Source organism: Glandiceps talaboti, chromosome 23, assembly GCF_964340395.1.
Source record: "Glandiceps talaboti chromosome 23, keGlaTala1.1, whole genome shotgun sequence".
In the NCBI taxonomy this organism is placed as follows: domain Eukaryota; kingdom Metazoa; phylum Hemichordata; class Enteropneusta; family Spengelidae; genus Glandiceps; species Glandiceps talaboti.
The window spans coordinates 9,586,440-9,653,939 of record NC_135571.1 but is presented as its reverse complement, the minus strand read 5'-3'; the positions used below and the strand labels follow the sequence as shown (position 1 = coordinate 9,653,939).

Sequence of the window (67,500 nt, the reverse complement as noted above, 5' to 3'; positions counted from 1 at the left end):
GAACGGTGAACATTCATTACTAATGAATGAAATGCAACATATGATAGCATTCTTTGTTAAATTAATGTGCAGTTATGTGTCTTTCTTTAGAATATTTATACCTGTCCTACTTACAAACAATCACATAATTATATTATAATACATTTGAGAGCTTATAGATTTGACAAAACCTATACTTTTGTAGATTACTGTATCCTGGAGAGGTCATTTTTACAATGCCTTCTATCGAGATGATAATCTATTAAATGGAATAGATGAAATGGACCCACCACTTGGACAGTATGATGAAATATCAGGTCAACCACCATCATCTCGTTCCAGGGAACCTATACCAAACGCCGATGGTGTTATCAAATTTGAAATTGACTTTGCTGAGTCTAGCTCCGGTAGGACTATGGCAGAGAATTGGGTAGAAGTTGAAGGTGTTGAGGTATGACATCATGTATCTATTTATTTATCTATCTATCTATCTGTCTGTCTGTCTGTCTGTCTGTCTGTCTGTCTGTCTGTCTGTCTGTCTGTCTGTCTGTCTGTCTGTCTGTCTGTCTATCTATCTATCTATCTATCTATCTATCTATCCATCTACATGTCTATCTTTCTGTCCATCTATCTATCTATCTATCTATCTATCTATCTATCTATCTATCTATCTATCTATCTATCTATCTATCTATCTATCTATCTATCTATCTATCTATCTATCTATCTATCTTTCTTTCTTTCTTTCTTTCTTTCTTGTCTCTGACTAGCCATGGCATGGCAGCCTTACGATTAGGCAGACAACAAATAATCACTTTTGTCATTGAACTGACAGGTGGATGTTTTTCGTTGGGGGAGAGGCATTTCGAAAAAAAAACACTTGAAGTATGGGGTCACTTTGGAGAACACCACTTGAAGTGGGGGGGGGGGTCACTTTGGAGAACAACAAAGTGTATGTCATTTTGGTTGAATGAAATAACTCCTCCACAACCATGTAATTTGAGGGATACCCCTCCCGTACCCCCCCCCCCTCCATATTTCCACATATGTGCTCCATGTGCACTATTTCTAAAATAAGAATGTCAACCATTTAGTATTTGGTATACAGTATTCAAGGATGGCTGCATGGTTGTGTTTCAGATTAGGGTTAGGCTAGGTAAACCCATGTTCAACTCCAACACACCAACACTTTCAGTTAGTTATATATAAGCATATGGTAATATTCTGGTTTACTTTGCCTTGTACATCTTCTTGATTGTCATATTTAATTTTATCTCACTGTAGACTAATCATGTGATATCAATAACTGGCAGCAACAATGACTACATCACAGTGTGGCTGAAAGCATATGATGTCATTGGAAACACTAAGGAAGATGAGATGTCATTCTACATAGATAGAACACCACCAGCTCTAACAGACATGAAAATTGTTAGTGTTAATAAAAACAACACAGTCGAAAGAGGAGTAGCTGCAGGCTCTGGGTAAAGCGACTCTTTACATCCCTATTAAACTTGGCCTCTTTATAGTGCTGAACTTTGACCTCTGTAGCACCAAGTACTTTTTCAACCCTTGTATGTACACAGTTGTTTCGTTTCGTTTCGTTTCGTTTCGTGTCGTTTCGTTTTGTTTCGTTTCCTTGAATATCATAAGCCATAATTTATGAACATTCCAGTTAACGACACTCGGGTGGACAGTGAAATAATGTAATACTAGTATCATTGAGACAAAGTTAACACTGGATACATAATTTTCGATTCGATGTACATGCAATGAGTTAAAACGTTTTCAAAATAATGATTGCTAAAAATACAGCTTATAATTCTCAACAGCAAAAGTCTTTTGAAAATTTAGAAAGTTGGTCCATGTTTAATGTTGGGCGTATTTTTCTAAAATCATGGGAGAACAAATCCTTGATGTTTATCTTGCTGTTTGTTAAGCTGACTGGTTGTCATTTTTATATTGATAATTTAATAATTTCTTACTTGTTTTGGTCTTTCCTTCCTTTCCGGTCAATGTCCTGATGAATGACAGGATACTAGTGAAAGCACACGATGATGAAAGTGGTATTCTTGAAATTAGATGGGAGTTATATGACAAAAAAGACACAAAAGTGAAGTATGGGGAAGGAAAAATGGATGAAACATCACCAAATGTAAGATAGTTTTACATATTATTAATGTAATATCAAAACTAGGCAAAGCCCATAGGTTCACGCAGGGTAGATTCAATTCTGACCAGCTGCCTCACGATGATATTGTAGATTAAGCGCCCTCTGTGTGGAGAATGTGCATAGTATGTAAAACGTGCATGTGTAGCCATTGTGCCACAATGCATCCTTGGGTAAAACCACAAAAAAATTTTGGTTAGTATATAGGACACGCAATGAAAGTAATGAAAAGTAGCTTAATGCTACAACTACCATGACTGTACATAATCATAGCCCTCATTCTTTTTCTGTTTCTAATTACCAGATCGACCCAAAAATTCAGTCCCGACATCAAAATAAAACAAATATATTTTTATTTACACCTGTCCTTAACAATTCTCTCTGGTAAGAATAAGCAAGTGTCTAGACTGTCGATGTCATCTACAGTCATGGTGGCGATGACAACACTTGTTCACGAACAGAGCATTTTATTTATGACGGAAGTTATTCAAGGGGGGGGGGGGGTTGAAAACATGACAATTAGGCAGAGAAGCTGGGAAAAGGCTTGTTACCAGGAATTCAATAAAAAGATGTAGATTAGGAACAGAAGAGGCAGAGGAACATGAAGATGATTTTTCCCTTTTTTTCTTTCTTTTTTTAAATAGTCGACCGACCAACTGACCCATAGTTGCAATGAAAAAGCACTGAGAAACATAAAAAAATAAGGTCACCCTAAGGCTAATAAACTCTTTCCAATATTCTTTTTCAGAGACAGTCTAGAAGACAATGTACAGGTTCGACGTGTACCTGTTTAACATATGCCAAAATCTGTTTCTACCTTGATTTTGTGGTACCCATTGACACGACTAACCTGAAGAATTTTCCCAAAGGCAAAGTACAATGTATAGCACGTGTTACAGTTGTGAACAATGCTATGTTGACGACAATGGACACTATTGAGGTAATCAGTATATATACAGCTCGTTTCAAGTTACCGTTCAGTGATAAAATATATGACAAACTGCACATGCTACACGTTATGATAGCAAGATTAAATTACTACAGTTTCTTGCAGCATTTTGTTTAAATGTGCCACCATGCAGGCAACAATTATTTAATACTGATGTCAAAACATTGGCATCCACGTGTATGCGACTTGCTACCTTAAGCTTCCTTAGTTGTTTCTGCATGGTTACAGACCCAATGAATGGTAACTTCAAATGGGCTGTAATTACTGTGGTGTATCAAGTGTAGTCCACACGAAATGTTCTCTTTTTTATGAATTTGTGACATTTGTCTAGAGAAAACATAGACAATAGAGCTCTCTATTGTCTATGGAGAAAACAATATGAAGTGTACCTTGGAAAGGATTGACTACCAAATAATGACACTGGATTATCTTTTTGCAGATGTCACTAACTGCCCCTAGTTATGGTGCACCAAGTAAGGGAAATAGTGGTGTTGCAGCTGGGGTGTCCGTTGTTGTTATTCTGTTGATAGTACTGGGAGTTCTTGGTCTACTGTTTTACCTCTCAAGGAAAGGAAAGTTGCCTCATGTAAGAATGTTAAAACTTCCCTCGTCCTCTTTTATCTCTACTAGTGTTCTCCCCACTATAGAGAAAGCACGGTGCAAACACCATCCTTGCCATCTAGGCCGCCATATTTGGCTGCTTTCTAACATGCTTCAAAAGTGTTCTACCATCCTTGAGCTTTAGTAATCTTTGAATGACAAAATCATAAAAATACTTTCATATGGAGATAAATGGCTGATACCCAATGTACATGTGTGTATGTGTTAAACTAAACATGGCAGACTTTGTTCCAGTGTTGAAGATATGTATAATTCATATGCGGATCACTATGCAAAACAATATGCAAATTACCATGTTATTTATATGCAAAACAATATGCAAATTAACCACCATCCTTGCAATATATCCTGGGGAGAACACTACTCTACCATTGTACCCTTTAACTCCATTCTCTTTATGTCTGTCCTTGTTCTCTATAATCTGTTTCTATCTCTGTCCTAGTTTGTTCTAACTCGATCTGTCCTCTCTACATCATAGTTCTAACTCCGTCCTCTCTATATCCTAGTTCTAACTCTGCCCTCTCTATATACTAGTTCTAACTCTGATCTCTATATACTAGGTCTAACTCTGTCCTGTCTATACTCTAGTTATAACCCTTTTCTCTCTCTATATCCTAGCTCAATTTTCTTTCTCTATATCGTAATTCTTACTCTTTCCTTTCTATCTCACTATCATTGACCTTGTTCTCGCTAACTCTTCTTTTTATCACTGACCCTCTTCTAACTTGTTCTCGCTATCTGAGACCACTAAGAATTTTAGTGGCCCAAGTCTCCATGTCTGTCCTCAACACATCTATAACTCTGTGTATCTGCCTGTTTCTCTCAAACCCACCTGTAGTTATCTCGTCCGACCCTCCCCACCCCTTCTGTCTCTCAATCCCTTATCCCAGTCACTATATGTCTGTCTGGATGTCTAGTCTGAATGTCCATGTTATATGAAATATGGAAAAAAATTATAACCCTTTTTCAGATGAGCTTAATAAGCTTATATATTCAAATTTAACTTTTAATATTCAGACAAAAATAATACACTAAGTTTATCATCATGTGTTGGATAATATCGGTTTTTAAATTGCTGTGTTCTATTTCATTCCTTGTCATGACTTATTGATTGACTAATATTTATTGTTATTTATAGCTGCAGTGCCGAGGAAAAACTGGAACGTCATCACAAGCCAGGACAAAGGTAGATATGTCATATTCTGGTGAAATGTCTATCTTTATATCGTATGTATGTATGTATGTATGTATGTATGTATGTATGTATGTATGTATGTATGTATGCGCATGTGTACCTGTGTGCGTGTGTGTGTGCATGCGCCGGTACGTACATGTATGTAGAAAAAAATGCATATGGAACAAGTATTACAGTCCAAATAAATAAATACAACCCGACGTTTCGAATCAAAATTCTTTATCAAGGATATCAAGGCACGACATATATCAGGTAACCACCCGACTTATATATCTAAATGTTATGGAAGAGAACGACTACCTCGCGAGAATTTATCAACGGTTAAAAAGCTCAAAAAGATTTTTAAAATCACACACACCAAAAAGAACCCTACAGAACAAGCCTGAAAGATAGAATAAGCGTTATAATTAGATATTAGGGAATGATCTATTATAAGTCCATGGGGTTCCTGCGTTCCGAGACGGAAAATGATTTCCTCCTCCTTCAACCTCAATCGATCCTCATCGCCAGAAACCTTACAAATTCCTGAAATAGACATATCTGATACACTATGATAGTTATGATTCTTTTGTCTGGTAAGACGGAGATGTTACACGAAACGATCACCAAGACGACGTACAGTCGAATCTGTATACAAAAAAAAACATTTTTCTGGCATGTAATGCAACACACTACGTTAGTACTGATACATATGTATGTATGTATGTATGTATGTATGCATGCATGCATGTATGTATGTATGTATGTATGCATGCATGCGCGCGTGCGTGTATGACATGTTGTTAACATTGGAGAAACTGAAATAATATATAAAGACTATTTATTTATATTTTGTAACTATAGGGTAATGAAAATGTATTTGCAATGAGAGAAAATAATGCTGAGATGGGAAGAAATGACAACTTCAATTACAACAAACCACCTCCACAGCCACCAAAAGTATTGAATACAAGTATCTGTTCCGAAGCAACACAAGATGGTACAGCACGTGCAGAAATGGAATTTTCTTCACAGAAGTTGGTACTGAAAGAACTTGTAAAACCAGGAATCAACAAAGCGAAAGCAACAAATATAGCTGGTAAAGTTGGAAACTCTCTTGTTGTGGTCAAAGCACTGAAAGGTATGTTACATTAGTTTTAAACTTAGGCCTTACCTGTCCACACATAGTTTTTCACTGCTGACCCTAAACCTTTTTTTCTTTTTACATATTTGAGAGAAAAAAAATAAAATCGTGAAAATTCTCGAAAAAGTCTCGAGAGAAATAGTGAATGTGGAATTAACTGACATCAACAGACAATATAAAACTCTTCTTCCAATCTGTAATGGCTGTACATCTGATTGGAAAAATCTGATAACACAGAGACCATATGGAAAAGAACATAAAACACTACCTGAACTAGACATGCCCACATGAAAAAATTTTCTTAAAAAAGTCTACCTACCCACCATATTCTAAAACTGAGCGTGATCGAAACCACACAATTTTTTCGTACTCCCATTGAATGTAAAAAAATTGATTCTAGGTATAAAGTAATGTTATTATCTTCATTTGGTCACTTACTAACTTACACACAACTTAGTCTAGTAACTATACGTGTGGTCATTTGCATTGATCTCTCTCCACGTATAGTCAAATGAACATAATCTACTGAAAATCTAGTTAAATCTCCTGCTGGGGAAAGGGTGAATAGCACATGTCAGTAGCCATCCATCACACACTGACAGGCAGTTGTGATTGGTTACTTCCTTCAGGTTACTACACACTCAACTTCCATTTGAAAGTAAGTCATGTAAGAATGTGATAACCTCATGACCTTTACATTATATAAACTCTCCAATACAATCTACTGCTGTTGTTGTTGGTGGTGGTGGTGGTGGTGGTGGTGGTGGTGGTAAGATTGGAATGTTGTGCTAAAGAAAGCCATTTGACTATACGATGGGGAGAGAGACAGATCTTAGAAAGTGACCACCCACACATCTAGTTACAAGACTAACACACCACCAACTCTGCATTTTTTCATGTTCTCGTCTACTTTTTCTATTTCACTTCTAGGTATTCATATTTAAAATTTGATATTATTCATCATTTTATTTTATAGATTACACAAACAAGACCCAACGTGATCATCTTTTGAATGAATTAGAGATAATGTTGAAAATCAGTCCACATGAGAATGTTATCAGACTATTGGGATGTATTACACAAAGTGGATCCCGTATGTATACTTATATCTACACACACACACACACACACACACACACACACACACACACACACACACACATACATACATACACACACATACATACACACACACATACATACATACATACATACATACATACATACATACATACACACACACATACACACACACACATACATACATATACATATACATACATACATACATACATACATACATACATACATACATAGACACATACACACACATATACACACATACATACATACATACATACATACATACATACATACACACACACACACATACATACATACATACATACATACATACATACATACATACATACATACACACATACACACACATATACACACATACATACATACATATACATACATACATACACACACACATACACACATACATACATACATACATACATACATACATACATACATACATACATACATGCATACATACATACATACATACATACATACATACATACATACATGTACATACAGCCAGCCAGCCAGCCATACATACATACATACATACATACATACATACATACATACATACATACATACATGCATACATACATACATACATACATACATACATACATACATACATACATACATAACTATTAGATTTTGACTATATTGATTTAATTTTATTCATTAAATTTCATTTTTCAAAAGCTAAACCTAGCATCATTATGGAGTTTGCAACATACGGTAACCTTAGTGACGTGTTACGTAAGAGTCATCGTACTGACAAGCAGACAGAGGAAGATGACATTTACAGTTATGATGATATGTTTGACTCTAAGAACACTGTCTCCTCTGATCAGCTGATGCAGTTTGCAATACAAATTGCCTATGGACTGGAACACCTATCCGATCTTAAGGTAACTGTTCTGCTTAAAAAATCTAGTCTGCTGTCTATCAGTCAATAAAGTTGGTAATGCCAGTTTATAATGTCCCCGTTACCATGGAACTGACTTATGAGTTTGCTTAAGAAAATCCAGATGTGCAACATCGGTTTTCTGATAGCCTAGCTGTTACTCTAACCAAATATGATGGCAACAAATTATTATGCCTCGATTGTATATATAGTAACTCTTACATTGAGCCATGTTTTGTACTTTGGCTCCCAGACTTCTACAGTGAGTGGGAGCAATGGTGAAGTCAGGACCTTTCCATTTTATGAAAATTCGACTCCACCCCCACAACCATTCCCCCACCCCCAACCCTCAATGAAAATCACCATGACTTATGACTAAATCAATTCATTTATTTCCAATTACATAATTTAATGTGTATATACTCACTTGCTCGAATATTCATACTTTTTAATACCTAATCTAGTGCTTTATATGTAAAACATTTGCATCATATTTCTTACCCATGAAATTTTAATCTATATTCTTCAGAGAGTTCTTATATATAGAATAACTCATTGGACTTTGCTTTACTTGGCGTATAAAAGATTTTATTTTGAAATCTCTGTGAAATGTAACAGATCATACATCGCAAACTTGGAGCTAGAAATATCTTTGTTGGTGATGGAAAGGTGTGCAAGATAGCGTCATTTTCTCATGCTATAACTACCACTGGACAAACTGTGAAGGACAAACCTTCGGTAAGAAAAAGTAGTGTTCGATATTTTATTCATTCAGTTATCCATTCATTCATTCATTCATTCATTCATTCATTCATTCATTGACATCGCCAAGGACAACCCTACAGTGAGAACATAATTTGCATATACTGCTATTTTCATTTTCTCGTCAACATATTGATGGTAACAACTATGCAAATTGCTTTTGTCATGGGAAGATATAATGAAGTCTATACTATTGAACCATTGTAGTTCAAAAACCATAAGCCCCCCCCCCCCCCCCCCCCCCCAAAAAAAAAAAAAAAATTGTTTCTGGTCAGCACGCGCATCACTTATAAAATACTCTCGCGTCGGTCTTCTTTTTGTGTTTGTCCAGCCCATGCAGTTTGCAGATCCATTGACAAACATACAAATAACCCTCCCTACTTAAGTGAAGACAACTCCAGAGCTAGAGCCAACTGCAGAGCAACAAGCAAATGGCATCTGTCCCACATACACACTTGCTGTAAAGTACTAAATAAAAAGAACAGTAACTGCCATAAATATAGTAGATTGAGTGACAGGTTTATTGAGAATAAAAAAATTGTGTTATCACACCATTTTAGATATACTGTCCTGACCAGAAACAATTTTTTTTTGTGGCCTAACAGGAGACTTTGAAAGAATTGAGAATATGCATTTAAAGCAAATACTTTAAAACAGAAGGTGTTCGCCGGAAGACTATGACATATAACATATATTTACTTTTTAATTTTACAAAATTGGTCAGTTTGCAAGCATGATTGTTATTGAGGGAAGTTTCAAAAGATGACTGATGAAAATGCTCTTTAGTCAAATTCCTGCAATAAAATTGTGCCTGTCTAGTGAGTAAAATCACATTTTATAAATATATCTTGTGTGTCTTGTGTTTAAATTAGCTGTTTGACATATGTTTTTGGAAATGTCATTCTGTTATTAGGGACGTCTTCCAATTCGTTGGATGGCACCAGAATCATTGGCAGAAAGTGAATTTTCGTTCCAATCTGATATATGGACGTACGGCATCGTCTTATGGGAGATCGTAACGCTGGGTAAGAAAATAAGAACTTATGATGTAATACTTTTTACATAGATGGTCCTGAGAAACTCCTCAAGAATGATTCCCTTAAGGAGAATTTAGGCAAAGCTGATTTATCTTTGCAATTCTTTATGCCTAGTGGAGCCAGACTCAGAATGTTTACAAACCTGAATTGTGCGACCTCTTTAGACTACATGTAGAGATATAACTCATGGCAAATATGGCCGAGTAGAACGGTGAGGCTTCTGTGAACCGTGGGCGAGGCATTTTGGCAAATGATCAACGTTTGATCAACTGCCAATGGGCAGCAGCGTGTGGTTTTGTCAAGATACAATCTGATTAAAATCTGATGTTGGGAAAGTGGCTAGATGTCTTTATTTACCCCATCTGACCCAGTTTAATAGACAATCCTGTTTGAATCTTCAGGATCTTGCGACTGGCTTCTAGAACCAATCAGCATGCTTATTTCAAAATCATTCAGAGAGTCTCCATACATGCCGACCTGCACGTGTTGTGTAAGGCTAGTTTGATTGCTTGTTTTTTTTCATTTTCTCCAGTGTACGCAGCGGCTAGCGTTACACTCATCCTGATTGGCTCACATTCTCGCAAGCGCAAGATCCTTGAGATTCAAGCAGGATTGTCTAATACACAGGGTCAGATGTGGGATGGTGGCAATCACTCGGAACAAAGCAAACGACACAAAATGGGGGAATAGTGGTGAAAAGGACATCTAGCTGCTTTCACAACATCATATTTTAATCAGATTGATCAAGATGAAAATAATTCCTAACATTGTATATTTCTAGTAATAATGCCTCTATCAAATGAATGTACACACATCTCTTCTCAGCCAGATTATGACATGTACATGTTACACCTGTAGGCAGTGTTCGTGAACAACTTGGGTAAAGATGTGCCAATCTCATTGAAACGTTGCTGAAAACATCTCTCTTGGGATTGAGAGTAAGGCCAAGTTGGAACATTTTAACCCGTTTATCAAGTTAATAATATCTGTCTATGTATTTCAGGAGCAACGCCTTATCCTGGAATGTCAAACAAAGAAGTGTCTGGTCAAATTAAAAGTGGAGAACGTATGGAGAAACCACCTCATTGCACTGATGAACTGTGAGTGAATGTCAACAGATAATCAATTCTGTCTTCTACACTATCACCCCAATCATAAAGTTCTTGAATATTTACTACCAATTAAAATCAACATCAATTATACCATTCAGGGGCCAGGTTCAACAAAAAATATGGAAATATACTCTAGTCATTCTACATCACAACAACGCACGTCATCACGACAATGCATGTCTATACGTCACTGCTGTGTTCAAAATAATGGGTCAAAATGTTTAAAATTGCCGTTTAATACTTTCCCTGAGTTTTCTTTTGATATTACTGGTGCTGGTATAATTATGTTATTCTCGGGAATATAATTGTGACCTAAGGGTTGTCACTATGAGTGGTGAAAAAGGCCCCTCTATGTCACTCGTATTTTCCTTGGCTGAACAATGAAAAATATTGGGGAATAGCATGTAATTAAATTTGGTTTTGAAAGGATAACCATCCTCTACTATTTGTGTTTGTAAAAAGTAGACACTGAATAAATTCAGGTACGGATGGAAAATCTGAAATTAATTGACAGTGTGTATGTATACTTATCTATTAGTATTACTGACATTCCACTTCCTCAAATGCAATGAAAAACTTTGTCTGTGTGTCTGTGCATGTGTGTTTGTACACATGCGCACATGTATATATATATATATGTGTGTGTGTGTGTGTGTGTGTGTGTGTGTGTGTGTGTGTGTGTGTGTGTGTGTAGTTATGCTAAACATAATGTGTATAGGCATTACTTATTCAGATTAATAGTAAAATTTTAAAATAAAGACTATCTCTCGAATATAGAGCTTGTACAAAACGTTATTTCACTATCAGTCGACAGAGATACTCTTAGTAATTTAACATTTTTCAATTCATTTTAGGTATACACTGATGTTGGGTTGTTGGAATATGCAGCCAGACTATCGGCCAACCTCCAGTGATATAGTTGTTGAAATGAGAAGGATTACAACTGGTGAGGAGGTATGTAAGCTGGGAAGTATAGCGATAGAGAACTGTCTGGGTAACCCTATTTATTTTTATGTTTCTCAATACTTGTTCATAGCAACTTTGGGTTGGTCAAAAAAGGTAAAAAATCTTCATGTTTCTCTACCTCTCCTTGTCCTCCTCTCTGTCTTCTTTTTATTGGATTCCTGGTCACAAGCCCTTTCCCAGCTTCTCTACACATTCCAATTATCATATGTTATGAGGCCCCCTACTTGAATAATGTCGAATTCCGTCATGAAAGAAATTCTGTGTTTGTGAACAAGTGTCACTGCCACCACCATGACTGTAGATGATATCGACAGTCCAGACACTTGCTTATTCATACCAGGGATGGAGCTGTTCAACAAAATATTAAGTGCGGGCAAAAGTATTTTTTTTTTACTCTGATGTTGGGACTGACAATTTGGTCGGTCAGGTAATGAGATACAGGAAAGAAAATAGGGTTACCCTAGCAAAGTCGATTTATATTTGTAATATAACGGAAATTCTGTTCTAGTTTATCACATCCCAACCTTCTGTGTCACGTTCATACAAAGTTACAGTTTTACATACAAGAATTTTACTCTGGACATAACATCATAAAACCAGTGAATTTCTCTGCTTGTCGTCGTATTTGTAAAGTCATAGCACTGGCCCTTAGCTAGGAGATTGGTATTTTCAGGCGGGATGATGAAAGGAAAAATAGGAAAAATAATGTTTCATAAATGTTGGCGAATATGGTAGATATTTTGTTCTGTTTCTGAACAAGTTGTTTGTAGGTGATGATACTGGCTACTTTAAGCTGATGAAGTACATTGTATATGTAGATACTTTTGTAACCAACAGTTTTAGTAGAATGAGATATTCTTTTGTGTTTTATATAGGTAATGGACCTCAGTCAGTATGACAGTGATCTCTATGGTGATATCAATGACCTGTAGATGATACATTCAGAAGAACAGCAGTAAGCCAGTAACCCATTTCCTAAAATACAATTTTACACAGAGAGACAGGCAGGCAGGCAGGCAGGCAGGCAAGCAGGCAAGCAAGCATGACAGGCTGGCAGACAGACAGACAAGCTGGCAGGCAGGCAGACAGACAGACAGTCAGTCAGTCAGGCAGGCAATCAAGCAGGCAGACAGACAGACAGACAGACCAGCAAGCAGACAGACAGACAGGCAGACAGACAGACAGACAGACAGACAGTCAGGGAGGCAGGCAGACAGGCAGACAGACAAACAGACATCGTCAATCCATAACCACCTATTATAACTAGAGATAAAAAGACATTCACTTCATTCTATTGCATGCTACACACAATATACAAGTGTTTATAGATATGTACTAGCTGGTATTCTTTATGTCAATATCTTGATAAATAACAGATTAACTCATAGGGTATCGATCAGGCTCAATTATTATGACCTATATACAACAATAATCTGGTGCAGATAGTCTAGTTACAGTTGTCTTGATTCGAACTTAGTCTGCTGGTTAAAGGCCAAGTTTCAATAATTCCAAATTTTCGCTTTGCTGCCATATTTCAGTGGAGCCTTAAAGATAACATGGATTATTTTTTTGTATTTTAGAGTCCTGCCATCAGACAAACCCATTATCCTAATCTGAACTAAGCCTTTAAAGAACCTTTGTGATAATTAAATTACATTAATATGATTGACAGATGAACAAACTGTGTAGTGTATCATCAAGTAGAGTATTATGATCATGACTGGTTTGCAATATGGTCAGATATAAACAAAATAATAATAATCATGAATCATAAATTGTATTCTAGTTTATAGCCTGGAAACCTCTTACAAGTATATTATTATTTTTACATACTTGTTTTCACAGATATTGCACATTCAAATATCCAAAATTGTTTCCACCAAGAATATACAATTCTCTGTTACAGTAAAGCTTATGGATGTTTCTTTCCCTTCACAGTTAATATTAATTCCCACAAATTGTAGTTTCTGTTTGATTCAAACTAGCTCTGGTGGTTACCAGAATTAATCTTTATATATCACCAGCTTTTGTTTGTATAGTTAACAAAATAGTTAATAAACTATTCAAATAAGTTAGCTTGAAATATATTGTAAGTAAGTAATAGAGTAAAGTGATACTTTATTTACTTATTCATTTCCTATTTGTCATAGAATTTTGTTGGAATGAAGAGTTTCACAGTTACGTTTTTTTAGTTGCAGTCACAAGTACTAGCTCTCAGCTCACTGATGTGAAATCATTCCTAAAGTTAACAACATTTATATTTGTAGTTACCCTCTAATTCCTCTACCTGAAGTTCAAAATTGTCAAATATATGTAAGGCCTAAAATAAATTGTTTGGTTCCAGTTACCCCCGACCCCCACCTAGTTTTTCACACCGACCCTAAACTTGTTTTTATGTACTAAAGAAAAAGAATATTACAATCACAAAAATTGAGAAGTCTCACAAGATAGAGTGGATGGGGAAACTGACATCAATTTAAAAAGACAATATAAAACTGTTCTTCCAATATGTAATGGCTGTACATCTGATGAGAAGAAACCAATAACAATACCACAGAGACTATTTGGAAACAATGGAAAACATAATTACCTGAACTAATAGACACTCACACATGAAAAAAATAAAATTAACCTACCCCACCTATTCTAAACTTGAGCATAATCGGAACCACACAATTTTATTGTTAGACCTAATTAAAGTAGACACACCATATCATTGATATGTAATTGAATTCAAATGATACTTTATTAGTAAATAAACAATGTCTCAATCCATTAATGAAAATCTACCTAGTCTTAGTCATTTATATTCTGCTTCCTTCTTTGCTTGCAGTTTTGTTTTTACATCATTATCACTCAGTCTGCTATATTCCACAACAGAATAGGTCTTTCCAAAATTTGCCATGGTGGCGCTCTACTTCCTGTCTGTGTATACCTTGGGTATACACAGTATTGGATACTTGGTTAATCATAGAGCACTGCTTTCCTCAATGTCTGAACAACACTAAATACATCCCTGATTTACACTTCTACAGAATACCAAGGGACAAAACTGTTTAAGAAACAGTACTATGAGGTGATGATACCCCCAATTTGAGCGAGGGCGCTGTATTTTCAATTTCCTGTTTGCAGTCTGGAATGGCCTATAGTTTCATAGCCAGATAATATATACACTACCTACGTTGTAAATTTGCTTTATTTCAGGTATTGAAGACATTATCAAGTATTCTAGCGCTTTAAATGACATGTATGGTTTGATATGTTATACTTTTAAATGACCTCCTACATGGTCTTATTTTCAAAAACAATTTCACCTCATTCGAGCTCGCAGTGTCTTAAATTCTCCCAACCAGTAGCCACCATGGTGACAGTGTCTGTCCCCCAAATCAAGATTGAAGGGAGGAGATCTGATGGCTAAGTATAGATATGACACACTAACATCCAGGTCGTAGTGTGAAATGTGGTGCAAGTGATATTGCGCCAAAACAGCAAACAACATGGGATCGACGTCAGACAAGTCACTATCCACATTATTGTAAACAAATTGACCACTAGATGTTCGGGGGGGGGGGTTATATTCCTCTACAGAAATACGGTGACAAGGAATTTACCTTTGGAAAGTGAAAAAATCGTGTGTCAGCATCGATTCAGTGTCACTGTCAGTTATGTACATTACATATCTAGGTGTACCCTTTCATGGTTCGCGAACTTACTAAAACATCTAAAACCTGTTGCAAGTTCTAGTGGAAACCCAGGAACGGGAAAGGGTGACATTTTTCTATGAAAACAATTTTATGAGGGGAGATCTCCCCTAACACATCCATGATACTTACTAACGGCCCTGTACTAACTAATTATACTGGTACTACTAATGCAACCACTGGCCGACTTTCATGACCCCTGTGTGACCCTGGAAATGTACATCCGGGTATTCGCTGTGTCGTACACACATGGCAGATTGTTGACAAATATGCAGACGTCGTCCTCCGGGTTCTAAGTTAACCGTGTCGGATCCTGCACAAGCTACAGTGAACTAATTAAAACAGTGGTTACAGTGTAGACGGGGCACGTCAATATTGGTGCAAAAAAAATCAGAGTTAACGCGTTGGTTAAGAGGTAAGTATCATTTATTTGATTTCCAAGCCGTCATCCGTAGCAGACGACATCCGCAACTTCTGGCCGGGCTGAGCTGTTGTTTACAAGTGTCGTTCCCGCACACTGTCCTGCACAGTTGCAGTGCAGTTATGTCTTTCGTGCCAGCTATTTTTAGGAGAATTTGCTGTGTTCGAAACATAAATGTAATTCCGTAGATTTAATTAACGAATCCAGTTCAACGGAAGCCCCCCCCCCCCCCCACCTTTCTACTATTTTTAGGACAACTGGCCTGAGGTTCAGTTAGCTCTGGAAATATACAAGGCAAATTCACATATACAACCCTCACCTAATTTCATTGACTGACAGAATTATCAGTTAGGTGCATTCTAAACCACCAGGGTACTACGGGTGTTAATTTATGCTGTTGTTGGTTGTTATGGGTAACATGGCATGGTATACACAGGTGTCAAATTTCATCATAATTAAACAAACTATACTTTAATGTTTTTAATGTTACAATGAATATTAAAGGGACAAACTCTGAAAATTTGGAGTCAATATCTTTATCTTTAACAAAGTTACAACAATATTTCTACAATAAAGAATTGGATGAAAAATAACCTATACAACAACCTTAAAGCAAATATAGCAAAATATGAGAAATTCAGCTTAGCTAATACTTGATTTTGGGGTAAATATTCTTTGAGTCAATACCTCCTTAAAAGGCAAATTTAAATGTAAGAGTTGGATCACACATTTGTATCCTTCAGGAATTATTAAAGGTACGTTTTGAATACTACCTTTCCGCAACAGTTACTGAATGGACTAATGGCTATGAGGATCTCGGCCACAAGATCCCAGGTTTGAATCCTGGCCGAGGCAGAACGACAAGGTGAGTAATTTGATATACAGAAACAACACTGTATGGTAATTAGGGTAAGGCCTAGAAAAAATAATTGTTTGATTCCGGTTACCCAACCCCACCTAGCTTTTCACTGCAAACCCTCAACTTGTTTTTATGTATTCGAGAGAGAAAAATAATAAAATCGCAAAAATTGTGAAGTCTCATGAGAAATAGTGGATGTGGAAACTGACATCAACTTATAAAGACAAAATAAAACTGTTCTTCCAATCTGTAATGGCTACATATATCTGATAGGAAGAAATAAACAACACAAAGACCATTTGGAAAACAATGGAAAACCTGCACTAGACACTCACACAGATAAATATACAATAAAATTAGATAAGAAATCTACCTGCCCCACCTATTCTAAAATTGAGCGTAAACGGAACCATAGTTTTTTTTATTAGGCCTAAGATATGGTAATATTCAAAGGAAGGTAGCAAGTGGAAGTTGGGAAGTCATGGTGATGTTCTAAATGCTCCTATCACCTTTTATTCATTTGACCCAAAAGTTTCTATGCCTCCTTCAAAACTCTTATGCCCCCCCCCCCCCTGACAATTTCGATTTCTCCCCTTTTAGATCGTAATGTATGCTGTGATTAAATTTGCATATGATTGGTCATTTCAAGAACAGAGCAAAATTGACTGAGCATCTCATGAATTGAGCAGTTTCACAATGGGGTTTAACACACACACACGCACACACACACACACACACACACAGACAGACACACACAATTGTGTACATAATATTATCAAAGTCACGAATTAAAATTCGTCAGTATCCAACAAGAAACACAAATAATGTATTTTTGTAATATACCAAGAAGGTTTATTAATTTTATAATGGTACCTACAGAAAATACATAATTGATAATTGTTGATTAATAAAACAAAGCTAAATAAGTATAATTTTAACAAGAGTTTGAACTTTGAGCTAGACAAAAGTGACAAGTGTTTTAAATTACTTTTGATACTATAGTAACCTTTCATGTGATTATAATATAAAGTTGAATAAAACGAAATCAAGAACTAATGCAACAACAGAATAAGTACGAAAATACAACATTTTAAATTTGTAAGTTTAACAACAATCTACACTTTATACCAATAACACTTACTTTAGACATTACTGTAATGTTCAAGTGCCTGTGTCCAATATTAATACAGTCCATTTCAAACAGATGCAAGGATAAATATGATATATATATGTCCATTGAATCGTTCTAACAGAGATTTCAACACACATAAAGACAATAGTAAATTGTGCTCAGGGCAAAGTACACGTCACATAAAGTGACAAACTGTGTTTGCCGTCGTGTCTACCTAATCCATGAATATCTTGGAATCGAATACTATACAGTCGTATGTCGTACGTTACAGAAGTTCAAGTCAAAATTTGGCATGTCTTCTTTGTCATAATATTTATTTCTTATAGAGCGCATTACATTAAAACAATCTCAATGCGCTGAACAAAAGTATAAAAGTAATTTAAAATGTACATATACACAAGTATAAACATAATATGAAACAGGATAAAAATACAATGACACGGAATGACATTTAAAAAACTGAAATGTAAAAAAGTTAAAAGTTAATAATGAGATCTAAAAAGAGACTTCTGTGTTATATCACATACATCCAACGTCTATGGTCATATCCACATTACATCCTGCTTTACTATTTGTGGTGACTCACAGGACTCACATTTTGACTCATAACAACAAAATTTGGCTATCAGTAGAGGGCACACTGACTGAGACTGTAGTGTGGTGATGATGTTATAACAACCTTATTGTGTAAATGTCTACATGTCGGTGACCGTTTGTATGACGTGTCACTAGTAATAATATCTGGTTTCAATCAGTTGTGTTCCTGGTTTTCCAAGTATATCAAGAAAGACAATCATTTGTAAAGTACATCCATGATGGCAGGGCATTTTGAAAGTAGTATTAACACCATTGTAAAACTTTCAAGCACACAAAGTACAGGAAGATAAGTTACTGTAGCAAAAACACATGTTTTACTCAAACAAGAACTCATTATAGTAAGAGCTAGGGGAACACCACATATTCGTTGGTTGCTATAGGTAACGCGATAGTGTTAATAGGGTCATAGCAAAGTACACTACCAGTAAAACACTGTACATCCATTTACTACATTTCATTGTGCTCATGTCTTATTGTGTTAAAATACACTTGGTGCTTCTGGTAAAACTAAAAGGTTGTAAAATTAATTTAGAGAAAACAATCAAGTCATTAATTGTATTATTGATAATTGAAAGAATATCGATAATATTCCTCAACCTCCCCATTTCTTTTGTTTTGGGTGTTTTCATTTTTGAATACATCAAAAGTTAAGAATACATGATCAGATTAGACATTTTGTCATAACATATCATTACAGTGCATTTTATGTTATATGTATAATGAACCACCTATGTTACTATGCAATTACAACTGCAGACATCAGACTGTGGACAAACGGAACCTATTACAAACAGAGAAAGTAAACAAATGAATTGGATTAATAACACTCGGCTCATCATGTTGCAACACTATTACACTGTGACACCATGGTTTGATAAGAAAAGTTTTATGGCCTCTTTATGGCATATGTGTACATGAAATGCCAGGGAAACTGGGAATTTGTTTGTGAGCTATATTAAACTGTTCTTATCAAATGATGCAATGTAATACAAGTCTCTGTGCTTACAACATGCTGTGCCAAGTGTTACATCAATTCATTTATTTACATTCCCTGTTTGTAACAGGTTCCGTTCGTCCACAGTCTGATGTCTGTGGTTGTAATTTGAGTAGACAGTAAATATGAACGTTTATCTATTTATCAAACTCAAGTACTACATTTCAACAAATGAAAAACAACTTTCCTCAGTTCTTTGTCAGTGAAACCATAAATGACAGGGTTGATTATGCTATTTAAATAATATGAAATAAAAATAATGCGATTCAAGGTGACCATTTCCATGTAGGGATCGATTAGGTATATCATAATTGTGGGCAGGAATTGTAACAAGTAAATGGTTGTAGAAAGGAGAAGGATTTTTGCCAATTTAATCTCTTTTTTGGGTAGTAATGGTTTTGAAGTAGCAGTTAAACGTGTTACACGATGCTGAGTTGAGACATCAATGAAAGCATTGATTTTCATCCTTTGCTTCCTAACATATAGAAACAGTTTTAGGTAACATATAAATATTACGATAAATGCTAGTAACACAACTAAGATAGCGATTATGAACACGACTATTGATAAATCACTAGAACTAGATTCAATATCACAAATATCTAACTTATAATTGTATGTGATATTTTGAGGAAAACTTGGCACAAGGATGGATAAAATCCAAATTGTTACTATTTGAAAGTGTAATTTCCTGCCACCGTACACTGTATGATAACAAGTCACTGACTTAGTTATGTGAATGTAACGGTTAATTGCTATGCAAAGGAGTGAGAGAACAGTACAGAATGCCAAACTGAGTACAATTAGATTAAGAGCATAACAAAGCTGTAGGTTAAAGAATGGATGTCCAGTTGCAATACAGATGGCATATATTGGCAAAAAAAATGAACACTGAATAAAGTCTGTCAGAGCTAAATTGAAAACTATAATTCTCACTTTCACTCTCATCTGCCGAGAAAGTATAAATCCTAAGATAACAAGACCATTTCCAATGATGCCAATCACACAACATATAGCAACGATTGCTGCTTCCACTAATCTTTGTTCGATGGAAATTATAGGTTGGTGCATGGATAATTCAAACGGGCTTGGACTACGAGGATTTGTTGTATATGAAACAACTCCATTGCCAGTTGTATATTTCGACATACTTTCAGCTGACATATTTTCCATTGTTTCAATTGCAGAATGATGTATCTAAAAGTCAAGCAAAGTGGCAGACTTTAGGTGTCAAGGCTTGAAATTAACTTTTTTTCTTTTGTAGTCCTAGTGGCCTATTTCAGAAATTGGTAGCCCAAGGATTGTGACCTGTAGTCCTATATTCTTGAACAGAAAACAGAGTTCCTCTTTTGGAAATATATGTGTTATTAAAATACTTTCATGTCTGTAAATCTTCCATCCTTTAAATCATCACATAATCAGTGGTAGCCTGAGTGTGCTACCAGCTACAAATTATGGTAGTCTGTGGATACAGTACTACTGTTAATTTTGAACCCTGGGTAAAAAAGAAAACTGCATCACAATATAGGATTTGGAATCCCCAGTGTATTATAAAATATTGATGCATGACTGGTTATTGAAATTATGCGACATCTATGGAATATTTGTGCGATTTTCTTTTTGAAATAACCACACATCTAACTTGCAACTCTTGGAAAGATGTCGTCCACTAGTATAGATATGGATAACATTGAGTTGTGATGATTTTCATTTGTTTGCTTGTGTGTATAAAGAGAAAAATCAGACTTTAGATTTAATCTTTTCGATATTTAGCAGTTGACTAAAGGATTGTATTGTATTCACCTTACTGTTATTTTCGTATGCTTTACCATGCTTGCTATGGCATGTTATGCAATTAAGATTGATTGATTAAAATTGTATGTGTAGGCTGAAAAGACATTAAGACAAATATTGTACAGGGTATGGTCTACAGAAATTAAATCACAAATAAAAAAAGTATTATATATGCCAAAAAGAAGTAATAAAGTAACAATTAAATGCCTACCTATTTCTTCAAAATGTGCTCAAGATATTTTGGTTACGTTGGAAACCAGCTCCCTGCTGATAATTCACCAGAAGTTGCTGATGTAGAGCGGTCAACTGTTATTGACCAACTGAACACTGATAAACACAATGGACATGGATATCCTCAATTCTTTCAAACACAGAGTTCTCGAGAATTTCTCACTTGAGATGTTAAACCTGGAATTGTGTTAGAACTTCAAGCCTGGGAAGTTGTCTAAAATGATTTGAGGAATCTCTGCATGTCGCTTTTGTAGTAAGTTGCGATATATAATCAATTTCTCATTCAGGGCCATTTTCGTGTCATGTCTCAGAAAGCAATTGAGAGAAAACTTACAAAATACCCAAAGTCTGAAAACACCTTAGGTGTATAGTATTCATTTTATAGATGGGAAAGAGGAACCGCAATTTCACATGAGTAGGTAGAGGAAGGTAGGTAAGTAGGTAGATAAATAGATGGATGGATAGATGGATGGATGGATGCATGGACAGATGGATGGATGGGTTTCTTTTTTTATTTACTATTGAAGGGGATAGTGCCAAAATAGCCTAATTACGAAAATGTCACTGAAAAAAAGGCCACAAATGCATTTTCGGCTGATTTAGCTTTCTGCATTTTGTACGTAACATCATTCATGGCCTTGTACTTCAAATTACCAAAATGACTTTAAAATACTTCAGTTTGGTGCCACGGTAGCTATTGACTGACTGAATGATAAACTCGTGCTCTTTGTGTGCAGTTGACAACAAACTCCATTTATGTCTCATGTACTCCTTCAGGGCAACAAGGAAAATATGTTTCAACCTTTGATGTTTTTGAAAAACAAAATAATCTAAGATTCGGCATCTCTTGTATAGCTAGAAGCTCATTTCCATATCAATGTATCCAAGACATATACTCAGACAATTTCATTTCCTCTATTCAGTCTTTATTCGTTTTAGGCCTCGCCTAGGGATAAAATCCATCATAAACATTAATGCAAGGCTATACCTCAGAGATGAATCGACCCCGCTATGTTATGCTTTGTACACCATTTAGAATACTAGTTTGCAGAGCTTGCCTGCATGATGGTTATTAGTCTAGTTCCTATACAGTATCGTTACGATTTATAGTCCTTCACTCACAATCTAGTCAAAGTCATTGCTCTAGAAGTCCTAAGATGTAATTTAAAATTCATCCACAGCCACCCACAAAGTCATTAACATCATGTCTCTGTTAATCAATCACAAAATTCTAACCAATAACACAGTCCCTCATAAAGTTGGTATTTATTGAGGCAGTTAATGTTATGTACAAATATAGTATATTTGTCAGCTCAGTATGCTACTTATACACTGTTTATGTCACTATAACAGTTGGGGGTTCACTGATTGGATGAACAACTTTTTGCGCAGATTGAGGGACTTCGACCAGACGTGGTTAGAACCATAGTTGGCATCCAGACTAGATGGATATATAATTATGTAAACAGAATATTCAAATTCCAACATGCAAAAAATGACCATGCAAACAAACGTACACATGCATGCACTCATACACATGCAGATAACATACATACATACATACATACATACATGTACATTGCATATACATATATACACACAACATACACACACACACACATTGACCAGTTTTTACACTATACACAATATCAGATTTGACAAATTTACATAAAAACAGACAAGATTGATTGTTAATCTATTTATTTGCCATCTGAGTAAATATACAACTTCTGTCATTTCAAGAGTATATCAATATTATTAATTGAATACATGTATACTTTGATAATGAGGAGTGTTTGAACAATTGGACTAGGTTTGTATGACTGTGGTTCTGTTGGATGTTGGAATATATATGTATGTATGTATGTATGTATGTATGTATGTATGTATGTATGTATGTATGTAAGTATGTACGTACGTCAGTACGTATGTACGTACGTACGTACGTACGTACGTACGTACATGTGTGTGTGTGTGTGTGTGCTGTCTGTCTGTCTGTACGGTATGTGTGTATGTATGTGTGTATGTATGTATGTATGTATGTATGTATGTATGTATGTATGTCACATGCGTAATGTTTGTATTGTATTGTATGTATGTGTATGCATTGTATGTGTACGTACGTATGTACGTACGTATGTGTATGTGTGTGTGTGTGTTTTAAGTATCACAAACCAAACAAATTATTCTGAAACTATTATCAAACTAACACAATATTATTATATGACTTGGACTTCGACATGAGACATTGCCATGTTGTATATAACTTTCTGCAGTTTGATAGAAATTGTGAATTGAGAAAATGTAATGTTCAATTGATGGTCAAAATATGTAATACCGTACAATCTTAATAATTCTTGCAGGTTGTGAACTTGCTGCATGTATCGGTCTGTAGTGTTATATCTATGATATGTTTGTCCATTCTCTAGTACAAGGTATACAATTTCAATAAGTTTCATACATTGGTCCAGTCAGTATACTGTAACTTGATATCAAAGAAAGGAATAATATTAATAAACAAATAACACATGTGGTGCAAAGACCAACTTGAATATTTTTAGGATTAGTGTACATCTCATTGTGTATATATAAACTGTGTTAATAAAAATTCACTGTGAATTCTATTTGTCACAAATACAGAAAGAATGATGAATAATATTGTAAAATATACTTAAATCTGGTTACATATTGGGTCATTACAATGACCGAACATCGCTATCGAGGATGGAACATCCAAGTGTTCAGGCAAGCTGTATCGAAAGAAAGCCTGAACGTCTAGCAGCAAGACTATGTTATGTATATTGTATACGAATATCAAGAAATGATGGTGGATCTTGATGCAAATAACAGCAGTATTAAACTTGAATTTACACTTATGAATATATGTAATGCAAAAGTAAATTTGGTGAAACATGGGTATTGCAAACTGTTGAAAACAGATGTTTTCTTGATTGTACTAAGCACTAAGATGTAGACATATCAAATCTTAATGATTCTCAGTTACAGGTCACCTACTGCAACAATATTTGTTGAATTTTCATATTTGTCTGAATACAATCAATCAATCAATCAATCTTTATTGCATAAAAACATGCCATAGCAAGCATGGCAAATACAAATGACAGTGAAGAGTCCATCTTTGCAGTTTCCATACACCTTGATACCTAAGCCTACATGTAGTCTTGAAGGACTTCAGCTATCCTAACTTAGATTTTGATTTTGAATTTTTGCTGGTCAACAGTTTTAAGATCAGTAGTAATTCCATGGCATCCATTCACAGAACCTGATTGGTCAAAATACAATTAGACATATTTAAATCTTAATTACATGATGAATCCAATAGGTGTCATTAAGAAAGATTTTATGGGAAACAGATTTTATAATAGGGAAATAGGGAACTTGCAAACCTGCCATGTTGATTGTTGCATCATGGGAAATGTGATAATAAATACTAGTACTAATCAAAAACAATGTTATTAAATTGTTTATAACCACGAATGATCAATTCATATTTAGCTTGACCAGTGTAGGAGGTTTATTTCATTGGTAGCTTCAGATAAGATATTACGATAACTACAGATAATCTCATAGTCCTTTGCATCTGAGCATGCTCAGTTTGGGTTGCAAGTTCCCTAGTCTAATCATAATTTTTGCAAGTTACATTTGGTGGGGCATGACATGAAAACTGCCGGATCTAAAGATTGTTTGATTTATAAAATATCAGTCATGGTAACTGAAACAGCCAGCATTTAGTCCTTCAAGACTACAGGTAGGCTACCTTGACATCACCTACGTATGTATATAGAACATTGTAAATATAAAAAGGTTAATATTTCTCCTATTGGAGAAAAATTCTGTCTGTTTAGAGCTGCCAAATTAGTTAAACAGAAAACTATAATACCATGTGTCAGATATGTCCAGCATATACTGACGTAAGGCAAATATTATATTCCTTGGTTATGTACATTCCTTTCTTATACATTTCCTTGGATATGATAATATATTACTTGGTTATATACATTTCTTGGTTATATACATTTCTTGGTTATATACATTTCTTGGTTATATTTAATACCTATATTTTGCAGATTATACGTTTTTAGACTGTAAGATATGTCGTGACATTCTTCACTTACTGGCCTCCTCTCGGGGAGGGCTTGGCCGATGTGTGAGCGTGTCCCGACACTGCGTATCTTACAGACTAATATATTTTGTGTTAGTGAAAAAAATGAATACTTATTAGATAAGATATTTTTATGTTACCTCCTATAAAAAACACTGCAAACTTGCAATTTATCTTGTTCACATTGTTTGTATTAATTATACCGGTATGTAAACTTATGAAATATCATACAATACGTGATATCAGCAATATCATATCAGACATATATAGTATCCATTGGTGATAGTGTATAATTGCGACAATTTAAAAGAGAGAAAAGTGAATATTTCAAGAAAAAGTCACCATATCTTTCCAGTGAGTTTCATGTCCTATTGAAACATCATGCCATCTACTTCGTTTGTGTACTTTATTGCGTACATTATACAGTTCTAAAGTAATGCAGTCAATTCAAATTCCCGAGAAATCTTGACAATTTCCCTAAGTGTTTCAAAAAGAAGAAAAACTAAATTTAAACGCCTGAATTTTATGTCAAACATTTAAAGGTGTGTTCCTTTGGAGTTCTACCTCATTTTGTCGCATTCTTGTGTATGTTGATTTTATATTTGAAAATATGACTACATGATATCATTGAAAAGAAGAATGACATTCTCTTGAAAAATGAAATAATCAATAGATCTAAAAAATAATACAACATTTTTAATGTCTTAAGTATAGGTAATACAATTTTAATGCTTGAATTAAGTGTATGCTTTTAAAAAATCAGTTTTAATGGTGTAGTAAAAGTTGGAAAAATAGTTGTCCTAGATTTAACTATTTATCAAAAATGGATGATAAGGTTAGACAGTGATAGAGCCAAATTAACTATATAATTAACTATTACTACTTTGTTTTAGCACCAAACACTTATTGCAGAAAATCCAATGAAAAGATGTAATTTTCTTACGTTAACGCAGTAAAGATTCTATTCTATTCTATATAGGAAGGTGATACACTGCGTAAGAGAATGTATACCGCAATTACCCACTTTTATCAGTTTTTAGTGGCATGAAGTCATCAGTAACTACACTGATACATCCCTGCCACCCTTTTGGGGCTAGAAAATGTACCCCAGAGGGCAGCACATATACGTATACTCAAGTAAGGGGAGTAGCACCCCCCCCCCCCCCAGTAGATGTTTTCATGAAATGTGTGACAACAGGTGGTTATAAATTGATACATCAAAGTAAAAAGCTGATAGATGGAAGCTTTCAAGCTTTTACATCTCATTCAGGTCACCATACAGTTCACTGTCATACTTGCTCAGGTTCACCACCTGAAATGAATTAGAAATTTATTATAACAACTTGAAGTTGAAGTTCTTATATAAATATCCATGACCATGTAATGCATGCGTATCTCCTGTCCACCTCTCTCTCTCTCTCTCTCTCTCTCTCTCTCTCTCTCTCTCTCTCTCTCTCTCTCTCTCTCTCTCTCTCTCTCTCTCTCTCTCTCTCTCTCTCTCTCTCTCTCTCTCTCTCTCTCTCTCTCTCTCTCTCTCTCTCTCTCTCTCTCTCTCTCTCTCTCTCTCTCTCTCTCTCTCTCTCTCTCTCTCTGTTTATCGTGTCCATTTGTGAAAGAGATATTTTCTGTTACATTATCACTGTCTTTATAAAATTTCTTAAGAGCAGAACAGTATGGAAACTGACCAAAAATGTTCATCAGCCTGGTAGATCAAATGATTAAAAGAGGTTATAACACACAAGCATTTCAAAGTTTTTAGCATTGAGTTTTCAATCTGTTTTAGTTGCTAATCCTCATCAGAATGACAATTTCCATAGCAAATTTGCAAATCTGTGAGGGATAGAACTGTAGTATCGGCTTTAGTTGAACACTCCTATAGCTATAATCATAACATCAACTGAGACCTCTGTTTCCATTATTGATACATCCTGCCCACATGATTTCCTGAGGAAGATCAGGGAGACTATAAACATCAGATGCTACAATCCTAGGATCAACATAAACGAGGGCATCAAACTACCTATCATCTGCAATAGGCTGATCATACTGCCACCTAGTGGTCAGCTGCATAACTGGAATTTGTCATTCTAATGAGAATCGTTGACTAAAACAGATCAAAAGCTCAATGCTTGAAAACTTTGAACTACTTGTGTGTTATAACCTTGAACAGTAAAGAAACTGTTCACAATAAATGGATTATATCATATGGGTAATGTCCTTACCTCTTCATTTTTGTTGATATTTCTTACTTCATTCACAAGCTCACTAAAACTTGGACGTTCATGAGCAGTGCCGTTCCAGCATCTCAACATGATTGTGTATCTGAAATTTGCAATGTGATAACACAATCTTTCCATCAATAAAAAGAGTTTATAATGTCCCATAGATCGAATGATTCAATTATCTGTAACACCTTTCCATTCTCTCCAACTTAACTTGCTAATAAGGCAAACTAAATGAAAAATGTTTGTTTCCAATAACATGTCTTCTATTCAGAAATGTGTACCGTAGGTAGGTCGGAGTTTATTTTCATTTTATTTCTAAATTTTTAAAAATTACTTCAACCCCAACATAAGATACTCATCTTCACAATGATACTTTTAACGGGGTGAAAAAGAGTTTAAATGAAGATAATTATAAGTTAAGTATATGAACATGTTATGCAGATTGTATATTTCTCTATGAAATACGATTTTTAAAACAAGTGACTGCAGATGAGGCAAAAGCATGAAGGTGTACACAGTAAAAGCCATTTTACTTTTTTGCATGCACAAAATGTTTAGGATTGAGGACTTAAACTAGTGTCGGCTGGGCAATTGGAAACACACATTTTTTTAAATATTTTGCCTAACAGAAACTCGTTAAGGTTGAGTTAAAGTGATAAAAAGGAACCTACATTTCTTGAGTACAGTGTGGTGGTTTCTCCATTCTGTATCCTTTCTTCACACGTTCTATTATTTCCTTGTTCTTCATGGTTGTATAAGGCAAAGCACCTAGTTGTAGAGAATAAAAAGTATTAATATTGCTGTTAGAATAGATTTGTGGATTTGGAGTTACTATAACTTTCATTCTTGCAAATCTGTTTCCATGGTAAGGATGGATTGCCACCAAAATCTATGATAAAAATTGTTTGTTTTACTTTCAAAGAATGCTTACTATTATAAATCAATGTATGATACATTAAACATGTTACACTCTGGTGCATTGGTTGGGTTTATACACATATACATTTACTGTAACTATTTTGGTATATAATAATAAGTTGTCAGCAATCATTTCTGATAAATAAAATTGTTGTTACATGGGTTGTCGGTGGCTGAGTGGTTAAACCGCTGGCCCTTTTACCACTGCAGTCAGGGTTCAAACCCATTCAGGGTTTGATTAAATATACCACATTGTAAGTAAGAGGAATGTCGTTCAGTTTGACTCTACCAAACATTATACAGGTTTTCCCCAAGTACTCCGGTTTCCTCCTGCATTAACACTCAGTGTACCCATGAGGCATGGCCCTTGATCACTGGACTTCTTTGGGGCAAGTGTTTGTATACAATAAGAATAACACACACATACACATATACACATGTGCTTGCATGAACGTGCACACCCACACACATACACACAAACATGTGCATATACAAATGTAGTTCTCTGTCTAAGCATCACTATAACATACCAAGAGTGACGATTTCCCACACTACAACTCCATAGGCCCACACGTCAGACATCTTGGAAAATATACCATACTTTAGGGACTCTGTAGCCATCCATCGGATTGGTAAACGTGTCTGAATTAAAAAACACAACAGATAAAATAAGCCTACATTTGTACGTACAAACTGAAACACCATGTTGTGGTATCATCAAAAAGAATCTAATATTACTGTTGAGTATAATTATCAAAGTGGGGAAATTCAAATGACATACTATTTTCAAGCATCTAGAATCACATTATTCTGCTTATTGGCAATCATAGTGTTGGTCCAAGGTTGTATATTTAATCCCCAGAATGTTACCCACTGTGCATCTGATTGTAATAATAATAATAAGTATGTGAATCTTGCACTACAATTTTCTGTATGACAGAGTGACTTCTCATAGGATATTTCTAACCTACCGGTACAGGCATAATGTAAGGGGCCTCATTATTTCCAATTGTCATTTCAACGATGAAATAGTGCTAGTATAACCCTGACTGCCTGTTACTCTGTCCATCCTTCCATTTGTTTGTTTGTTTGTTTGTTTGTTCATCCATTCCTCCATCCATTCATTCATCCATCCACACATTCGTTCATTTGTTCATTCATCCATGCATTCAATTGTTTGTTCATTGATTCATTTATCTATTCATTCATTCATTCATTCACTCACTCATTCATTCATCCATTCATTATTTTTTCATTCATCCATCCATTTGTTTGATCATTTATTCATTCATTCATTTATTCAGTCAGTCAGTCATATATATGATACTATGTATATTTCATTCACTTCCCAAAACACCAGCCTTATCTTTCACCTCTCATCAAACACTCTTGCCCTATCGCCAGCCTTATATCATACACCTCATCACACTTGCATCCCCAATCACAAGTCTTGTGTCATACCTCCCGATTGTCCTGAATTTCAGCTTCATCCGTTTGAATAGCCATTGCAAATGAGCCTATCTTGCATTGGTTGTTTTCACCAACGAATATATTCCTAGCTGCTAATTTACGATGGATAATATTCAAATCAGCCAGATGTTCCATTCCACTTGCAATCTCCTCGGCATATCGCATCATCTGTATGGATGTCAATGAGTCACTTCCTTTGAATAGATTACCATATATGGAGTTGTCCACTACCGTTTGATGACTTCCATCGCCCGTGGTTAGCTGATGGCTTCGTCTTAAAACACCAGACAGGTTTTCATAGCAGGCATATTCCATTATGATACTTGGTTTCGCTATTAAAAAAAATCATAGTAAAAATACCTTTTACAGAAGTACACATGACATAGCTTTATATTACCATCAACAACTTGGAAAATAAGTTACAATATAAATTATTATCATCTCATTTTATTGTTCAATATTTTGTCATTTTTATGGATTTGAGAATGCTTTGAGTATGATTTTTTTTTGAAGAATAATTTATTTAAAGTTGTGGTAAGAAATGTACTGAACTTATAGAACTGACAAAAAGTGAGATTTGACCTGCAGTGAGCATGTAAATATTACCCACAAAGTAATACCAGCTTTGAGCTGAATGCCATGTGTTATGTACCATTCTAAAGAGCGCCACCATCGATGAGCATGTGGAAATAAGAGCCAATGCCATGTGTTATGTACCATGATACCATTTTATCATATCTATCACTACATCGTGATATCTATCATTATTATATGGAGTCATGATTGGCGAATGGTTAGAGTGACCGGCTTGGAATCTGCAGGTTGCAGGTTCGAGCCTCATCAATGCCGTTTGTTTATGAGTGGCTAAAGTCCTTATGGGCAAGATTTGAACAACGACCGTGCCTCAGTCGACTGTATAATTGGGGACCTGGTAGGATAGAGGTTGCAGTGTGAATGCTTTAATCCTATGCGCTTATAAAGGCTGCAATGCTCCCCAGCGAGTTGAGGAAGTATAAGGGCTGTTGTACCACTATAGATCTGTGCCAGGGGTAATAATTGTAAAGTGCTTTGAGCACGGAGTGGGAAAGTGCTATATAAAATCCAACATTATTATCATTATTATTATCAACAGATCAAACATTGATTCTCTCAATTGTGCCAATAATCTTAGGCTTCAATGCACACCTCTATCAAAATCTGATATGTTTTAAGCATTTCACGGAAAAATGCATGCAAGAATTTCATTTGAATTGAGCCAGGCTTGAGAGAAAATGATGACGTGTATGTCAGACAAGCAAACCGATGACAATATGAACACTATACCCCTTCTCATGGGAGGTAAAAATGGACAGAAGGTTGCAATCACTTGAAAGATGCAATTTGTAAATTAAATTTATATAAGTTTAGTTAGCCATGTGAAGGATCATATAGTAATATCATTAATGTATCTGTAGTACATGAAAACGTTACTGTTCACAATAAAATACTAAGGCCTAATTAAAAAAATTGAGTGGTTATGGTTACGCTCAATTTCAGAATAGGTGAGATAGGTAGATTTTTTATTTTATATTGTTTTATTTTAGTCTTTTTTTCATGTGTGTGTCTAGTTCAGGTTTTCCATTGTTTTCCAAATGGTCTCTGCATTGTTTATTTCATCCTAACAGATATACAGCCATTACAGATTGAAAAAACAGTTTTAGAGTGTGTCTTTTTAAGTTGATGGCAGTTTCTGCATCCACTATTTCTTGTGAGACTTCACAGTTTTTGTGATTTTATTATTATTTTTCTCGAATACATAAAAAAAAAAGTTTAGTGAAAAGCTAGGTGGGGTCGGATAACCGGAACCAAACAATTATTTTTTTTAGGCCTAACAAACAGCATTGTATTAATATAAGATATTTTTATACTCACGTGATCCACATTCAACCATGCAGCCAAGCAGTCTTATAACGTTATCATGAGGCATTATTTGTAGCATGACATCCAACTCATGTAGCAAGGATTCTCGTTGGGATTTGCTGTGTTTGTCTACCATCATAAACATATAAAATAAACAACATGTAAATTGTGTCACAGTTTGGGAAACTATATACAGTTACTCCATTGATAAGGAGTTCAGATGCATGTATGTTTGTAGGTAGGTAGGTAGGTAAGCTTAGGTAAATGTAGTCTGGATGCCAACGTGGTCTCTAACTAAACCACGTCTGGTCAAAGTCCCTCAATCAGCACAAAAAGTTGTTCATCCAATCAGTGAACCCCAACTGATATATCCCATATTTGGACATTACATAACTGCCCAATGAACACTAACTTTATGAGGGACTGTGTTATTGGTTAGAATTCTGTGATTGATTAACAAAACATGATGTTAATGACTGTGGGTGGCTGTGGATGAATTTTTAATTGCATCTCATGCAGCTCAGGACTTGTAGAGTAATGACTTTGACTAGACTGTGAGTGGAGGTGTAAATGGTAACAATACTGTATAGGAACTAGACTATGTGAGTGGAGGTGTAAATGCGGTAATGATACCATATAGGAACTAGACTATGTGAGTGGAGGTATAAATGGAAACATTACTGTATAGGAACTAGACTAATATAAATGCAGAGATAAATGTACCGTTAGAATTCAAGTTCTGTCAACAGAGATAATTAAGGTATAGTACCACTTAATAATTACCTTTCAACGTCTTGACTACAACAATACTGAGACCATGAATCCCACCAATATTAGTAGCATTGGCTTTGTAGATTCCTGATTTGAGCAGTTCTACTAACTCCAGCTGAGATGAAGGAAACTCCATTTCATCTCTCGTCAGACCAGAATCCATCAGCACCTTTCCGTTGTTTTGGACGACTTTGTGATAGTTGTTTGTCTTTGGGGGACGTGGTGGAGGGTAGGCCAGGTTGTTAGATTTTGTTGGAATTACTTCATCAACGGCAGTGCTGTACTCGTAACCCTTATTGGGATACCCCACTTTATCATCATTCTACACAATGCAAAAGGAAAGTTATTACAATTATGTAGTATGGCTTTATTTTATAAACTAACATTACAATGATAAACTTGTCCATTGACTCACACAATCACTTAACTTTTATTGAAATAACTTTTACTGCCAGAAATTATACGCTTACAAAATACTCTAAACTTATCTACAAAATTATACGCTCACAAAATACTCTAAACTTATCTACAAATGTACAAAATATCAAAATGTACAAGTCCAATGAACACCAAAAATTTACAAGTCAATGAGCCACAAAAATGGATAAGATAGAGAATTACAAAACAAATTTCTGGCTTAGGCCACAAAAATAGTTCATCTGTTTAATGATTGGTTAGTGAATTCATTGATATATTAATTCTTAAAAAAATGCGTAATTGATTTTCTGTTTGTTTGTTTGATTGGTTAGTTGATTGACTATGAAATAGATTTATACATAAATAGGTAGATGTACAGATAGATGGAGGGATGGCATTATGAATGGAGGGAGGAGGGAAGGAGTTATGAATGGAGGGAGGGGAGAGAGAGATTAAATACACACAGAAGACCGACCGACCGACCAACTGACCAATTGGATTTATTGATTTATTGACATGATTGATTTATTGATTGATTGTTTCATCAGTGAGCGAGTTTATCCTATTAGTTTGGCTTCACACTCTTGGTGTTTGTTTCACAGACCCTTATACTTTTTATAATAGGGAGGTTATCATTGTGATCACCCCAGATTACGTATAACAGAATTGTCAATTAACACCTCATCTTCCTTAAATGTGGTCAAGACCCAGCTCAGTTAGAAGGCTATTTATTTTAGTGATCTATTTACATCACGAAGACTGTTTGAATAAACTTACCCCATTGATAGACAGATTACTCCAAGGCTTGGCAACAGGTGGTGGTGGATTTGATCTACTTGTATCATTCTTCCTGCACTATATATGTAAACATTAAAGGGGCACAAGCTGAGTGTACAAGTTTTTTACTTAAGTGAAATACTTTAATAAAATCTTATTCCAGTATAATGTTAATGTTGATGTATGCCTTCTATGACAATAGGGAACTTGCAATCCAGACTGAGCATGCACAGATGCAAAGGACTATGGGATTATCTGTGGTTATCGTCAGGTTGTTTGGTTCCAGTTACCTGACCCTGCCTAGTTTTTCACTGCCAATCCTAACCTAAGTTCTTTTTTATGTATTTGAGAAACAATAAATAAAATCACCGAGATTATGAAGGCTTGCAAGAGATAGTGTATGTGGAAACTGACATCATCTTAAAAAGACAATATAAAACTGTTCTTCTAATTTGTGATAGCTGTACATCTGATGAGAAGAAACCAATAACACAGACCATATGATATGGAAAACAACGGAAAATACAACTACCTGAACTAGACACTCACACATTAAAAAAAAGCAAAAAAATATGTACCTACTCCATCTATTCTAAAATTGAGTGTAATCGGAACCACACAATTTTTTTTAGGTGTTACTTACATTAAGTTTTCCAAGTCGCCAGAGAATTATAATAGCTACTATGACAATCAGTATTATAAGAACAACCACCACTCCTCCAGCAATGCCTCCAGAGTTGTTGGATGTATGTCTACTCACTGTGGGTTTCACAGGTGATCTTACTGTCAGCTGTGGGATGTAGTAATAAAAAGAATGTATTGTATGCTGTTTAAAGCTGTTCTTCGCAACTTGAACGTTTTTTGAAAATGTTTTGCTAGGTACAATAACTTACTCATAATATACTCACTTGTGTGTATACATATTTTTTGTAGCTGCACGATCAATCAAATCAAATTGATTTTTGGGTCCGCACCCAAAAGTGAGTGCCCTTAATGGCGATCACAATTTCAGTATGTTCTAGTGTACTGAATCTCCACATGTGCAAAATATCAAATGCAGCTGTTTGAAATAGCATTATAATTCTGGCGTGAGTGTGTGTATATTTACATGTCTGCCTGTCTGTCTGTCTGTCTGTCTGTCTGTCATATATGTGGATATGTGTGTGTGTACATTTACATGTCTGTCTGTCTGTCTGTCTGTCATATATCTGGATATGTGTGTGTGTACATTTACATGTCTGCCTGTCTGTCTGTCTGTCTGTCTGTCTGTCTGTCATATATGTGGATATGTGTGTGTGTACATTTACATGTCTGTCTGTCTGTCTGTCTGTCATATATCTGGATATGTGTGTGTATATATTTACATGTCTGCCTGTCTGTCTGTCTGTCTGTCTGTCTGTCATATATGTGGATATGTGTGTGTGTACATTTACATGTCTGTCTGTCTGTCTGTCTGTCATATATCTGGATATGTGTGTGTGTACATTTACATGTCAGTCTATCTGTTTGTCTGTCATATATGTATGTGGGTATGTGTGTGTATCCATTTACATGTCTGTCTGATTGTCTGTCTGTTATATATGTATGCGATGTGTGTGTTAATTCTGTGTATATGTGTGTTTGTGTGTGTATGTGTGTGTCTGTGTATGTATGTATGTATGTGTGTGTGTGTGTGTGGATGGATATGGATGTGAGAGGGCATTCTGTATTACTGTATATCAGTATCTTTCTTCTTTAATATAATTTTAACTGCAGTTTAAGGTAAAATTCAAGGCGATTATTTTTGGAATTTGTTCAGGAGACATGCATAATACACACAAAGTTCATGTAATATTTCATACCGATATATCAGTACTAGTTTCCAGTAGTGCATTGTTTACTATGATCATCTTCATTACACAGTCGACTTTAGTGTTTGGATTAATATCAAGTACTTCAATAGTATCAGCTGTGATGATGTTGTCCAGACTGAAACACACCTTTGGTGTTAGTGATGTAATGCATGAACATTGGCATCCTTTGTCCTATGGAAAATGGAAAATAAAAAAAGAAGAAAGGAAAGGGTAAGAGAAGAGAAGAGAGGATAGGAGAGGAGAGGAGAACAGAACAGAACAGAACAGAACAGGAGAGGAGAGGAAAGGAGAGAAGAGAAGCGAAGAGAGGAGGAGAGGAGAGGAGAGGAGATAGAGAAGAGAAGAGAAGAGAAGAGAAGAGAAGAGAAGAGAAGAGAAGAGAAGAGAAGAGAAGAGAAGAGAAGAGAAGAGAAGAGAAGAGGAGAGGAGAGGAGAGGAGAGGAGATAGAGGAGAGGAGAGAAGAGAAGAGAAGAGAAGAGAAGAGAAGAGAAGAGAAGAGAAGAGAAGAGAAGAGAAGAGAAGAGAAGAGAAGAGAAGAGAAGAAAAAAAGAAGGAGAGTAGAGGGGAGGAGTAGAAAAGAGAAGAGAGGACAGGAGAGGAGAGGCAAGGAGAGGCAAGGCAAGGAGTAGAAAAGAGAAGAGAGGAGAGGTGAGAAGAGATGAGATGAGGGGATGAGTAGAGAAGAAAAGAGAGGAGAGGAGAGGGGAGGAAAGAAAAGAAAAAAGAAATACAAAATACAAAACAAGAAAGAAAAAATGATTACATATTAATTAAACGACTTCTTTCTATATGATCAGAAAGAACCATAGACCTTCGGTTGGTGAAAGGTCACTCTATGAAAGAATGTAATTTTACAAGAAACAAATAGGTAGCAAATGAATATTGAAATGTGATTGATACATACTTCCTGTTGTGTCATGTTAAGTTTACCATTGCCAAGTACTACATTCTCCAAATCTACCAACTGCCAATTGATTTCCTTCAGACCACTCTCCTGATCAAATGCCTGGATTTTGATCCTAAATTGAAAGATTCAGATATTAGTTATTACAATCATCAACATCATTACCATCACCAGCACCAGTGTGCCCTCTAATGATAGCAAAATTTTGTTGCTGTGAGTCAAAATGAAAAAAACTGTGATTTCTTGTGAATCACCACATAGTAAGAGATAGGGGAACACCAGAGTTTGGTGCATCACTAGAAATTGTGTGCGTCAGTGGCTCGTCAAATTGGCTCAGAGGGCACACTGGCCAGCACATTCTATATTATCATTATTGTTGTCATCTGCACAACCACTGCCAATATTACCACCACCACCACCACCATCGCTACCGCAGTCATCATTGTCATCATCATCATCACCGCCACCACCATCATCACAATCATCACTATCATCACCAATACCACCATCATCATCATCACTACCACCATAACCACCACCACCACTACCATCATCACCATCATCATTATCACTCTCGCCACAACCATCATCATCATCATCATCATCATCATCATCATCATCACCACCACAATCACCATTCAGGACTGCCACCATTATCAGGGCAACGATCGATCGATATAAAAAGATTCTTTTTGTACTGCTATACCCATTCTCTCTTTGAAGATTGTCACACTTAAAGTTCTACTCACAGATTTTTCTCAAAATCCATGACAGCTTTGTCAGATTCAATAACCTGTCCTAAGTCATCCATCAAAATGACATGGCTGACTGTTGGTGGTGTTGTATCGATATAAAAATCAACTGACTCATCCATTACATTGTCCATGGCGTCATAGGCTTTAAGCCAAATGGTTAGAGTGTCTCCTTCAACAGCATTAAATGTGATTTCATGTTCCACCTATTGAGATAACATACAACAATTAAAAATCAAGGTGGTGTGGGATGTGTTAATTTGTATGCCTGAGAGAGAGAGAGAGAGAGAGAGAGAGAGAGAGAGAGAGAGAGAGAGAGAGAGAGAGAGAGAGAGAGAGAGAGAGAGAGAGAGGGAGAGGGAGGGAGGGAGGGAGGGAGGGAGGGAGAGAGAGAGAGAGAGAGAGAGAGAGGTATTCGAAACAGCATTGTCTAGTGACGAGTGTAGAACTACATGTAAGGTACTAATAACATCTGACTGAATCTTACCTGTGCCGTCAATAAAAGTGCTAGAGAGAGATTGGTCAGTTGTCTAAAGTGGCTTTATCTCGTGAAAGTGACAAAGAACTATGAAAACACTTCAAAAATGGGTACGACTATAGCTACGAGAGCCCACTGATATGATCTGCAGTCAGACCCATTTCAAATTGTAGCAGTCCTCTGACTATTTTGACTCAGTGTCCCAGGCTAATGTCCATATACTCTTATCACTTCACCCACAACTCTCAATAAGACCTTTTTGCATTTTTTTCAGTGACTGAATATTATTTTTGTAGCAATGACAAATATGCAACCTAAAATCACAGACATTGGTTGGCCACGCCTCCTGGTGAAACTCGCAGAACTTGACAGAGACGAATAACCCAAAGCCTCCAAGATTACTAGTAGGTGTGATTTATGTGTGTAGTATTTGGTAAATACCAAAACATTTTTTCAGTATTTTTCTAAAAAGTTCCATTAAGAATATGACCTCCAATATCAAGTTTGTCAGTAATTTGTAATAAATCATCTTGTCCAAAATCAAATGTCACATCGACCGTGATTCCAACCAAAAATTTGAAATATCAAAATTAAAACTTTTCAGAGAGAGAGAGAGAGAGAGAGAGAGAGAGAGAGAGAGAGAGAGAGAGAGAGAGAGAGAGAGAGAGAGAGAGAGAGAGAGAGAGAGAGAGAGAGAGAGAGAGAGAGAGATAGAGATACATACTTACCGTTGGAGCCTTTATAGTTGTCCATTGTGATGGCTGTACCTTTCGTGATGTTGCCTGGGCAATGCTGATTTGAAATTTCACAATCCCATCAGCATTTGGAATGGCCTCACGTGACCTTGTTATTGGTGGTTGACCTGTGTTCTCGTCATAATCATCGTCTGTAGTTGGACTGAATTCTTCAATTTCATTTAGTAATTTGTTATCACGATGAAATGGGTTAGTGAAATGACCATCCCATGTTACCGTCACCTGCAATGTAACAACATATGGGGTAATTATTAATATAACTGGTGGTATCATGTTTGGTGGTCTGATATGGCATGAAAAGAAATTAAGGAACAAATTAAGTGGTGCTCAATAGATAATGAGCAGAATGCCTTTGGGCGATATTCGCTGAAAATCTAACTTCTTCAAACCTATCCAAATTTGTCATATGGAAACTTATCCTAAGTCATTTTGAAATAAATATAGAAAATGGGTACAGTGTCAACTTGTTTTCAAGAAAATCTATAATCTGTAATTTATCCAAACAGTCAACACAATATAACGGTGGCCATATTGGATTCTAAAATAGTCTAGATTTCTCTTTTGGTGCTTGTGGGGAGGGGGGGGGTAACAACTGAAGGGAGTTTTTTTGCCAAAGTAACCACAAGACTTTAAGATTTCAAGGGACATATATTACTTATCAATGTCAGATTACAATGAAATTGACAACATGGTATAGGCACATGTATACATACCTTCCCCTCGGACACTGACAACCAATTGACCCCAACATTGATTGCTGCTTCTTTGGCAGTAACCGGTCTGCTTCCATCAACCTCGATGGAGTTCTGGTTATCAAACATTACAAATCTTCTCGCCCTTGCTCTGTTTCCTGCTCTGTCAATCACGCTGAGAACCAACGAGTACAACCCTAGTAGAAAACATTTCATTAGAAAACCACTCCACTAAAAGAATGGTATTCAAACCCCACCTGTCTTATCTTAGAATTAAACCAACTCATATATACTCAGGTAATTTAAAAACCTTATGATAACATGCATATTGTTGGTCATTTCCCCATTTATGGCCAAACAAATCTCTCCTTATGTCAACAGTGCTCAAACTGAACTTAGAGCCAGGATTTGATTGAGGATGTTTAAAACTATATGTGGACACAATAATCTGTAAGCTGTGATTACATTGTGTACATTGGCAACATTTGTAGTCCATTAATTAGCCCCACCAAACCCTGATAACAGGGTATAACAGGGGTAGTTCCCTAGTGTACCGATTACATGTCGTGTTAATCTAACGACAGTTGTAAATATGGTTTTGATCTGACACACAGAGATGAGACAATTATTTAGACAATATATGTTAGAGCTGTAATTATTTTAATAAGATAGATGCCACTTTTCAAAATATATGACTGGTTAGAAAGAATAAAAAATGAGCAGGAAAGACATGTAACTGATATAACCTTGCAGAAGCTGTGTGTAGACTGTAGACTGACAATTCTGTCATTGGTGGCACTACTAAAATCGTACTGGGAATATAGATGAGAGTGTCACTAACTCTTACAGCGTGTAGACTGAGTCTACATACTTGTTTGTTCACGCTAGATTCAAAGGTTATATATATGGGGGACATTCTCTTACAGGTTTGGTAGGGTTGTATAGCCCTAGTGCTTAGCCCCAGACCATATTTTGGTCAATTTACTAACAAAATCTTTTAAAAATAAACTATACCCAAAAAGATGGATTGGTTCTTTTGGACCAAAGCAATTAACTGCTACAACTCAATAGGGAACTTGCAAACCTGCCATGTTGAATGTTGCATTGTAGACTGTGCAGTTTCATATTGTTTCCTGCATGGTTCTTTCAATCAAAGCCAGTGAACACTAACATGAAAAGGGCTGTATATTGTATTTAATTAATACAAATCCTTACCTTTCTCAGACAGTGTTAGTGAAGTACTAGATACAGATGGCCCTAGGTTATCCTTTGTTGCATGAGGACTAACAGAATTCATGCCAAGTTTTCCGTCACTACCGGCCGTCAACCTGTACACGTCACATCGGAAGTGATCGATACCTCCAAGGTCATCATACCAATCATCATGATTCCACTGTACACTGATTTGATTCTGAAACATATATGTGGTTGATTTTGAAAAAAACAAACAACAATATTTACATCATAATTACATTTATGAAAATTTCAAATTCCTAAAAAGTGAAAATAGAAACTGGTGAAACTATGTCAAAATATCAAAGTGAGGCTATTAATGCGTTTGACTCTAGCTTGGCTGAGTCTCCAGCTGCCATAGTTACCAGGGTCGCGACCGTGTGCAATATGGAACTTGCAAACCCACCATGTTGAATGTTACATCATGGGAAATGTGATAATAAATACTAATCAACTGTATTATAAACAATATCGTTTACATTGTTTGCAACCACAAATAATCAATTCATAGTCACCCTGACCATTGTGGGAGGTTTATTTTATCGGTAGCTCCAGATTAGGTATTACGATAACCACAGATAATCCCATAGTCCTTTGTGTCTGAGCATGCTCAGTCTGGATTGCAAGTTCCCTATTTACCAAGTACGGGTGACCACTGTTTGATCAGATTTAAAGGAGCTAGTTTTGCATATATTCCTCTAAACTTTGTTGTCTCTGAGATGTGAATGAAATCAGGCCTATATTTCAGACTTTTTTGATAGATGTACACACAGCAGAAATATCGAAGGGTCGCCGAAAGACTGTGCACATCATACACATGTTCCCCAAGAACAATTTAGATAGATAAGAAACAGGCTTCCCACAGACCACTCATTACAAATAACACAAACAATACCCCACTCCTGCTTACAAGCAGGCACTGTATATGTGCACGCATTTCACCACGGGGAACCATGCAAGCAGACTCAAAGGGGGTTGTTGTTGTCTAGACAATTGAATAAACATTCAAAAATGTATGAAATATACCTAGCAACAAGACCATGCCCATAGCAACAGCCAAATGATCACGTATATTGCAAAGATAACAACAGGGTTGGATATAGGCAACTGGATAGTCATTGAGTAAATGAACACCCATACCTAGCATGACTCATCACGTGCATAAACATTTTTAAAACTGCCATTGGCACTATTTTATACTTATAATAAATTACGTAATCAGATCATTTGCATAATTGGTCATTTCTTGTCATTTTTATAAGTATAATAAATTACGTAATTGGATCATTTGCATAATTGGTCATTTCTCATAATTTTTATAAGTATAATACATTACGTCATCGGATCATTTGCATAATTGGTCATTTCTCATAATTTTTATAAGTATAATACGTTACGTCATCGTTTGAGTTCACTGATCTAAGAATGAACTTCTGGTCACACTAGAGTTAGCAAACTTTGTGGAGAGGGGAGAGATTTAGTCGAAATGACAAAAAATAAACATTCCAAATCAAATTTAACATTAACATGTCGCACACTTACCGTTTTTATGAAAGCGCTATTAATTATCAGCTTCTCTCCAGGTGTACAAGGCATCGACCCAGAACTACAGTGATATGGAGAGTAGAAGTCAAAATACACCAGAGTAGTCTCATGATACATTTTCTCTTGGTAATGTGTTGGGGAGTCTACTGTGACGATGCCTGGTACAGCATAGTTGTTTAATTTCATGTAACCACCATTCTTTGCAATGATGGAGAAAGAAAACCTGTGTGAAAGAAATATGCATCATTTATGCTAATGTTCAAAACTCATCGACGCTAATTTGATCATTACAGAATCAAGCCATTAGCTTAAAGGAAGTGGGGTTTCCTATCTTTCTTATCACTGAATAATGTTTGTTGGCAATATTTACAAATGTGATAAAGCACTATACATAACACATCAGTCAAAGCTAAACTCAATATCTAAGTGTGAAGCCCCTAATGTCATATCAGTTGTTATCAGTTTTACTGACCCATTATCAGTGACATTGCAAATAGCTTTAGAGATACAAACAATTTTTATGACACCCGACTTGCTGGCTCACCAAGTCGGGAAAGTTGCACTTGAACAGCTAATGCAAAGAATATTCCGTCATGAAACTCATCGGCGCTAATTTGATGAAACACTAAATGAATATAATATTTTAATTGGGTATTGGATGTTGGTAGAGGAATTGTTAACATAACACCTAACTCAAGCTAAATTCAATATTGTATATTATATTATATTATAGCATTACCAATTCCAGTGAATTTTGTGACGTCATCGCTGTACATTATTACTAATAATGTACTCCGTTATTGGGCATCGCAGCCCCGGAACGAGCATAACAAATTTGTGTTCTCAGCAGTTCATTGTGTATATGTGTGTGTACGTATACGTACGTGTGTCGCTATGATTAGTATTCAGCTTCCGGGCCGAACATGGCAGACGATGTTCAGCGCTGTGTATATTATATGTTGTTTTGCGTTTCTCGGTCTACAAATTCACTGGAATTGGCAAAACTATAAAATAATAACAATAATGTATGCCCTCCCAGTCCATAATGGACTCAAGCAAACTTTGAACGACATAATGGGCGAGGCGACAGCCGAGCCCATTATGGAGTGCAAAGTTTGCTTTCGTCCATTATGGGCTGGGAGGGCGTACATTATTGTTTAAGTACAGTGACTAGGGCATGAATATTTAAATTATACCATAGCCATTCTACGTGATATGTCACTACAATGCGTGTTTACATCATAAGCAGTCGTGTCCTCTAAGCCAATTTAACGTGCGACTGACGCACACAATTTCTAGTGACGCACCAAAATCTGGTGTTCCCATACCTCGTAGTATATAGTGACTCAAAACAAATGTTAGTTTTTATCATTTTGACTCACAATTTGGCTATCATTAGAGGGCACACTGGTCATAAGTTCTACAGTGTGCGAAATACGAGTCAAACCGTTCCGCGAATTTCAAGTCAATTGAAACCATTGTGAGTCGCTATTATTTTCCTATTTGTGGCATTTTTCGTCCTCTGTTCCTTGACTCCCTTGTGCATGTAGTTTTAAATTCAACTTACTTATCCTGATGATGTACTTGTTTGTTAATTGTTATTTCATTCCTACATGTCCTTGTCGGTAGCTTATCAGCTGGTATTGCCAATATACCACCTGGAGGATTGAAACATTCACTACGCCCACTAGCAACAACAGTAGTTCCTAAGAGAGAAAAATTTTGACTATTTTCATTCCCTTGTTTTCATCTCGTCAATATTTATATCAATATCATACATATATAATACACACATATTCATTCATACATACATACACACACACATATACATACATACATACATACATACATACATACATACATACATACATACATACACACATACACGCACATACAATAATTTACAATGGAGTCATGATGGGTGAATGGTTAGCGTGACCGGCTTGGAATCTACAGGTTGCAGGTTCGAGCCCCGTCGCTGCCTGCTGTTTGTTTCTGAGTGGCTAAAGTCCTTGGGCAAGATTTGAACCACGACTGTGCCTCAGTCAACCCAGCTGTATAACTGGGGACCTGGTAGGATGTAGGTTGCAATGTGAAGGCTTTAATCCTATGCGCTTAAATGGCTGCAATGGATTGTATGCTCCCCGGGGAGTTGAGGAAGACTAAAGGGCCGTTGTGCTGTTCTGATCCGAGCCAGGGGTAATAATTGTAAAGCGCTTTGAGCACGGAGTGGGAAAGCGCTATATAAGAACCCAACATTATTATTATTATTATACATATACACAACACATCCATACACATACATGATTATATACAACATACATACACATGTACACGCATGCACACGCGCATGCACACACACACACACACACACACACACACACACACACACACACACACACACACACACACACACAGGTGCAAACACCCACAAAAAGAATCATTAGTAATGTCTGTCACAAGATTTACCTCTGGCGAGTGTCCAGTCAATGACTGCTAGTATAATACCAAAGCCTGTTTCATTAACGTAGTACGGTGTATCTGTACCATTGAGTTGTGGAATAAAGCTGACCTCCCAATTAACTACCAAGGTTTCTGCTCTTATAGGGCAATATGCTGTCATTGGAACGTGACAAGCAACATTGTATGGAGTATATTCACTTTCGGGTCTTCGAAATGTTCCAGTACATTGGTCTAAACTTGGTTTGGTGTCGACTGTGAGGAGAGGACATTTATACTTATTACTAGACAAATAATACAAAGTAAATGTATAAATATATACATACCATATATACATGATATACAAACATACACACACGCACATACACACACACATACATACATACATACATACATACATACATACATACATACATACATACACACACACACACATACATACATACATACATACATTATACACACACATACATATACATACATACACACACATACATACATACATACGTACACATACACATACACACATACATACATACATACATACATACACACACACACATACATACATACATATACACACATACATACATACATACATACATACATACATACATACATTATACATACATACATACATACATCCATACATGCATGCATGCGTGCACACACGCATGCATGCACACACACACATATACATACATTAAACATACAACATACATACATACATACATACATACATACATACATACATACATACATACTGAAATTTAAAGATGTTTACTTCTCTCCTTACCTCTGCCTGATTACATGACTTATTTTTGTGGTTGATTAAAAGTGTCTTCTACAATTAGTACATTAATGTATATCTGCTTTCTAAATAATTGTATGTATTAATATTGCAGGTCTATCGATATATCATTTTTTTATGAACATTTGCATACTTACTAGTAAGACAATTATCCCCACTGAAATCACTGGTGCAAGTACATGAGGAAGGATTCTGTGGGCATTCTCCTGGATAACAGAATTTACCTGGCTTCCAGGAACAACTTTCTGGCAAAAAAAATAAACGTCTTGGAAAATGACAAGACATTAAAGTAACGCAATCATGTTAGTTTACAATTTTATTTCATTTCAGCAAGAAATGGACATTTATTTTAGTAGTTACTTGTACAGCAATCACAGTGTGAGCATGTAGTTTTAATAAAATGAAATCAAGTTCAGTGAGACTGCAAGTAGTTTAACTCGTACAGCAAGTAGTGTTAGCATACAGTTTCAATAAAATGAAGTCAAGTTCAGTGAGACACCAGTTAGTGTAACTCCTACAGCAAGTACAATGTGAGCATACAGTTTTAATAAAATGAAATCAAGTTCAGTGACACTAGTTAGTGTAACTCCTACAGCAATTACAATGTGAGCATACAGTTTTAATAAAATGAAATCAAATTCAGTGAGACTGTAGTTTAAGTTCCTCCTACAGCAAGTACAATGTGAGCATACAGTTTCAATAAAATGAAATTAAGTCAGTGAGACTAGTTAGTTACTCCTACAGCAATTACAATGTGAGCATACAGTTTTAATAAAATGAAATCAAATTCAGTGAGACTGTAGTTTAAGTTCCTCCTACAGCAAGTACAATGTGAGCATACAGTTTCAATAAAATGAAATTAAGTCAGTGAGACTAGTTAGTTACTCCTACAGCAAGTACAATGTGAGCATACAGTTTCAATAAAATGAAATCAAGTTCAGTGAGATTGGCTACTAAATTTTTCGCAAGTTTTAGCCAATAATCACAGCCATCAGTGTCTAACTACTCTACAAATGGACTCCTGTACAGTTTCCCCGAGCATTGAACTATAATTCTCACAACTTTCGTTTTTCGAACGTAGCATTTATGAGGTTACACATTGACCTCACACGCATGACCCCATAGTAACAAACTGTCATGATTGAGTAGCATTGATTGAGTACCTTTGTATAGTTACACAACTATTGTCGTTCGTATTCATCAAATCCAGACACGACTATTAAAGACATCAATGATTGTATAATGTAAGTACTGCTACAACAAAGCGTACTCTACTAGGTGGGCCATATGGTACAGAGCAAAATAGTACAAAGTGTACCTTTGGGACAATAACAGTGCCATGAGTAATTCTAAATAGGCTAGGGGGTCACCACCTTTACTCTGCTCCATTCATCAGAAAGGGGCCTCTATTAAAACTCAGAAAGGAATGAATAGACATTCTTGTTTAGTGTATGACCAATGCAAGGTGAATGATTATGTCATATTGCGACATGAGATTAGCAATTTCCACTCACGTCCGTGCTAAAATGGGTTTTTAAAAGTTTATAAAAGATGGTATGAGGAAACAACTTTAAGGCTGCACTAATTGGAATACTAATAACTAATTATAGTTAGGCAGATAAGCACCAAAAAAGGCATGATTGTTCACTTTGGGGTAGAATTTTGAAATTGTGTGTGTATGCATAACTTTTGAGTGTGAATTTATTTTGATATAGTGTCAATTGAATAGCGCCCTCTAGCACCACCTACAGGTAATGCAGTATGGCGGCCATAGCAAAGTTCCAAAACTGCTGAGCAGATTGGGCTGAATGGGGATGCATCTGGGGGTGTATAGATGAAGAAATATTAAGCATGTAATGATCTCATGAGAGATGTGCAAATTAGCTGTCCAAATGTGAATTTTGGTCAAAAATGTATATCTCAAAAAGTACTTAGTCAAGACTGAAACTTGGTAAGATGTTTCTCGAAGTGTTATTCTGCAGACTTTCTTCAAAACATTTTGACACAATTGGCCCTAGCAACCATGACCACGCCCTTAGCAACAACCAAATGCCAGTATTTTTAATTAAATAACAACATCACCTGGTAGGCAAGTGAGTAAACATTCAACAAATGTATGCAGATATTCATAGCAACCATTACCACACCCATAGCAACAGCCAAACGGTGGTGCATGTCACAAAGATAACAACAGGGATTAATAGGCAAGTGAATAAACATTCAAAAAATGTATGTAAATGTGCCTAGCAACAAGACCACGCCCATACCAACAGCCAAATGATCACATATATTGCAAAGATAACAACAGGAATTAATAGACAAATGAATAAACATTCACAAAATGTATGAAATATACCTAGCAACATGACCACACCCATAGCAACAGCCAAATGATCACGTATATTGCAAAGATAACAACAGGAATTAATAGACAATTGAATAAACATTCAAAAATGTATGAAATACTAGTATACCTAGCAACAAGACCATGCCCATAGCAACAGCCAAATGATCGCGTATATTGCAAAGATAACAACAGGGTTGGATAGGTAACTGGATAGTCATTGAGTAAATGAACACCCATACCTAGCATGACTCATCATGTGCATAAACATTTTTAAAACTACCATTGGCACTATTTTATACTTATAATAAATTATGTAATCGGATCATTTGCATAATTGGTCATTTCTTGTCATTTTTATAAGTATAATAAATTATGTCATCGGATCATTTGCATAGTTGGTTATTCCTCATAATTTTTATAAGTATAATAAATTACGTCATCGGATCATTTGCATAATTGGTCATTTCTTGTCATTTTTATAAGTATAATAAATTATGTCATCGGATCATTTGCATAGTTGGTTATTCCTCAATTTTTATAAGTATAATAAATTACGTCATCGGATCATTTGCATAATTGGTCATTTCTCATAATGTTTATATATATATTAAATTATGTCATCAGAACATTTGCATAGTTGGTTATTCCTCATCATTTTTATACATATAATAAATTACACTATTCATTGTATCATTTTTGAATATGCAGCAAATATATATTTCGTCTAAAAACATATTTATTTAGTCTGTGCCTCACTAACATCCGGGTTCAACGTGTTTAAAAGTAGTTTTAGTGAACACCTCAATTGCCATGCACAATAGGGATTAATATAATTGACTATAAAATGGTCCCACCCTAGCAGCCTGAGAACGAGCAGCGAAAAAAACAACAAATGCTCCCAGTATATACGCATGTGCATAGTGTTTTAACTATTGTTTGAGAGGGGTAGTGCGCAAGACTGAACTGGGAGACATTCCCACCCAGGTCCATTTGTTATGCCAGACAGGTATGTGACAATGCGCAATGTATACACACGTCAACCTCACACATTGAAAGTAAGCACGCAATACGTCACACAATACTTTCTTTTGAAAAAAGTTCATATGCGGAAATAGCACTGAGAAAAATAGTTTAAATTAGTTTTACACAAAGATAACGTAAAACTGAAGTTGTTTTCGCTTCTCGTTGGTGACTTTCAAAGTAATTTACGTTGATGAAAACATTCATAAATTGATGATTTGATAACGTGGGTTTGTAAACATGTATTCATATGTTATTTGAAGCAGAAATAAAAGTCATTACAATAGAATTAGACAACACTTCTCCGTTCAAAGTTTTCATTAGTCGTGACAAAGTCGCATTCTCCGTTAGGATAGAGATTCCTATATTTATTATAGAAAGCCCGCGACGAGTCTCCAGTCTAATGCATAGCAAACTATGGAGGTCCTTGTACCTTTCTCCTGCCACGAGTTCAATTTTTGGTAAACTTACCGTATCTACAACAGTCTAGACCATCGCTTCCCCAATAATCAGGATGACAAACGCATTTGCCATCGATTACCTGCCCACCGTTCAGGCAATCCTGGTTACAGCTAACTATATCGTTCTCTCTCGTACATGACGAAGTTGATCCAATTCTGTTGTACCGAAATCGAGACATCCTTCCATCGGGACCACATTCATGACTACATCTGTTCCAGCTCAGCCAGTTAGTCCAACAGGAACATAGAATGACATCAACGAGTACAAACACACACCATAACCGTAGTATGTTCTTCATGATTGTAAAAGGAACGGTCTTCAACACAGCCTTATACGGAATGTAACAATCCAATCCTCCAAATTACTATAGGGGTGTACACTGGTTCACTGCAAGTTGGTGTAAACGATATGAAAGCGTTATTCTCATGTAGTGTTTCACAAGAGTAGTTTGAATCGTTTAGAGGTGCAGGAATGGGCTGTCGGTGTATCAAAATAATTATTGTGTATAATTAAATAAAAGCATGGGTAAAATTAAGAAAAAAACACAAAATATTTCCCAAAACGAGGCTGCAGGTGCAACCCACCCATAAAAATGGGATATGCCGTATATTCTCACAAAATACAGTGAGAGGGTATGTAATTATAAGGACCGCCCCTGTACAAGCTCAGAATCTGAAAACTATCCTCGTCGCCAATCTAATTTTGTTGACGTACAATATCACGTGATACCTGGCGAAGCTCCAAAACTTCAGGTCACGTTCATGCATTTTGCCACAGTCCCTTCATGTGATGGAGAAACGGGTATTGTACATATGTACACTTAAGTTTGCCTTTGATAGGGACACAACCAGACTTCAGATTGATTCAAATATTTCAGTCGCGAGCTTTACACATAGAAATTAGAACTGAAAGAAAACTTTAAAGTGTTCAGAAATAACTCATTAGTGGACTGTTTGTGGTGTGTTTTTCAACAGTAAGGACTATCGAAAAATAGCGAGAAAACAGAACGGGTTGTTTAAATAGCACCTGTATTTCAATATTACAATGGTATATAAAACTGTAAACATTAACCTATACTATAGTTTGGGTGAGTCAGTTTTAGTCATCTAACTAACATGACCTTAAAGTTTGTGATTATCAGTAAAGTGACCTTTCTTTGAAGACTTTGTATAGTTATATACACAGCACTGCACTTTTCGTAATATAACATAACGATGCACCACACCTTCAATACAACTTTTAAGTAACTGGAGTCTCATACTCACATAAGTGTCACGAAATCCTCAGTGGTCTGGATTTGTAACACATGCAACACAACACAACACAACACAACACAACACAACACAACACAACACAACACATCACATCACATCACATCACATCACATCACAACACAACACAACACAACACAACACAACACAACACAACACAACACAACACAACACAACACAACACAACACATCACATCACATCACATCAAAACAAAACACAACACAACGTTTTGAATACCATTGGTTGTATTATCATGTGACCTCGACACTTGGATTTTTACGACAACCGCTCAAACTAACTACAGTCCTCGTTTTCAACTGACCGTCATTGGTGGAAAAACAAGAAAGGAAAGTTTATGTTTACCCCGAGCTGACTTCGTACCATGCATACAGTTACCCCCATTTTACTACTTTGTCAATACATCTTTACAGTTCGTAAGATGATAGTGTCTATAAGTAGGTTTACTAAATGTTGTCTTTCTTTCCGTCCAAACGATCTATACTTTTGACCCTTCTAGATCCGTCGACGTTCCCCGTTTTCCCTATCCTTGATTTAATCAAATATAAAATTCAATAGTTTTCGTAATGGAAACAGTCAAATGCTGCGCGGTCAAGTTTTAGGTGGATATATTTAACATTCAATCGTATTGCATATCATTGACATGAATTACGTACGGTGGCTAGTACCTATTTTGTTTCCATGGTATTGTTTTCATCCTCGTTCTGAGTCAGGAAATTGTCAAAAAGAGAGCTTCCAGACTGAGTCCAACTTGAATGGCGTAAAATGACCTAAGGTGACCCATAATATCCAGCGATTTAATTGTCCCACGTTACTTAACAACAGTTACTGTTTTCGTATTCACTATTCTAGTCACGTACAAAACAGTTCTTTTATATTGTAGACCACTTGGCTGGCTCTGTATAACACTGTGTCATATGTTTGCCTTTGTAAGAATCCATTCTCTGACAAGGGGTTGCCGCGTATAAATCTGCGTACTCCTGGTCTGTAAATATTACTTCGAACTTTATCGGCTGTTTTTAGCTGAAGTATAGTAAATAGTAAGTTTTAGATTGACAATGGATTTAATGAGTCCAACAAAAGCAAAATGATCACGTGTGGGTAACATCTAACTATAAAAAGTTTTTGTATGCGACTCAGTGAAGTCAGGAAATCTACAAACAATACCATCATGACAGTGTATTTATAACATAACTTGTTTCTCTACGGCATATTTAATGTTAATATTAAATACTTATATATAATAATTCAATCCTACAAGACAGGACAGAGAAACATGGCATGTGAATGTTTTAATCTTAAATGCTTACATAGAGGCTGTAATGAATGGTTCGCATGGGTTCCCAGGGCATTTGATGACGTATAAAGGACCTGTTATCGTCATAGCATAGGCAGTGTTACAGTCGCTAACAGCTAACATTATTAACATTATATATATATATATATATATATATATATATATATATATATATATATATATATATATATATATATATACATACACATACACATACACATATACATATACATATACATATACATATACATATATATGTATATGTATATGTATATGTATATGGTTCAACAACATTGTAAACAAGGAGAAACACAACTTTATTTGTTTTGACATCGTAGAGTTTTACCCATCCATCAGCGAAGACCTCTTAAACAAGGCTCTTGATTTCGCTTCGGCATACGATACAATAACTGATGAAGAAAGAAATATTGTTATACAATCGAAAAATTCCCTCCTTACACATAATCAACAACAATGGCAAAAGAAAAACCACCGTCCTTTCGACGTCGCTATGGGAAGCTACGACGGGGCAGAAACTTGCGAACTAGTCGGCTGCCTTTTACTATCCAAACTTCAAACCGTTTACGGAATAAAGGTCGGACTATACAGAGACGATGGATTAGCCGTTACCGACACAACACCTAAGGACACTGAGAGGATCAAGAAAGAGATTTGCTATATATTCAAGGAGTATGGGCTGAACATCACCATTGAAGCTAATAAGAACGTAGTCACCTTCCTCGACGTTACATTTAACCTCGCCGAGAAAACCTACAGCCCATATACAAAACCGAACGCAACCTTGCAATATGTCCATCGTGAGAGCAACCATCCCCCTAATATTATTAAAAACATACCAGCAGGGGTAAATAGACGACTGTCATCTATATCATCAGATAAGCAGTCATTCGATCAAGCCGCACCTCAGTACCAGAAAGCATTACAAGAAAGCGGATATAAATACAAACTTGAATATAAGCCCCCCGCAACTATAGGTAGGAAAAATAGGCCACGGAATAATATTTTATGGTATAACCCACCCTTTAGCAAGAGTGTCTCCACTAATATTGGTAAAAAATTTCTTGCCCTGGTAGACAAGTGCTTTCCACAAGGGAACAACCTCAGGAAAATCTTCAATCGTAACACAATTAAAATTAGTTACAGTTGTGTAACTAATACTAAACGTCTCATCGACAACCACAATAAAACACAACTGTCTACCCAGAACGGCTGTAAAAACGAGAATACTAAGTTATGTAACTGTCGCGTAAAGGATACATGTCCCCTGGATGGGAAATGTTTACAAAAGAGCGTGGTATACCAGGCAACAGTTCAGCGTAAAGACACCAATATCCGCGAAACGTATGTCGGACTGAAAACGAGTTCAAGACACGGTACAGGAACCACACAGCTTCATTCCGCAACAATTTGTCAAGAAATTCAACAGAACTAAGTAAGTATGTATGGTTTCTTAAGGATAAAGAAATTGATTACGACATCACATGGAAAATTATCGCACGCGCGCGACCGTACAACAGCTCCAGTCAGAGATGTAATCTCTGCATAACTGAAAAGTATATTATAATTTGTCAACCTCATCGTTGTACTCTAAATAAACGAAATGAACTTGTGTCGTCGTGTAGGCATAGACATAAATCATTATTGCAGAACAATTAACTATGCTAATACGCTATGTTACTAGGTAGATATTCCCTGTTAGGAACATTAGAATTATAGAATTTAACGGTAAGGAAACGCAGATACTATATTCCATTCTACCCCTGATGAGTGAGGACTACGCACCTCACGAAACAGTTCTGTAGGGTCTATAGCATATAATTTGGTTCAAATTTTCAAAACCTGTATATAATTCGCTCTACTACCCGTATTGAGCACTTTTATGTGGTTTTATCTACATCCAGTCAATTATATATATATATATATATATATATATATATATATATATATATATATATATATATATATATATATATATATATATATATATATATATATATATATATATACATAAAAATGAAAGAAGACGAGTCTGATATTACATTGTGGAATTACACTACGGACCGTTTCACCAGAAGGATCGTCGGGTGTAATAGTGTGGTTTAATAGTATTCGTTAGCTATACATTCTGCTTTATGTACATAACTTATGTGTGTTCACTGACGGCTGTGTGTACACAAAAAAATTGACAACAAAGGTTACGTATTATTAAGGGGGGAGGTGTCAAATTCAAAAAGTCGATAGATTTTTCTTATACTTTGCATACCTAAGCAGTGATATCTGAATATGTAAAAAATGCAAAGAAAATACTATGTCACCACCTTTGTTTTCAAGATAATGACCGTTTCTTGTATCTACACATATTGTTTTGGGTCAAAATAAGTAGATATACAACAATTAACTACATCACAATTTTTGACCATTAAAGATTATCCCTGGAGCACTTAATTAACTTACATATTTTAGTGCAATGTGTATTATGTCCAGACATATGTGTTTGTAATTTCTTTTCATTATTTCATAAAATGCTATGTTATTTTATCCCCAGCTGCTTTACGATTTTTAAAGAAAAATGTAAGAAAACTGCAAAAAAGGATAAAAGTCTGTGATAGATTATTTTTATATGCTGTATGTGTACAATGTATTATTCCAGCTATTTATCAATGACAAAATAATAGTGGGTCACCACATCCGTTTAAATTCTAGAATTGAAATTGTAACCCTACACCCCATCTAAATTTAGACATTTTTGACAGAATTTTTTAATGAAATATTGTTGAATTTTGACAAAAATTAAAATGAGCTTGTTTAACTTTGCACATGTGTATAATGTACCAATGCCTCTTCATAATTATACAACAAAAATCATTGTGTGTATGCTAACTTTAAAATGCCAGTAAAAGATGTTAACCCCCACCCCATCAAAATTTCAACATTTTGAACAAAAATCACTTGACATTGTATAATATTGGAACACACAAGCACCAAGGTATATTTCTGTCAGTTCATATGTATGATAAATCAACTGAACTATTCATGTGTAGAGTTTAGGTATTTCTCCCAAAGCCAAAGTGGCCATAATATTCATAATTATGACCCCTCCCCCTTCCAAATTTCAACATTTTTGGATACAATTCACATGAAATTTCATAATACTGGAACACATGGGTGCCAAGGGAAAGTTCTGTCAGTACATAATTATGTATGATAAATCAACACATTAGGGGTGTCAATAGTTCAATGTAGGATAAAAAGCTAAAAACATTTAGTCCCCCCCCCCCAACTTAATTGGCCAAAATTAAAAATGTCCATCCAATTTCAAATCAGTATGTAGTAATACACGTACTATGAATACAAAGCCTGTATGTAGTGAGGAAAAATAGATCTTTTGTTGACACTCCATTTTAGTGCTGTGCTATAGTGAAAATTCTTCCATTTCTCAATTTAGGGGATATTTTTAAAAAAGAAATAATTGCATGTTTAGGGGTACAAACAGACCCATTAAAAAGTAAAATCGTTTCTGTAGGATGAGAACTAGACAACTAAAAAAAAACACCCCAAAAGTAAAAGAATTTAATTTTTCATCCTACATTGATTTGAAATATATATTGATCTTGCACCATATATCTCATTCTCACATTGTTGAAACAGTTAAATGTTGATTTCATGTAAGGAAATTGCTAGTGTTGTATTGTTGAGTGTGGTCACTATGAAATAGGAAATAACCACATCAGTACCTGTTGATCCACTGAACCCGGCATGCAGTATACGTACCTAGTCACATGATAAAGTGGCATTGCACACACTGTGAGGCCCAAAAGCTACACTACTAGATGTATTTATTGATTTTGGGTAGAACCCCTCATTGAAATCTTATTAATTTTACCATGGGTACTTCTTTCATGGGGAGACAATGTAGAAATGTACAACTTGTATGATTTGTTGCAATTTGAACTGTAGGCTTTATGTATGATATGTAAACACTCAATAGAGTTAGTGTGACTAGTGACATACTATAGTTGGCGAGACAGCTGAAAAATAATCTATATTTGGTCGAATACATCTACTGAAAAACAAACTATAAATTCAGTAATTTTAAATTGGCAGGACGTTACTATACTGATACAGGGATGTGTAATGGCCGGGGGTTCCATTGCTGTCAACGACCGGTCGCACGGTCATGGCCCAGTGAAGAAGAAGTATTTTTGTTTTCACTGTCGATTGTCAACAATTGGTCATACGAGAAATAGCTTTTTCACTTTTTTTCTCCACGATCGGTCGTACGGTTTCTAATAATTATCATTGTTGTTTTTCTTGTAATGACAAATATGGTTTTTAGCATCGATGAGACATCAATGGTTTGAGAAAACGCACACAAACAATCAAATGATTGATCTAGTGCTTTGACCCCATCAATTGCCGTCTAGTTCTGGTGACACTGCTGACCTATCGAGCGATATGCTTCCAAAACGACATAGAATCAATCTGTATAGCAAATCTGGTTACCATAGTAACAAAGCAAAAAACCCAAACGAAGTACTTCATTTTAATGGCGATATGGAATTATGGTCAGTATGTAAATTTCATGTGAATACCATACAAGTCATTGTTTTGGAATAATGCAATTAAAGTTTCCAAGTGTCATGTCAGTTTCATTTCGAGCAGTCGAAATCAAAGCAACTAAGTAGAAAATTAAAAGAAAATGTTTTTGCTTGTTTGAGTGGGGGAGGGCTACTCAAACTGGATGACTTGTGTAGAAGAAGACATTTATGACCTGGGGGTATCTCAGGTAGAAAGTCTTGGATGTATTCAGACGTTACGGTTAATCATGCAATAGTTAGCAGACTGTGTAAGCAGCCTTTTTATGGCCTCGATGTAGTTTAGAAGTTTCGACTCAAGTATTGTTTTTTTCACTGTCTATTCTCCACAACCAGTCGCACGGTCATGGCCCAGTGAAGATGAAGTATTTTTTCATTGTCTATTGTCCGCAACTGGTCACACGGTTGAAACCCCATTTTTAAATACGAGAAGTAGCTTTTTCACTTTTTTTCTCCACGATCGGTCGTACGGTTTCTAATAATTATCATTGTTGTTTTTCTTGTAATGACAAACATGGTTTTAGCACCGATGGGACATCAATGGTTTGAGAAAACGCGCACAAACAATCAAATGATTGACCTAGGGCTACTTTGACCCCATCAATCGCCTTCTAGCTCTGGTGACACTGCTGACCTATCGAGCGATATACTTCCAAAACGACATAGAATCAATCTGTATAGCAAATCTGGTTACCATAGTAACAAAGCAAAACCCAAACAAAGTACTCCATTTAATGGCGATATGGAATTATGGCCAGTATGTAAATTTCATGTGAATACCATACAAGTCATTGTTTTGGAATAATGCAATTTAAGTTTCCAAGTGTCATGTCATGTCAATTTCATTTCGAGCAGTCGAAATCAAAGCAACTAATAAGGAGAAGATTAAAAGAAAATGTTTTTGCTTGTTTGTACGGGTGGGGGGGGGTACTCAACTTGGATGACTTGTGTAGAAGCAAACATTTATGACCTGGGGGTATCTCACGTAAAATATCTTGGATGTATTCAGACGTTACGGTTAATCGTGCAATAGTTCGCGAACTCGTGTAATTCTAGCGTCAGACACCGGGCGTGGTGTTATCTTTTTAATATGGCCGACTCCAACTTTTCTGTTTCGCACGTCAATGTTTTGCTTGACCGGCAATATAGGGAGCGTGGTTGTTCATACATTTCATCAAGTATAATTTTATAAGACAGTTCCTCTTTAAGTCATGGTAGTAAAGCTGATTTTCTTCATAAGGACTTCTGAAACTCATACGAAATTACCTTCCGTTCACCCTAAATCTTCAATTCAAGAGTACGTACAGCGATCGGAAAACATAATTATAACACTTCACTTCACTTCCAGACACGGGTTTGTTTCGCGTTCGAATGTTGACAACAGCGCCCGTTTCAGTCTGCGCCGAAAGTTGCGTCGTTGACGTAATTCGAATTTGACATCTCCTACCTTAAGTAAGAACTTGTTAGCGTGCCGGCATTTACTGATTAATTCAGTTCTGCTGTTCAAGTTCGTTGATTTGTCGGCAGTTATAATAAAATATAGTCTTGGGATATTGCCGTGTTTGTTGTTAGATCCTTTGCTGTTAGGTCAACCCATTTTCAGTGACCACAATTCAGTAATCAATTCATGTCATATCATGAGAGAGAGAATCTATTAAGGGGGTTTCCCTCTGACAAACGGGTGACGTTCTAACTGTATTTCTAATCCCGCCGTAGAGGGCGTCGAGGAGCGCCAATTTGAAGAAATATAGGTTTATAAGAAATATAGAATTAAGTAAGACCGAACTAAAGAATAAGGCAGCACCTCTTCTGATATAAACCAAAGTACCAGTAAGTTTATCAGTGTTTATGGATTTAATTTGTGAGTCAATCTTGTAGTTTCCTCCTATATGGGCGCGTACATCTTATTCCAGGAGTGAGAACTTGTATAACTAAATCCATTGCATGCACTATACTTCAGATGTACTTAATATTGAGTTGCCTTGCATATACTAACAGCGGAAATAATTAGTTCTTGTCACTGCTAATATTCTGTGTGTGGGGTGGGGGGGTCGTTGTAGTGGGCGCGCGCTAATTGGGAACTTGAGGGGAATGGCTAGAGTTTAATTTCAAAAAGAATACAAGAAAAACAAACAAGATAATTAAGAATTCCAAATTCTTTGATTCACTTGTAGTTGGAAAATAACATTTCTAGTCATAAAAAAAATTAAACTGTCGACGGATTAATTCGTCATTGTACCCATAAATATGGCTTTATGGAGTAAAATCCTATGTTCGTACATATTCTACTTTCAAACGATTGATATTGGCACTTGAAAACAAAACAAGTCTTTGTCTTTTTCGTCTTGAAGTTCCCATTGTACAACTACTTCCAACTGTAAATTTAAAAAAAAATTGTGGTTATATTTTGGGAATAAGTTATCAACAAATTCATTCACACTTATTCAATTCATCATTTAAATAACCAATCACTCAATGTGAACAAAGTTTAAACATAGACGCTTTAACTTACAAGAGATATATTAGTCTAACAACTGAACAACCAATACCTTTATGATTTAAATAAATGAAGACAGACAGACGGACAGACAGACAGACAGACAGACAGACAGACAGACAGACGCGTGCATGCACGCACTCACATACACACAGACAGACAGTCAGTCAGTCAGTCAGACGGACGGACGGACACTCAAACAGGCAGACAGACAGTCAGTCAGTCTGACAGGCAGACAAACAAACAGATAGACAGACAGACAGACAGACAGACAGACAGACAGACAGACAGACAGACAAACTTGATTCATAAAAGCTTCCTCTTAGAATGATTATGATTCCTACGAGTGGAATGATAAGTACTAACCGTAGGATAGTAGTCTTTAACAGGAAGTATTGCAACGTATCGGTAAGCAACACCTTCACTCAAAGGACACTTAAGACTCTCCCCACATGCATTTGGATGGGGAAGTGGAAACGGCACTGGTACGTCTGCAATGATACCAGTCACTGCACCTTTTGCCGCAGTGGCATTTTCACCTACCCGTAGGATGAAACATAAAAACTATGTATAAGTGCGTGTTCCTGGCTACCCGGTACGAGGTCGTAATGTGCAGTCGTCACCTATCTGGTTTTTCACTATAAATTGTCAGGGTTTTGTAAACTTGAGACGCGTATTATATACATTTGCAAATAAGTTTAGCCAACACTGCGGATGTTGTAATGGTAATTATGCTCTGATTGTGGTTGAATAAAGATATACAGAAGATGAAAATGAGTTTTATCAGTTATACTTGAGACTAGACAGCGTAAACGATTCCATCATGATAAGTAATATAGGGTAAAGCCAGTTATTGTTTGTCCGCCATTACAAACAAAGTTTTATCCACATCACTGCTTATATCAATGTTAAATCTGTTAAATTTAATGATAGGTCCAAAGGACAAAGAACAAGGTTGAAACAGTATATGTTGTCTGCTTCACAACTGTAATCAAATAGATGAGGTCATGTTTGTTTGCTATCAGGCTTATCAGAGCTCTCCATCTTCTCATAAAGGTTCAATGATTATCTACATCATGGTTTTCATATTTTGTCTCTTGGACCTTTTTAGGTTTGGTATCAGTAGAGCATTCTGGCTAACGTTGCCGTAAAAGAGGGTATTGTTTACGACAATGCATTGGTCGTTGCCGTAAAAGAGGGTATGTTTACGACAATGCATTGGAAGTTGCCGTAAAAAAGGTATGGTTTACGACAGTGCATTGGACGTTGCCGTAAAAGAGGGTATGGTTTACGACAATGTATTGGAGTTGCCGTAAAAGAGGGTATGGTTTACGACAATGCAGTAGAGTAATGTATCACGTTTATCTGTACACAGATACTGACATTACCCCAAAAAGGATTCAATTGTAAATGTTGATTGATATGATACCTGCAATGAAATCTACGGTAACCGTTGCGTTAATACCCTTCTTAAATTTGCATGGCTCTGCAACACATGGCGTCAAGTCGAGTGATTTAATAGCTCCTTTACCAGGTGGACCAGAAGCTAAAATAAAATAAATATATTCTTAAAAATAGACTATCTGGAAAATATAACTCATATGATAACAACCACTCATCTATACTCCCATTTCTTTCGAATAAATTTTCTTGAATACATACACATGTATAGACATTTACCTACAATACATGCATGCATGCACGCACGCACGCACGCACACACACACACACACACACACACACACACACACACACACACACACACACACACACACAGGCAAACAGACACACACCCGGTACCCATGAAATGCACAAACGATAAATAGCAAAAATCATTATTAAACTTCACCAGGTCATGAACTCTCTCCTAAAGACAATATACCATTTATACTAGCGGGTAAATCCTCATGTATTGTCATTCCAGAAACTAACGGACTTTGTTTATCTTTGTCTAGATTTCGGAACATGATAATGTAACAGTTACATTGTAGATGACCCGACAAAACTATATGCGAGGTTCGTTATCATAACTGGGATGTCCTGTCAAATACGTAGATCATGAACTGTTAACTTGATGTTCTTAATATATTTGTTCTTAATAATTGGTGTTACAAAACTCAGCAGATAATTGTATTGGTAAGAAACCAGACCTTTGATGTTAACGGATATTGTAAAATATAATAAACATTCAGCGCAGAAATCCGATGCATTGAAATTGGGGCGAGTTGAAATGAGAACGAGTTAGCACGGGGTTGACAATGTGGGGAGTTCAATAGTTGAATGGGGCGAAATGACCCGTAACCGTCACATATATAGTAGCCAATGTAATGAGTATGTCTGAGTACACGCGTGATCCTCTTGTCGATTCGCTCAAACATAACCTAAATATTATCACGCTAAATCATTGGAAATACACGTAGATTTATAAAGTGGTCCTTCATATTTTCAAAGTTTTCAGATTCGATATACCGAGGTGCCGTTTTTTGCGGGTTTTTTTTAGCATAAGTAGACAATGGAACAATATTCATGCCAAAACCGAGATCATTACAAGGTCATACCTGTCAATGGCCACTCCGTTTACTTTTAAGTAACAGTAAAAATATTCACTAAAAGTATAACTACACTAGTACTTACCGCAATCCTTTAAATTCACTATTCGTTTACTTTCCACAGTAGCTATGGCAACAAGAAAGACAAGAATGAGAGTGCTTTTGACGATCATGATTTGTTTATGCACGTATTCACTATGTCATGTATCCTGCTTTCACCTGTAGTAATAAATGAGTGCGCCGACTTGTGGTCAGCACTGGCGCATCGCCTTCCCTAATACTGTGTAAGTGTTAGTGTGTTCGCATTCGCCGTTGTGAAGAGACTACACCGTACCGTAGCAATCTCGCGTTCCAATCGACATGGGTAAAAGGTCGAGTTCAGTCTGACACGGCAGCGCAGCCAACGTACGTGTTCACCAACGACCAACGCCACTGCACCTTCTTTTTTTTGCTTACAATTTGTGAGGGCGTTTGCAATTGCTGACTCACAATACACGGTTGTTGTCAGTGGTATGGGCAATGCTAGTAATTAATTGTGAAGCGCTTCACCGATTGGGATATCGCTATATAAAAACTAACTACATTTGGTATTGTTATTATCATTGCTATGGCGAAATATACCATAAATTATATATCAAGTGAAAATTCCTTTAAATGCCACTCTACAGTACATACAATTATTACCCTAGAAAGCCCCCCTCTCCCCCGGTGGCCATGGTGGGGTGGGGGATAGGTCGGAGCCCTCAACGACGAACCTACTTCAATCATAGACAGTGGAGGGTCCCTCCACTGTCTATGCTTCAATCATCGTTATTATTTCACCACTCATTGCTTTATTATAGAAAGAACAAGTGAGGCAGTTGGTATGAAGGCTGCTTATGTAACTTGAAGAAATGATGCAATGTGAAGTTAACTGCACATTTACAAGTCCTGAATCAATAATGGTGAAAAATAAGAAGTTGTGGATGTCGTCGTCGCATTTACTAGACTTTACCATTAGTTCATTGATGAAAGTCGTTTCATTTCAAAGTGGTAAGTCATTATCATATTGCTCCCCTTTGTATCATTTTTAGTAATCAAATCTTTGACTTGATCGTGGGTCCATAATTGTTCCTTTGTTTCTGTTTCTGATTCCGATGTATGCTTTATTTTTGTTGACATCTTTCAAATTCTGTAGAAGTAAAGACTAGTCGTAAATCTCTGACATATATTTGCCGATCACAATAATTGATATATACTTAGGGACCTGCAAAAATAACTAAACAATTCTACATCATGCGATCTGTCACGCGAGCTTTCGCAATCACGAGAGATTTCAGCTTTTTATTGACTTTTCAAGTAAATAGATACAATTATTTAAGTGACGACTTTACAAACCCAATATCATCAACCCAATACATGCCTTGAGATTTGAATTAAAGAAACTCACGTTAACCCAACTTTAATTTTCTTATAAAAAAAGTCACAGTAAAGTTGCTGGTTGAATGTAGAGTGCTCATATTCTATTTAAAAATATATGACTTTTATGAAGTTGTTGATAAGTTGAGAGGGGTTGTGCCACTCTGTCATGACGTTATCATCTCATAAACAATATATATTACGCATGCGTATTGTCTCGTGTTATACGAGACCGGTTCCTTCAAGTAGTACCCACCGTGGGAACAATTAGTTTGTACTGAAAGACAACGGCTTCACAAATCATGTGGAAGTATCTTCTATTCCTCGGATTATGTCCTCTCGCCTTCTCGAAGACACCAGAAGAATGGAAAACGCGTGTAATTTACCAAGTAAGTATATGTCACTTAGTATGCTTTTAACGACCTTTAACATTTTATTGTGCTAATATCATCTCCTTTTGTGTAACAAAGTAATAAACTTTGTGTGTATGTAAATACAAATCATCCCGGCTGCATTACGACAACTCGACTAGAGATTTTTTTCACCACCCAATTTCTTAGATATCTATGCCAACTTAAACAACCGGTTATATTTGCATTAATATAAATCAGACGAGTTCTGCTTGCATACGGAGTAAGTCGTCCCTTCCTTAGCCGGTGCCGAGGGTCATGTCAGTAATCTAGACCCATGCACCGTCTGCAGGCAGGACTAAAATCAGACATATTATACGTATTCTTCAATGCTAACATTGCATTTTGTTATTAACAGTTTACTATCAACAAGAAGTGCAGCTTTACAGTCAGTCAAAACGTATGTATTTTGAACACATTACAGTACTGACCATGCCCTCACACCCTGTAAGGTCTTGGTACCAGGGGATTCTCTACTTAATAACAAATACTGTAGTTGTCAAGAAAACTGACGTCATTTCGAAGCAATGTGAATACAATTAAACAATCAAAGGTGAGGCGGGGGGGGGGGGGAGATAGATGAACATATTATTTAAGAGCTTAAAATAACCCAGGTGAATTATGATAGTTTTGACAGGACTATTGTTATATTTGATATATAGTTATATATGACAGCCAACATCGCATCTGAGATTCAATCTGATTAAGATATGTTGAGGTAATACGACTCTTTGATTGCCTCTCTTTCCTTCGTATATTGTCATTTGTTTTGGATTCTGTTGTTCTGGGAGTAAGCGCCTTCCTTTATAATTATGATCTTATGGGGAAACCACTCACTCCCAGAACAACAGAATCCAAAACAATTAACGACAATATACGAAGGGAATGAGAGTAAATAAAGCAATCGAGCCGGGTCCCCACAACATGTATATATTTTGATCAGATTGTCCGATACCCAGCAAAGTAGGCAGGTCTTCATTTATTTCGAGTCGTGAATAGCTGAAGATATTATGGGATAATGCAGGGGAAATGATCGATGAGGAACCAAAACTGGCAAACAATTAAGTCGAAATATTTATTTTAAAAATTGCTAACTAAGCACCCGATGTTGCTACTTTTAAATCACTGCTAAAAGTTGGATAGGCAATGATGGACTGAATGTGTATAGCCACCTGACGCGTTCTGTACAGTAACAGACTAGACACTGCACTGTACGACTAGATAGAGCTATCAGCAACATTTAGTAGAACTGTACCGTGTCAGGATCCATGGAGTTTTGACCACTAGGTTGTCAAAACTTGAAACTCTACGTAAACAGTGCATATCTACATGATCTATATATGTATAGGTATTTGTAGGTTTGTTGACTGTGGCCACTTACTCGTATCTCGGATTCAAATACTGAACGTTTTATAGCACTCAAACTGTGTGACTTCATCGATTATTTGTCACCTATCTAAGCTACCGTCGATTGTTTGTGACAAGTTGTCTCACCTTTGACCTAACTGTTGCCCAGTGCTGCGGTATATGACGATAGCGCCAAACAGTGTTTGTATAACTTCTCTTTCCATTTGCATGATCAAATTTTATTTCGGAAGAAAAAAAAAGAACGCAACAGCACACCCCTATCTTAAATGAGATAGCCTAAGAAGAAGAAAAAGAACGCAACAGCACACCCCTATCTTAAATGAGATAGCCTAAGAAGAAGAAAAAAGAAAGACAAAAGTATATACAAAAAGCGTGTAAAAACATACAACATATATATTTCGTATTTTTCCCGCTGTTTATTTTCTTATAAACCTGTCTCAAAAAAATATAATGTTTATGTTGATACCTACACAGAGGGGCCTGTATCAGTGTTATTTTCAACACAAGAATATGAGAGCGGTTAGCTGGTTTCAGAAGACAATCCTGTTATTGTAAAAACTTTGGGGCGCCTTGTTAATGTTGTTACTACTGGCGATCGAACGACACTATCAAAGAGATGGCCAAGTCTCTAGACTAACTGTATTTTAATAAGCTTTACTCTACAGAAATTACCTTGACATTTTTCAATTTCAACCTCATCACATCACACTTACTGATTACATTTTTATTTCAGATCTTGACTGACAGGTTTGCCCACACTGATCAATCTCCAGATCAGGAGTGTGCTGAGTTATATGAATACTGTGGAGGTACCTTCAAAGGAATTGAAAATAATCTAGATTACATCACAGGTCTAGGTATGTGCAAATACTAGTACGGTGTAATCTCTGAAGTAAAGTGTTATCGTTGTTTGTTGTAGCTATGGTGATGGTGATGGTGATGGTGATGGTGATGGCGATGACGATGATGATGATAATGATGATGATGATGATGATGATGATGATGATGATGATGATGATGATGATGATGGTGGTGGTGGTGGTGGTGGTGGTGGTGGTGGTGGTGATGGTGGTGGTGGTGGTGGTGGTGGTGACTTCGACAGTGATGATAGTGATGATGATGATGATGATGATGATGATGATGATGATGGTGGTGGTGGTGGTGGTGGTGGTGATGGGGGTGGTGGTGGTGGTGGTGGTGGTGGTGGTGGTGGTGGTGGTGACTTCGACAGTGATGATAGTGATGATGATGATGATGATGATGATGATGATGATGATGATGATGATGATGATGATGATGATGATGATGATGATGATAGATATGCAGATTATCTGTCCGTGTTTTCGTCTCACACTCACTGGTATGTTGGCCGTATTTTTATCTTAACAGGTGCAAATGCAATTTGGATTTCACCATTTGTTGAAAACACAGAACTAGGTTTCCATGGGTATTGGCCAAAGAATCTCTACGAAGTAAACCCAAATTTTGGAACAACTCAAGATTTAAAAGATTTGATAACAACATGTCACGAGAAGGGCGTCTGGGTAATGGCTGACTTGTAAGTCACAGCTTTTGATGACGTTATTTTAAAAGACTACATATGCAAATCACACAGCATATGTATATAAATGTTACTTGACGAATAATGTTACTTTATTCCCGCCTTTGAAACTCTGCCCTCAACGGTGTCAGAATGTGAGGTTTGAAGCCACCCTGATATCGAGAGATAAACGTCATCAATACTAATACCGGTTCCTGAAAATATACATGTACATGTTACACTGTCTAAAATTTATGTCCATAGAAACAACTTGAAAGTTATAAAGCCAGGCTGCAGAGAAAGTAAGGCTATAGAGAAAGCGAGGCTGTAGAGAAAATAAGGCTGTAGAGATAGTAAGGTTGTAGAGAAAGTAAGGCTGTAGAGATAGTAAGGTTGTAGAGATAGTAAGGTTGTAGAGATAGTAAGGCTGTAGAGATAGTAAGGCTGTAGAGATAGTAAGGCTATGGAGAATATAACCAACGTGTCCGCATTGTGACCATGTTTTAATACTTAACTCATACTTGGAATAAAACTACAAATACTTGAGAGATTTTGTCTGAATGATATAGATCAATCTATTATATATATATATTTTTTAAATCAGGGTGTTAAATCATATGGGTTACCAACACGGTTGTCATTGGAGTGGATGTCCCATTGAAAATACCAACAACTTTACCGGTTATACACCTTTTGATGATGAGGTTCATTTTCACCCATTCTGTGATATTGACTGGTCCAATGAGCAAGAGGAAAACGTAAGTGAGTTCGTTTATTCTGGAATCAAACCCACTACAGAACATTTCATTGGCTGTCGAACATGGCATTTCATTGGCTGTCGAACAGGGCATTTCATTGGCTGTTGAACATATCGTACATTGAGTATCAATCTACACATTCTGAGGTTAGACAATGAGCAGCTAGTAATAGCGACATTTATTGGTCAATATCAAAGTTGACTTAAAATAAGACAAATCAGGGCT

At 36.2% G+C, this 67,500-nt stretch overlaps 4 protein-coding genes across 4 annotated transcripts in view; 2 read left to right on the top strand and 2 right to left on the bottom strand.

Annotated features, from left to right (window-relative positions):
* The window catches only part of LOC144452699 (uncharacterized), a 22,963-nt gene extending 10,040 nt beyond the window's left edge, over positions 1-12,923 (top strand). The window contains exons 11-24 of the mRNA XM_078143844.1: positions 185-430; positions 1,264-1,463; positions 2,014-2,134; positions 2,898-3,089; positions 3,538-3,684; positions 4,858-4,905; positions 5,758-6,034; positions 7,014-7,130; positions 7,829-8,037; positions 8,652-8,771; positions 9,709-9,820; positions 10,836-10,932; positions 11,799-11,898; positions 12,786-12,923. Coding sequence (XP_077999970.1) covers positions 185-430; positions 1,264-1,463; positions 2,014-2,134; positions 2,898-3,089; positions 3,538-3,684; positions 4,858-4,905; positions 5,758-6,034; positions 7,014-7,130; positions 7,829-8,037; positions 8,652-8,771; positions 9,709-9,820; positions 10,836-10,932; positions 11,799-11,898; positions 12,786-12,842 — 2,043 coding nt within the window. The 3' untranslated portion in view covers positions 12,843-12,923. The remainder of the gene's footprint in view (positions 1-184; positions 431-1,263; positions 1,464-2,013; positions 2,135-2,897; positions 3,090-3,537; positions 3,685-4,857; positions 4,906-5,757; positions 6,035-7,013; positions 7,131-7,828; positions 8,038-8,651; positions 8,772-9,708; positions 9,821-10,835; positions 10,933-11,798; positions 11,899-12,785) is intronic.
* Positions 12,924-23,692: 10,769 nt separating this feature from the next.
* On the bottom strand, positions 23,693-49,844 carry LOC144452654 (uncharacterized). The gene is made up of 20 exons (XM_078143793.1): positions 49,562-49,844; positions 45,861-45,968; positions 44,922-45,167; positions 44,020-44,158; positions 42,450-42,675; positions 40,890-41,085; positions 39,696-39,871; positions 38,956-39,204; positions 37,747-37,955; positions 36,998-37,112; positions 36,081-36,263; positions 34,883-35,029; positions 34,240-34,317; positions 33,058-33,367; positions 32,287-32,403; positions 30,367-30,707; positions 29,436-29,547; positions 28,659-28,755; positions 27,985-28,084; positions 23,693-27,074 (listed from the first exon to the last, which is right to left on the bottom strand). Exons 1-20 carry the CDS (start codon positions 49,728-49,730, stop codon positions 27,018-27,020), a joined length of 3,375 nt encoding a protein of 1,124 aa, XP_077999919.1. The 5' UTR covers positions 49,731-49,844; the 3' UTR covers positions 23,693-27,017.
* Positions 49,845-58,988: 9,144 nt separating this feature from the next.
* LOC144453080 (NPC intracellular cholesterol transporter 2-like) lies at positions 58,989-62,155 on the bottom strand. Its single transcript, XM_078144357.1, has 4 exons — positions 61,887-62,155; positions 60,682-60,798; positions 59,619-59,791; positions 58,989-59,130 (listed from the first exon to the last, which is right to left on the bottom strand). Exons 1-4 carry the CDS (start codon positions 61,972-61,974, stop codon positions 59,047-59,049), a joined length of 462 nt encoding a protein of 153 aa, XP_078000483.1. The 5' UTR covers positions 61,975-62,155; the 3' UTR covers positions 58,989-59,046.
* Positions 62,156-63,501: 1,346 nt separating this feature from the next.
* Positions 63,502-67,500, top strand: part of LOC144453089 (uncharacterized) — an 8,054-nt gene continuing 4,055 nt past the window's right edge. The window contains exons 1-4 of the mRNA XM_078144366.1: positions 63,502-63,588; positions 65,711-65,834; positions 66,367-66,535; positions 67,122-67,275. Of these exons, the coding sequence (XP_078000492.1) occupies positions 63,502-63,588; positions 65,711-65,834; positions 66,367-66,535; positions 67,122-67,275 (534 nt within the window). The remainder of the gene's footprint in view (positions 63,589-65,710; positions 65,835-66,366; positions 66,536-67,121; positions 67,276-67,500) is intronic.

What these genes read in the sequence shown, in the direction of transcription:
- LOC144452654 (XM_078143793.1), bottom strand. Translation starts at nt 49,730, where the DNA reads ATGTCTCGATTTCGGTACAACAGAATTGGATCAACTTCGTCATGTACG. An exon ending in TGACTGGACACTCGCCAGAG is followed by an intron (nt 44,159 to 44,921) that starts GTAAATCTTGTG and finishes TTTCTCTCTTAG; the next exon opens with GAACTACTGTTGTTGCTAGT. An exon ending in ACTAACACTGTCTGAGAAAG is followed by an intron (nt 39,872 to 40,889) that starts GTAAGGATTTGT and finishes GTTTTCTACTAG; the next exon opens with GGTTGTACTCGTTGGTTCTC.
- LOC144453080 (XM_078144357.1), bottom strand. Translation starts at nt 61,974, where the DNA reads ATGATCGTCAAAAGCACTCTCATTCTTGTCTTTCTTGTTGCCATAGCT. An exon ending in TACCGTAGATTTCATTGCAG is followed by an intron (nt 59,792 to 60,681) that starts GTATCATATCAA and finishes TCCTACGGGTAG; the next exon opens with GTGAAAATGCCACTGCGGCA. An exon ending in TTAAAGACTACTATCCTACG is followed by an intron (nt 59,131 to 59,618) that starts GTTAGTACTTAT and finishes TTAAATTTACAG; the next exon opens with TTGGAAGTAGTTGTACAATG.